This window comes from Trichosurus vulpecula, chromosome 2 (assembly GCF_011100635.1).
Source record: "Trichosurus vulpecula isolate mTriVul1 chromosome 2, mTriVul1.pri, whole genome shotgun sequence".
NCBI lineage: Eukaryota > Metazoa > Chordata > Mammalia > Diprotodontia > Phalangeridae > Trichosurus > Trichosurus vulpecula.
Window position 1 is genome coordinate 179027354 of NC_050574.1, and position 72089 is coordinate 179099442.

General features: G+C 38.6%; 1 protein-coding gene across 3 annotated transcripts; it reads right to left on the reverse strand.

Annotated features, from left to right (window-relative positions):
• Positions 1 to 11982: 11982 nt before the first annotated feature.
• GJA3 (gap junction protein alpha 3) lies at positions 11983 to 51536 on the reverse strand. 3 transcript variants are annotated; one of them, XM_036746043.1, is made up of 2 exons: positions 51312 to 51536; positions 11983 to 13738 (listed from the first exon to the last, which is right to left on the reverse strand). In XM_036746043.1, the coding sequence occupies exon 2, from the start codon at positions 13719 to 13721 to the stop codon at positions 12330 to 12332; it is 1392 nt and encodes a 463-aa protein (XP_036601938.1). In that variant the 5' UTR covers positions 13722 to 13738; positions 51312 to 51536; the 3' UTR covers positions 11983 to 12329. The 3 variants fall into 3 exon arrangements, with proteins under 3 accessions (XP_036601938.1, XP_036601937.1, XP_036601939.1); XM_036746042.1 differs by lacking the exon at positions 51312 to 51536 and adding an exon at positions 43624 to 43681; XM_036746044.1 differs by lacking the exon at positions 51312 to 51536 and adding an exon at positions 33861 to 34005.
• Positions 51537 to 72089: the final 20553 nt, after the last annotated feature.

The following is a 72089-nucleotide window of genomic DNA, read 5'->3' on the forward strand; positions in this document are numbered from 1 at the left end:
ATCATCTCACAATGTTGCCGTTACTGTGTACAATGTTCTCCTGGTTCTGCTCACTTCACTTTGCATCAGTTTGTGTAAGTCTTTCCAGGATTTTTTGAAATCATGCTACTGGAAAAAAATAGAAGAAAGATATCCCAACAGCACAGGGCATTCCTTTTTCCATCGGATAAGTTATAGATATTTTATATGAATATAATATTAAATATTTTTCGTTTAATTTCTTTTTCTGTCACAAGGGAAGATTCAGCCTAGATAAGCTATGTGACATAAAGACAACAGTGTATTTCCCTTATCAATCAACTAAAATAAGAAGGAAAAGCAGTATAGGTTACTGGATGGAGAGCCTGTCTATAAATCAGGGAGACATGAATTCAAGTCCTTCCTCTGATAAATATTAACTATGTGACCCCGGGCAAGTCACTTACCTCTTGGTGCCCTAGTCAAGTGTCTAAGACTAGCAGATCAGCATTAATAGATGTTTGCTTTATCATTGAAAACATAGGTCCAGACCAATAGATATAAGAACCTCCTCTTTCTAGCTGTGGGGGTTAATTCTAGGTGAGATTATCAAACCTAGAGTGACTAAAGGCACAGAGAAAGAAAGAGGAAGAAGAGCAAGTTGCTTTGGTTATGGTCCCTTCACCTCTGTGGTACTGTACAACCCCTCCCCTGTTCCCATTGCTCCATTTGTAATTCCACAGGTAATTATGACGTGAAAACTTCATGTGTTCATATCACCATATTTCTATATGTGAATGCATGAACAGACATGGTCATCATTACTTTCATGTGTCAAGGTTAGTTTATCAGTACCTTTTGTTAGGTCCAAGGGCAGCTAGATGGTGCAATGGATAGAGCATTGGGCTTGGAATCAGGAAGACTCATCTTCATGGGTTCAAATCTGACCTCAGACACTTACTAGCTGTGTGATCCTGGGCAAGTCACTTAACCCTGTTTGCCTCAGTTTCCTCAGCTGTAAAAGGAGCTGGAGAAGGAAATGGCAAACCAGTCCAGTATCTCTGCCAAGAAAACTGCCAGTGGGGTCACAAAAAGTCTTACACAACTGAAACAACCCAACAAAAACAACAACTTATCAGATTTTCTACTATCAAGGTGCAAAAAGTCCTTTTCATTTGGTATGATCAAATTCATCTGGTCCTTAAGCAACTAAATGGGCTTGTCTAGGATCCTGATCTTGCATTCTACTCCAAGGATCAAGACTAGTTCTACAAACAACACATGAACACACGAGACATAAAAATCAGTCTCATATAGTAAATAGCATCATAGAAGAGTTCCAGTGTAATAAGACACTAAGCACCCAGCTCATTGATGAATTATGTTTTTATCACTTTTGATGATATTTTAGATACTAAACGAGGAGACCTGCTTTAGCGAGATCAAATCTTGATTCATATAGCAGTGGCTATGCAGTAAGCTGTAGCCATGACAGTGAGAGGTAACAGCAACAATAAGACAAGTTTGGTTCATAGCAGGGCTTTGTGACTGGAATACAGTTGTTGTAGGTGTTTGTCTAAGCTCAGGGACTACCTGGGGCTGATGCAAAACAGTTCTGGGATTTTGCTGTGGCAGAGTCCATTTAAAGGGTAAGTGCAAAGGATTGTTACGTCAAGCTCAGGGTATAGCTTGCTTGCTGGACCTTACCTCTGGAAAACAGGTGTCTCTTAATAGTAAAATGGGAGGAGTAGTCTTGGAACGGGGACCCTGACACCTATTAGAATAAAACACCATCAAGGGCAGGGGTCTATTTGTGTTCCCAGTGCCTTGCATGTAGTAAGTTCTTGATAAATGCTTGTTGACTTGACTTTTCTCCTGGGGGAGAGCACAAGACTGGTGGTGGAGAGATGTTGAGAGGTAAGTGTTTAGTTCAGAGATTGCCATACCTAGAGACAAAAATTAGAGAAATAGATTCTAGGATTCAGGTACCTACAGCTTTGCCAAATGAATCCATTGGTTAGGATCTGACGTTTAATGAACATCTAGCCCAGCAGAGCTACCAGAGAGTGAGGATGAGATCTAGAAAGAAGTGGTCAGTTAGACCAAAGGGAAAAACTAAGGAGGAGGCCTAGTATCCTGTAAATATGTAAATATGCAAAGCAAGACTGATTAAAAAGACCATTATAAGTTTTGTGATTTCCACCCCACCCCTCCCTTTTTATCATTTTTATAATTGCTTCTCTCTGGCTTTCCTGAAGTTTCCTTCTTCCTTCCTTCCTTTCTTCTTTCCTTCCTTCCTTCCTTCCTTCCTTCCTTCCTTCCTTCCTTCCTTCCTTTTTTGTTTCAGATCTGTCATTTCCTTGGAATAGGAAACTCCCTCTCCTGATATGGTTGTGTGATCCTTCTGCAATTTGCTATATTAGGACATTTCACTGGGGTATTAAGAAATTAAGAGTTTGTCCAGGGTTACACAACCAGTATGTGGCAGAGGCAGGACTTGAACACAGGTTCCTGACGGAGGCTAGCTACTATTTACTATACCACGGTGTTTCTTTTCTCCTATTATACTAGCTGTCAAGCACCTAATAGTAAGATTCTATGCTGTTTTCAGGGAATAGGGGAAGGAAAAAGCTTGAGTTCTCTTTTGTAGGTCCAGTCAGATATTGGGTCACGTCATCTAGAGAGCAGAGGCTATTGCGGCTAGAAATCAGTGGGAGCTATTGACGAGCTGAACCTCTGATTCTCATTGTCTCCTTGTATTTCCGTGACATGGTTCCATTAATCATACTTTTTTCCCTCATGCATCCTCAATCTCTCCTTTCAACTCCTTTCCTTCATCTAAAAATATATATTCAGATTTTCCCTTAAACTTACCTCGCTCCCAACAAATCCATTTCTTTTGACTCTGCTGTACCTTCAAAATAGTGTTTAGTTCTCTTCTCCCTTTTTTAATTGAACTTTTAGAAAGAGTACACTTACCACCCCCACTTCCTTATTACCCATTTCCTACTCAACCTTTGCAGTCTTAATTTCTCCCCTGACTATGCTATTGAAGCAATCCTTTTTGAGCATACTAATAACCTCTTTATAGATAAATCCAATGGTTTTTTTTTATTGGAGCCCATTCTCCTTGACCCTTTCTGTGGCATTTGGTACTCTTGACCAGCCTCTCCTTCTTTAGGCCCTCTTATTTCTTGGTTCTTAAGACCCTGCCCTCTCATTAGTCTCTTTCTATCTAACTACTACTCTGTCTCCTCATCCTCCTTCCAGCCTTTAAACATGGATATCCCTCCAACATTCTGTTCTTGGTTCTCTTTTCCTCTCTATTTACACTCCCTTAGATATGGCATCCACTCTCATGTCTTCAGTTATCACCTCTTTGCAAATGACTCCTAAATCTTCATCTCTATCCAAACCTCACTCCAGAGTTCTAGTTTTCTTTTTCCAAATGCCTACTGACTATCCATCTCCATCTAAATATATCACCAGCACCTCAAATCTAACATGTCCAAATCTGAATTCCTCATCATGTCCCCTACAACTTGCCCCTCCTCCTTTTTCTGCTGATGGTACAACAATCTTCCTTGTCACCCAGGCATGTCATATTTGACTCTTCCTTATTTTGCACATTTCAGAGCCAATCAATTGCAAAGTCCTGTCAATTCTACCTTGGCAAAATCTCCTACAGTCATCCCTTCATTTTTATTTTCACTGAAAACATTCTTTGTCAATCTCAACTGATGACTTTAATGCCTTCTAACAGATCTCTGTGTTTCTAGTCTAACCCCTCTCCAATCATTCTTTATATCACTACATGGCACATCTTCCTATTGGTGTAGTGGGAAAAAAACAAAGGAATTGGAGTAAGCAAGGATCTGGGTTCAGATTTCTTGAGCAACACTTACTAGTTCTGTGTCTAATTCATTGTCTCTCAAAGTCTGTTTCCTCATTATAATAATGCTTATACTACTTCACAGGGTTGTGAGGATCAAATAGGTATAAATAAAATACTACAAAAGCCTTAAAGTGATAATTAAGGGTCAGTTAACATTGTTATTATTAACAGCACACCAATAAGAACACTCCTCTAAAAACCTTCAGTAGCTCTCTACTGCCTACAGAAAAGCTATTTTGTTCGGTGACTTATCTGAAATATACCATATCAAATATCAGTTGTACAAATACCTTAAAATACTTTTTCATCCATAATATTTATACTGGACTTGAAATGATGACAGTGCAAATAGTGCACATGGAGTTTTTATTATGACCAATGTCAGAAAAACCATTCACATGAGTATGTGAGCAATGGCTAAATGAAATCTGGGCAAATCATGCATCCAAGAGTGAGGTTTAAAGACATTTAATAAGTTGAATCTCCTTTGATTTACATTTTTGGTGTTTTCATGCAAAATATCAGTAAATAAACACTTGTCAAAAATTGATTCTGATAACACATGACTGGAGAGACCTCTGAGTCTGGTGAATGCCTGAAAGTAGTAAGGGATGCAAATGACTTAACTCTGGTCCACATCATTAGAGAAAGCCTAGATCCACTGACTTCAGTCTCACTGTTCCAGGTATGCAGTATGAAAATCTCAAGGGAAATTAGCCTTTTTTCTAAGAAATTAATATAGTATGTGACTATAAAGTAATGTGAGTATTTAAAACACAATAAATAGCTACAATAAATATACCAGAATTTATAGGGCCAAACTGAGTGCTGTTCTCTTCAAAGCAGTCCCCTTAGAACACCTATCTACTTAATTCAATGATGCTACTATTTCACAAAATGTTATTGGAGTTCCTTTTTTAGAATTTTCTTTCGAACCTGGGGCATTACCTTTTGAATGACTCAGGGGTCAAAGATAAACATTTGCTTTTTAAAGGGTGATCCTGAATTTTGAAAACAGCCAAAAGTTAGTAAAAGTCAGGTCTAGTGAAAAAGATCAAGCCGAGGTCTAAAAAGAGGTGTTATTATGAAGTGGCAGTCCTCAAAGTGTGGTTTTATACCACTATATTTTGGCCTCTTGGAGTCCCCAAAAGGGTCCCAAGGGACCTGTCAGGTTTTTCCCTTTTAGGGGCTCCAAGTGGTTAAAACTATTTTTATAATACTACTAAGACCTTATTTACCTATTAAAATACTCCTCACTTTTCCAATTGCTCATCTTTGAAAGGCTGGATTTTCTTCATATACTTGGACCAAAACAACATATTGCCAACAGATTAAAGTCAGAAGCAGATATGAGAATCCAGTTGTCTTCTACCAAGTCAGACATTAGAGAGATTTATAAAAATATATACTACTACTCTTCTCACAACTTTTTTGGTTTAGAAGTTATTTTTCAAAAAAATTTACTTACATTAATGCATAATGGGTTTATTATTGTTATTCTTAGATGAATTAATCAGTAATATTCCATTATATTTATATCACAACCAATTGATGGGCATCAACTTTGCTTCCAGTTCTTTGCTACCACAAAAAAGTACTGCTATAAATATTTTTGATGTCTATGTAGTCTCTCTTTTTGTCATTGGTTTCCTTGAGGTACATGCCAACCAATGGAGGTGGTTTTGTCCCTGCAACCATAGCATCTAGCACAGTGCCTAGCATATATTATGCATGCTATAAATGCTTATTAAGTTGAATTGATGTACTAAAATTGCAGATGGAGCCAAAGAAGATTGAGAAGATAGGTGAAATTTTGAGAAACCCATAGATTAAGAAGCAAAATGGTACCCTGGAGAGGACGCTAGCCTTAGATTTAAAGGTCTTGGGTTCAAATCTCACTTCTAATACATACTACCTGTGTAGCTTTGGACAACTTAATCTTTCCAGATTCTGGGCAATAATGTAAAATCAGAGGGAGGAGGGTAGACTAGATGGTCTTTGATGTTCTTCCCAGCTTTAGATCTTTATGAACTCTTTGGGCCCTCCCAATGTCCTCATCTGAAAAATGAGAGAGTTAAACCAGATGATCTTTCAGGTTCCTTCCAGCTCTAAATCCTATGATTATATTATATGGACAGAACCATTCTTCAAGGTCCAGTTCAAATTCCCTCTGCTGTATTAAGCTTTTAATCCCTAGGATAATTCTTCCCTCCTTTGAGCTCCTTTTTATCTGTGCTACTTATTGGATACTTATCATAGATGGCCTTGCAGATGTTAGTTAAAATCTCCCTTTCCGTAATGGAATTTCACAGACTGCTTCTGAAAATCACAAATGAGAAACTCTCCGACACTCATCACTCTCACTTGGGTCACTGCCTTAGTCCCTAATTTCCAGAGTCTATTTAATTGAGCGTTAGTGAAATCTCTCTTTTCCATTGGTCGGTGATGGGGTTCTACTTGGTGGGTGTCCATCACACATTCCATTCTGAGTGTGTGCTGAGTTCCCAGCAGAGGCAGTGGAATGGAATGTGAAGCCAACAGCACAGCTCGCCCTGAAACTCCACAAGTCATCTGGCCTCTGCCCATTTGTCTATTTTTGATCATTCTGTTCTCCTCTGCCTGGATGGACATATGCTCTCCCCAACCAGTTTCACTTTGACTCTTCCTTCAAGGCTCAACTCAAGTCCCACACCTTCTCTGTGAGGTTTTCTTGGGTCATCATTATTTTTCCTTCTTTGAATTTTTCTAGCACTTTTCAGCTGCATCATTAAGTTAATTTAATACTTATCATATAACATACTTCTTTCTCTTGTTAACTATCTTGCCATATGTATCCAATCCAATCCAATCCAATCAGCATTTATTCAATGCTTGCTATGTGCAAGAGAATGATGGAGTCAGGAAGACCTTGGTTCAAATTCTTCCATAGACACTTAATAGCAAGCTATGTGACACTGCGCAAGTCACAACCTGAATCTCAGTTTCTTCCTAAGTAGAAGGGGAATAATAATAGCACCTAAACTATACAGTTGTTGTGAAGATCAAATAAAATACTATAAATATTAAGCACTTTGCAAACATTAAAGAGCTATATAAATATTAGCTAATATTATTCCAAAGACAACAATTACGACAATGGCAACATCGACAATGATGAAATGACGACAAGGACAAACCAGTCCCCAACCCCAAGGATCTTCCATCCCACTGGAGGGATACAGATCTCTCTCCAACTAGATTGTCAGCTCCTTGAGGTAGCCTTGCACAGAACAGATACTAAATAAATGTATGTTAAGGCAGTCAGGCAACTTAGAGAACAGATTACTGGATTTGTAGTCAGAAAGATCTGAATTCAAATCCTGCTTCAGACACTAGCAGTGTGATCCTGGGCAAGTCACTTGACTTCCTAGGCTTCAATTTCCTCATCTGTAAAAGGGGAATAAAAATGGTGCTTACCTCATAGAGTTGTTGGTACGATCCAACAAGATAATATTTGTAAAGTGCTTTGTAAACATTAAAATGCTATATAAATGTGAGCTATTATTATTGAGAATAATTTTTTAACTCCAACCTCCTCTCAGGTCAGAGCCTAGATGCAAGACAGAATTTTCATCTTCCACCAACATACGCCAGCACACATACTACTTTTACAAAACAATCCATTTCTAAGTTGAGACTGCCTGCACTCTTAATGACTGTTTTGTCCTAGATTCCTACTGCAAGGAAAGGAAGGATTTATGTCTTTACTTAGGACGCTGAACATTATAATTTTAAAAGCTTGGACCCAGGGTTTCTCTTAGTGGAAACATATTAGATTAGTACCAAGTAACTATATAAAAACAGAGTGGCTTAAATTTAAAATCATATACAAATGAAAGGTAATACATTATTTGTGATCTTACTTATGGTCACCAACAAAACACCTTTTTGGGGACAGTCCAAACAACATAAAACTCACTTTTGCATGGTAACTGGGTTAGTTTTTTACTTTTTGATTATCTTTTTTTTTTTTTTAGGAAATTCAGGCTAGATGTCAGTCACATTTACGATGAAAACACAATCTAGAAGAGACAACATCATGGTACAAAAAGTTTATTTAGTAACAGTTTTGTAAACATTTGAGGTAAATGAACATTGACATCAACTGATTCCTACAGAATTGTATACATGAGGCAAGTCCTTCAAAGGCAGCCCTTTTAGCGATTTACTGCTTGTAAATCCCTCACTGCCCAGAAATCTCTTTGTCATGAGGATCAGTCATGTAGAAGACAAACATCCTTTGGGCCACAAGAAACCTCTGAGTAAGCCAGCACAACCTTTGTAGTGTGGGAGAGACTGTGTAATGAACAGAAATGCTTCTCCTGAGCTTTAAATAATTGTTTATACTTTGTAGTTACATCTTTTTTTCACTCATTTAGATCTTGAGAAAAAAAATCTGTATTGTGTTTTACAAAAATATTTTAGTGCAGTATTCTTCATGAGTATTGGCGGGGGGGGGCAGTTTGGGGAAGAATCTGTGAACTACACTATATGGTAACTGAGCTCTTACTAGACTTGACCCTACTACCACTCATATCCAAACAAATGCAAAAGAACGGAACAAAGGCAAATTTTGATCACTATATTTGGAGAATAGCTTAACATTTTCAAAGATAGGTTGCTTGGCTGCAAATTCGCCCCTGCACATGTCTTAAGCATGTGAAAAAATAACAAAAAGATAAAATTTATGTGAAATTAGCTTTCTTTAGATGGCACTCAGCATACTGGAAGACTTCCTATGTTAAGACGTTCCTTTCTGGGGCATAAATATCTTGTTGGAGTCCTTTAACATTTAGATAAACTAAAATAAGGGTCAGGTATCATGTAGTTCATCTTAATGTGCAATTAGAAAATTCAAAAAACGAATGCAAAAGTTGGAAAACTAAAGTTATAAATACAGCATGTTTCTCATGAAAAATCAGGGTGGGAAATGGGAAAAAGAAGAATATTTTCTATATTCAGTTGTGTTAAGGGATTTGTTAATTAATTTGAAAAATAGTTTTTTCAAATGGATTGTTGGAATTATTTAATTGGCTCTACTCTCAGGTTATGACACAACAAATTATGGGGAAACAGCATAATATCAGCACATTTAATAAGTGACAAATCAGTATTGATTCTCTGATTCTATGTCAAAAAAGTACTTTCCTTTTTCAACACTTTACATAATTTTCAGGATTCAATGCTATAAGAGTTCAAAAACTTATTTTAGCCATTAAGCATGGAAAAAATGATGAATTACACTTAAAAAGTTAAATAATACACAAATCCCAAAGGAACAAGAAAGAAGTGAATGTAAGATTTTGCAAGAAATCCTGCAAAATCAAAATGGAAAGAGAACTTTTGCATTTTGGATCTTTCAAAGGTTGAAAAACTCATATAGCCCTTAAGTAGTTTGCCAGTACAAATTACAGGAGTGGGTTTCTGATCCACTGAGAAAAGAGAATATAAATATTTCATACTTCTGATTAAAAGTACAAAGTACATTTGATAAATCATTTTTATAGTTTTTGGACAACTTTAGTGAAATGGGAAAAACCACACCCCAAATCTCCCAATTAAATAATAAATTGTATTGATAAATATCAGTACACTATTTAAATGAGTGTGAAAAATATAGGATGAAATGTGTCTTGTCCATAATGTGTAACTGTCTAATTTTTCATTGCACATTTTAATACTTAAAATAATTTATTAAAAGAGAGCAACCTTCCACACCACTCATCTACCCCCAGGGGGCAGAGAAGCCTGACCTTTTGGTTTCAAAAACACTAATACCTCAAACAGCAGTATAACTCAAGTAAGAAATGTCATTTTTCACTTTTAAAAAGAACTGTGACCAGTAAATTCACCTGTAAACTAACAAGTATCTCCTTCCACAGATGCTGTTCTACCTCACAAAATTTCATTACTTCTTGGTTCCTTAATTGTTTCTAATACTACTGAAGGAAGCAAATTTAATCCAATTTACATTTAAAACAGGTATTTCACACAAATCCCTTCAAACAAACTAAATCTCTGCCCATGTAATAGGGAGAAGAGGCTCAAGCTATTCTAAATGCAATTGTATCATAAAGGGATAACCATACACGTTATCCATTATGCATAAAGTTAAATTTTCAAAAATTTAAAAATTAAAACTATAATCAATCCTCCCCCTCCCTCAACTCAAAATCAAATGGTGGGAAACCAAGAAGTTTAAAATTTGTTAGAGGTGTGGTCACGGTAGAAGTTCCTGAGGCATGTGTTCAAACACAGCCTTGTGAGTTGTAGCTTTGATTTTGGCATACGGACTACAACCTTTTCTAAAATTAGATGCTTTTAAAATGGAGATGGTCCAAGGGCATACATCTACACTGAGAAGTTGGTCTCTTTTTCTAAGATTAGATGATCCATAATGGAATAAATCTTCTACTATCCTACTGGAACTCCCCATAAGACTGAGGGTACCATTTAAGTTAGGAGTGGGGAAAGGCCTTTTCAGTAGTTTACAAAGTCATAACTACTTTTGCTCATTATCAGATTTTAAAATATATTAGAAAGGTGCTTTGGGAAGCATGGCCTCAAATAAATCAAATCAATATAAGTTAATTTCCTGAATTTAAAAAGCAATGAATTCCATAAGCGGTCAGACAGACAATATAGTTAAGGCAGGGTATGTGGTGGTGATGATATGAAAGCTGAAAAAAAGTCAGTCCTAATCCATGGAAACTAGAAGTGGAAAATTTGATAGGATCAGGCCTAATGTCGTTACTTTTCATCAGTTAATTCATTGGCTCATAGAGGACTGTACCACTCTACAGCTTGAAAGTTTATTATACCAATGGCTTTGCTTAATTCATGAAAAAAACAATGAATTAAAAGTTATTTTTAGTAAAGAGTTATGTGGAATGAAAAATTGGGCCAATTTTCATCCACAAATAATATCCCGGTCAGTAGAGATTCCTTTGATGTATAAGAAAATAAAACTGTTATGTTTATACTTATACTCAAGTTAGGAAGTTGAATGTGTTGTATTTTTATTTTTACTTTAAGAAGCAATAAAAGCTAAGAATCTCATGGGTGTTTTGTTCTGTACTTTTAAAAATTGTAGGTCATTAATTCATCTGAACTAGTCTGGCGACTATGGTTAAGTTTCAATTTTCTATTCAAAATTTTTAACAAGTTCAAAAGTTTGAAATGCTTAACTGTTTTTTTTTCATCTTCCCTAATAACAGTCAGTAGACTGATGAAGTTGCAGACTTCCTTTAAAAAGAAAAGGCCAAATCTTTAACTACATGTAACAGGGCCAGTTTAATACTAGCTGGATTATCATAATTTCTAATACTACTAAGTTTCTTTTTTTTCAAAAAGATTGAAAGTTGAACAATTAATGTCACACTTGTCCTTTAAGATTCAAGTCTAAAATGGGTCATTGAAAAAGGGAAATTCTTGCATTCCAGCCACACTTTTACTTCAGTTTTCCCATTGTGTAAAAGCACCTGATCTGTAGCACACACCTGGAATTATGACTCTTACCCCTGGAGAATCAATATACTTTGCATTATATTATAACACAAGTTGTGAGAGTTTCCTGTGCCTCACTGTGCAGGTTCAGAAGTGCAAATGCCTCTGGTTGTTTCTAAAAAAACCAAAAAAAAAAAAGAAACCTATTTGTATGCCACTTAAATATTTTTTAGACCAGGTCAGATATAGTCACTCAAAAGCAAATGCACTCATAGGTTAAGAGCAAGGATGGAGTTGAATATGTCCACTGACTCACTACACTAACCAGAGAGTTTTTGTCCAGTTTAGGAATACATGGCCATTTGGGTGGGATCTCAGCTAGATGATAGTGTACTGGGTCTGGAGTCAGGAAGACCTGATTTCAAAAGTGATCTCAGACACTTCCTAGCTGTGTGACGCTGGGCAAGTCACTTAACCTGTTTGCCTCAAAGTTTCTTCAACTGTAAAATGAGGACAGTAGCACCTACCTCTCAGAGTTATTGTGAGGATCAAATGAGATAACATTTGCCCAACACTTAGCACAGTGGCTGGCACAGAGTAGGCACTATATAAATGCTTAGAAATAAGAGGGATCTGTAGGCAGTGCACAAAATAATTTGTAAATTCTGCTCAGGTTGCAAGGCCAGTGCCTGCTGGGATTGGACACCTTTGCGACTAACAATCAGATCTCATTTTGATTACTTTCATTCTATCAGAAAATGTTGCCTTTATGTCCACTACAACTCACAGTGTGTTAAGAACAGCAGGTATTAACATAAGGAAACCTAGTCTCCTCTTCTTGATCTTACTCCTCCTCCTCCTCATAGGACCTGTCTTTCTTCTGGTTCTTGCTGATTCAACTGTGTATTTTATTTTTTTAAAAAATTTTTTTTCTAGAAGAAAGGTTACTTTAAAACTCTCTTCAGAGATGAGTGTGGAGAGAGAGACTATGTTAGACGGCTAAGTCATCCGATCGGGCTCTCCCGCTGCTGGACTTACTAGCCTTGCTTAACCGTCTCGTATCAATGAGAAGCAGTGGGGGTGCATGCATCTCAACTGTGGTGGTACCTGGCTGTTTCTCCCCATCAGAGTTTACCTCTGATTTAGCAGCCCCCAAGCTGCTGTTACTCCCATTAATCAACAGCAGGGGCATTTTACTTCCTCCCCCACTGTCTGCTCGTTCTTGGAGCAGTTGCCGAACACTGCTTGGAGTGGTGGGAGTGCCAGGGGTGGTGTCGGGTGGGGATGACTTCTTTTCAAAAGTCTGTTGCTCTGCCTCCTGGTTGGCCCAGTTCTGCTCAGTCATTAAGATGTGGTGGTGGTTGCCACCGTAATACTTGGCCGGGGCTGCCTTTCTGTGCTCCTCGGGAAGGGTTACCATTCTGAATTCTGTGGGTTGTGGAGGAGCCCCAGGATAACCTGGAGTGGTTGCCTGTCCTAGGGAAGAGGCAGACTGAGTATAGTAAGGTGGGAATCCAACAGTAGGTGGGGCAGAATGGGAGGAAAGCAGAAGTGGGCCAATGCTGCTACATTTTGAGGGAAGAACTTTGGCTTCGGGAGAATCTGGGCTATAATGGTTGGTCATACCCTGTTTAAGCTTTTTCCAGCCCAGGTGATAGATTTCCAGCATGTTGAGCAAGAGAGACACACAAGCCACCACTAACATGAAAATAATGAATATGGTCTTTTCTGTGGGCCTGGAGATAAAGCAGTCCACAGTGTTGGGGCAGGGCCATCTGTCACAACGGTACAGTGGCTTCAACTCAAAACCATACAGGAAATACTGCCCCACAATGAAGCCCACTTCAAACAAAGTCTTGAAGATAATGTTAAAGACATAGGTGCGTAGTAGGGCACCAGCTATCCGGACTTTGCCTCGATCATCTCGTATTGGAGGCTTCTCTTTCTTTTCCATCCTGGTACCCTCCTTTCTGGTAAGGGGTTCTCTATGGTTGCTGGGACCACTGAGTTCCCCTACTCCCTGGTGGAGGTTGTCTTTCTTAAGCTGTTCTCCCTCTTTTTCCTTCTTTTTTTCCTCCATGCGTACGATGTGCAGCACATGGCCCAGATAAATGAGGGTGGGTGTAGAGACGAATATGATCTGCAAGACCCAGAAGCGAATATGAGAAATGGGAAAGGCCTTGTCATAGCAGACATTTTCACAACCTGGCTGTTGAGTGTTACATGTAAAGTCTGACTGTTCATCTCCCCAGACTTCTTCTGCAGCTGCACCCAGCACCAGGATTCTGAAGATGAACAGAACTGTCAGCCAAACTTTGCCAATTACGGTAGAGTGTTCTTGCGCGTTCTCTAATAGTCTCCCCAGAAAGCTCCAGTCACCCATTGCTTCAGATTCCTAACCTATAATGGGAACATCAACATTGTTGTTAATAAATAAATTCTCATTAAATGAATTATACATGTCGCATAGCAAAATACATATGTAAAGTACCTATTGAGTCACTGACTGGAACCACGGGTGAGGCTTCTGTGCGTTTTGTTTTAGAGATATGTGATTCCAAATTTCTAAACCCTGTACATTAAGTGCTATAGTAGCTTCTACATGACTGCACTCATTCATTGTCTTATACTACACTATGCAAGACTGAACTAAAAAAACAGATGTAAAGGTCAATGCAAACTTTAAAATTGTTATGTAAATGTAAGTTGCTACCACATGTAAAGAGATTCTAAGTTAAGTGAAAATGTTCCATGGGGGAAGTTACAGCATAGCTCATAGAATCTAAGTGCTGGAAAAGACACTGAACATGATATAGCACAATGGAATAGACATTTCTGTTCTATTATGGGCAGGGCTGGGCTTCATTTTTTGTTTTCAGACCCCCAGCACCTAGCACAGTGCTTAGTATATAGCAGAGGAGATGCTTAACAACTGCCTGATGAATTGAACTGATGCATAAAAAAAGGCCCAAGAGAACTGTGACCTAATTCAGCTCATGTGACTAATCCAGTCATCCTGACCTGGAGGTAAAACTCTTCTCTTTCACATTGCTTCCAGTTGTGTGAGAATATTTTAAATCATTTCTCACTTTTACCAGAACAAAAACCATCAGTTTCAGGTCCCCTGGTAAACCTGAAGACAATTTTGATTGCTTTTTTTTTTTTGGCAATCATAGTTGCATATTTTAATAAAATGAATGAGAAATATTTTAACACTTATTGGCTTAGCAATTTCTTACAATAAAAAGCACCTATTTCTTTCCCTTGGGGAGAAAAAAGCTGCTAAATTTCTAATTTTTTGCATTGATAACATTTTTAATACCCATTCAACTAAATAAAATTTATTAATCATCTAGTTTATGCAGGGCACAAAATTCCTCAAAAAACAAGCTCTGGTATTTTCTACCATATAAGAGAACTTTAAGTACAGTTTTAGCCACAGACAATTTCTGTCATTCAAGAAGGACCAACCTCGTTAGGTATGGAGATGTTCATTACTAGTTGGCCAGTGACATCTTCACAAAACAAAGAAAAATTTAAATTTAAATTAAATTTTAAATGATCCTCAGTCCTCTGTTGTACCTTCTGCTTTTGCGGTGACAATGTCAGACTATTGGGAAAATGGCAAAAAGTGTTAAGGAATGCTTGTTTATACACATAAATATATGTTATATATATATACATATATACATATATTTATATATATGCTTACATACATTCTGTATATATGTGTATATATATAAGTATGTGTATATATGTATACACACATACATACACTTGTTTATATATCCAAACCCTTATCAGAGGAATTTGATACAAAGATTTTTAATAGTAAATTACAAAGTATCTATCTGTTTATCTATCTATCCTTGTATATGCATACCCCAATAGATAAATATAGGATATGAACAAACAGTTCTCCAAAGGGGAATTGAAAACTGTTAACAACCACATCAAAGAATGCTCCAAATCACTAAAAACAAGGAAACTGCAAAACAAAACCCCGAGATTTTGCCTCACGCTTGCAAACTGGCAAAGATGCCAAAAGATGTGAATAGTCATTGTTGGAGAGAGGTTGTGGGAAGATAGGCACACTAATGCATTATTAATGGAGATGGGAATTGTATGGTCATTTTGGAAAGCAATTTGGAATCATGCAAATAATGGAAAAATGTCTATACTTTTTGACCCAGAGTTTCCACTACTAGGCATATACCTCAAGGAGGCCACTGAAGAGAAGAAAGTCTCCCTATACACCAAAATATTTATAGCAACACATTTTGTGAAGTAGAGAACTAGAAACAAAGTAGATGCCGATTGATTGAGTAGTGGCTAAACAAATCGTGTCACATGAATGTAATGAAATATTACTGGGCTGTAAGAAATGACGAATATGATGAATACAGAGAAGCATGCATAGATCCACATGAACTGATGTAGCATAAAGTAAGTAGAGCAATATATATATATACATGTATGTATATATACACACACATATACACAATAACTAAATGTAAAAGAAAAGAACTACACACACACACACACACACACACACAAATCAAAAGTGAATGCTACAAAATTATAAAGAACAAGTATGGCTGGCTAAAAGAATTGCCATTAGATTAGACTACTAGAGGATGCTCCCAGCCCACCACTTAGCAGAGGTAGGAGGTCCACAAGTGTTGCACATTGTACATATTTTTAGACTTTTTTGATACATTCATCAGTTATGTTGATTCTTTCCTCTTTTTAATTTTTTTTCACTTAAAAATACTTTTTGTTATATTGGGTAGCTCTCTGGAACGGGGTGGAGAGGAGGGATACTAGAGGAAATCATGGTGACATAAAAAAGCTTTAAAAATCAATAAAAAACTCATTTTAAAATAATAAGTGAAACCAGGAGACTAAAGGAAATGGAAAGATGTTTCTTAGATTCTCCTTGGAAAGTCAAAGAAAGATGGTTGGAAGAGTTGGTTTCATGATGCATCAAAAGACAACAACAACATGTTGTCATAGGATACTTTGCTAGCTTGCATTTTAATACTTAGGATGAGCTTAGGGATAGGGCCTGGGAGGCAGCGTTGTAAAATGAATAGAGTGCTTATCTAAAAACTCAGAAGACCTGGTTCATCTCTCACTTCAGACACATCCTGGCTGTGTGACCCTGGACAAGTCATTTAACCTCTCACTGCTCTAGGTAACTATCTCAAATTATATCATGTGGAGAAGGTGCCAACTTGCATTATTTTTAATACTATTTTATTCCCCCCCCATTACATGTTAAAATAATTTTTTTTAACATTTTAAAAAAAGTTCTGAGTTTCAAATTCTAACCCTCTCTCTCCCTTCCCTGAAACGGTAAGCAATCCAAAACAGTTTATACATGGTCAATTATGTAAAACATTTCCATATTAGTAATTTTGTACAAGAAGACTCAAATTTAAAAAAAAGAAAGAAAGTGAAAAATAGCATGCTTCAGTCTGTATAAAAACAGTACCAGTTCTTTCTCTGGAGGTGGTCAGCATGCTTCACCATGAGTCCTTTGGAATTGTCTTAGGTTGTATTGCTGAGAACAGCGAAGTCATTCACAGATGATCATTGTTACGATATTGTTATTACTGTCTACAACATTCTCCTGGTTCTGTTCACTTCACTTGGCATCAGTTCATGTAAGTCTTTCCAGGTTTTTCTGAAGTCATCCTGATGTGCATTGTTTTTTTTTTAAATTAATTAATGTTTAAGTTTTTTTAAACTTTTATAAGATTTTTGAGTTCAAAAATTTCCCCTTCTCCTCCACCTTCCTCAAGACAGCATGCAATTTGATATAGTCTATACATGTATGATCATATTTCCACATTAGTCACGTTGTGAAAGAAGAATCAAAACAAAAGAGAAAAACCACGAGAAAGAAAAAAACAAAAATAGTATGTTTCGATCTGTATTCTGACTCCATAGTTCTTTCTCTGGATATGGATAGCATTTTCCATCATGAGTCTAGAAAGTAACTCACAGGTCACCTAGATCAATCACCTCATTTTACACCTGAAGAAATTGAGGCCCAGGGAAGTTAAGTTACTTGCCTGAGGTAACACAGGTAATAAACATCAGAGGCCAGATATGAACTCAGGTCCCCTGACTCCAGAGCCAGTGTATTTAACCAATGAAGATGTCAAACTCAATTAGAAATAAGGGCCCCTAATTCATACATAATGATCCCTAAGGCTGCATGTTGACTTAGTTTTAAGATAAAATATTATCTGTGTTTTATCGTATATATTTTATTCAGTATTTCCCAATTACATTTTAATCTGGTTCAGGCAAGGCATTTCTACTATTAAGACTATATCATTACCATCACATAATTTACTAGGAGGTGTAGAGAATACACAATGATTCCTCTGTACTTGTTACTTATTGACTCTTTTAAAAAGCTTTTGATTTGGTAATAGCCAGAGCAAAATACTCCTTAAAAGTTCTCTACCAACAATTGGTCTCCCATGCATAAAATCCTGCAAGGATCTTGCCTGTGTAGATAGTTGCTGCACTAATAGAGATTGCAGACTCTCTTGGGTCAGTTTTTGGGGCAAAATCTGACAAAAATTACTGGGAAAACTAGAAAGCAGTTTGGCAGAAACTAGGCAGAGATCAACATCTCACATTGTATTCCAATTTGAAGTCAAAATGGGTACATTATTTAGATGCAAAGAGTGATATCATAAGTCAGTTAAGGGAGCATGGAAAATGTACCTCTCAAATCTATGCGTAAGGGAAGAATTTATGACCACACAAGAGACAGAAAGGATCACAGAAAGTGAAATGGATAATTTTGAATGCTGTTGTTATTTTTTGTCTTTCGTTCCTAAAAGGACTAATGACATCACGAAGGTGATGTCTTGACTTGCCCATGAATTGGATTTAAGTAAGGCAGAGCTGTGCAAAGTCGTTAACCTCACTTTCTCTTCCAGGGTTACCAGAGTCCGGTGGCAAGATAAAAGTCAAGACAACTGGTGATGGATAAGGATGCAGTGAGTGACCTTGACCTTTCTAAATTAGGGCCCTTTCCAGGTCTCAGTTTGTCTGAGGCAATGCCCATTCAACGACTAAGGACTAGGTAAGAACTGAGACAAAAGATGGCCTAGTTTGCCATCATAAAGGTATCAATCTATAAAGGGAAGACTCTCAGATTTTCTGACTAGAACAGAAAACAATTGCTATTTACACCCATTCTAGGCCATTAAAACCTAAACAATGAGCCGCTGAGGCTTGGGCTGGGGACTATTGCTGACCATTTAATAAAAGCCAGAGTGATTTACGTTTGAAGGCATAGTTTTCATTATGATGTACCCAACAAGGCATCATCTAACCTTTAAAGGTTTGAAATCTCCTAGTGGAAAAACCTACTACCCCAGGAGGCAGTTCATTCTACTTCAGCACATATTCAATTATTAGGAAAGTTTTCCCTAATGTCAAGCCTATACCTGCTTCTCTGTAACATATCTATTGTTCCTGGCTCTGCCCTATGGGGACAAACAGAAAAAGTCAAATTCCTCTTCCATATAAGATGTATTTATATATTTGAAGGCATGTCTTATGTTCTCCCTGACCCCCGCCCCAAGCCAGGTCTTCTCTTCTCTAGGTGAAACACTCCCAGTTTCTTTAATTGATTCTCATTTGGCATAAGCTTGAGGACCATCACCATCCTGGATGCTCTCTTCCGAATGTTCTTCAATTTATCAATTTCTTTCCTCAAATTTGATGCTCAGAACTGAACACATTACTCCAGATATGATCTAATCAATATAGAATACAGTAGGACTATAAGATTCGTAGTTCTTGAAACACAGGGGTGGAGCCAAGATGGTGGCTGGAAAGCAGGGACTAGTGTGAGCTCCCTGCTGAGTCCCTCCAAAAACCTATAAAAAATGACTCTGAACCAATTCTGGAACTGCAGAACCCACAAAACAGCAGAGGGAAGCAGGGCTCCAGCCCAAGACAGCCTGGATGGTCTCTGGGGGAGGTCTACCACACATGGAGCTGGAAGCAGAGCGGAGCAGAGCCCAGCATGAGCGGTGCAGGCCAACCAGACCAGGAGCCGTGCGGAGTGTGCCCTAGCACCCTGAATCAGTGAGCTGCATCAGTTACCAGACTTCTCAACCCACAAACACCAAAGACAACAGAGAAGGTTAGTGGGAAAAGCTGTGGGAGTGGAAGGAGTTCCTGGTTCGGCCACCGCCCCCGGGGCAGCGGAGGTGGGGCAGCTACAGCTGCAGTTGCTTCCGGCCCCAGGCCCACCTGGTGGGAGGAATTAAGTGGCCAATCAGAGCAGGAGTGCACAGCCTGCTGAAGATCTAAGTCCAGTCCGGGTTGGGGGTTCTTGGGGAAGGAGGAATGCTGGTGTGACAGAGCTGGCGCATCCCCCCAGGTGTGGAACATAGTTCTCTAAACTCTACAAGTAGTCATACCCCACTGAAAAACTCAAGGGTCAAGTTAGTTGGCTGGGAATATGGCCAGGCAGCAAAAATGCACCCAGATTCAGTCTCAGGCTTTGGATTCTTTCTTTGGTGACAAAGAAGACCAAAACATACAGACAGAAGAAGTTAACAAAGTCAAAGAGCCTACAACAAAGGCCTCCAAGAAAAACATGAACTGGTCCCAGGCCATGGAAGAGCTCAAAAAGGATTTGGGAAAGTAATTTAGAGAAGTAGAGGAAAAATTGGGAAGAGAAATGAGAAGCATGCGAGAAAACCATGAAAAACAAGTCAATGACTTGCTAAAGGAGACCCAAAAAAATACTGAAAAATATACTGAAGAAAACAACACCTTAACAAATAGACTACCTCAAATGGCAAAAGAGCTCCAAAAAGCCAATGAGGAGAAGAATGCCTTGAAAGGCAGAATTAGCCAAATGGAAAAGGAGGTCCAAAAGACCACTGAAGAAAATACTACCTTAAAAGTTAGATTGGAGCAAGTGGAAGCTAGTGAATTTATGAGAAATCAAGATATTATAAAACAGAACCAAAGGAATGAAAAAATGGAAGACAATGTGAAATATCTCCTTGGAAAAACCACTGACCTGGAGAATAGATCCAGGAGAGATAATTTAAAAATTATTGGACTACCTGAAAGCCATGATCAAAAAAAGAGCCTAGATATCATCTTTCAAGAAATTACCAAGGAGAACTGCCCTGATATTCTAGAGCCAGAGGGCAAAATAGAAATTGAAAGAATCCATTGATCGCCCCCTCAAATAGATCCCAAAAAGAAATCTCCTAGGAATATTGTCGCCAAATTCCAGAGCTCCCAGATCAAGGAGAAAATACTGCAAGCAGCCAGAAATAAACAATTTGAGTATTGTGGAAACATAATTAGAATAACTCATGATCTGGCAGCTTCTACATTAAGAGATCAAAGGGCTTGGAATATGATATTCCAGAGGTCAATGGAGCTAGGATTAAAACCAAGAATCACCTACCCAGCAAAACTGAGTATCATGCTCCAAGGCAAAATATGGATTTTCAATAAAATAGAGGACTTTCAAGCTTTCTCAATGAAAAGACCAGAGCTGAATACAAAATTTGACTTTCAAACACAAGAATCAAGAGAAGCATGAAAAGGTAGTCAAGAAAAAGAACAAGAAAAAGAAATTGCAAGGGACTTACTAAAGTTGAACTGTTTTGTTTACATTCCTACATGGAAAGATGACGTGTATGATTCATAAGACCTCAGTATTAGGGTAGCTGAAGGGAATATGCATATATATATATGTTTATGTATATATAAATATATATAAGTGAATGTGTATGTATGTACATACGTATGTGTGTGTATATATATATATATAGGGACAGAGAGAGAGAGAGCGGGCACAGGGTAAGCTGAAGATGAGGGGAAGATATCTAAAAGAAATAAAATCAAATTAAGGGACGAGAGAGGAATATATTGAGAGAGGGAGATAGGGAGAGATAGAATGGGGTGGATTATCTCGCATAAAAGTGACAAGAGGAAGCAGTTCTGTGGGAGGAGGGGATAAGGCAGGTGAGGGGGGAATGAGTGAATCTTGCTCTCATCAGATTTGGCCTGAGGAGGGATTACCATACATACTCAATTGAGTATCTTACCCCACAGGAAAGAAGAGGGAAGAAGATATAAAAAAGGGGGGGGATGATGGAGGGGAGGGCAGATGGGGGTGGAGGTAATCAAAAACAAACACTTTCAAAAGGGGACAGGGTCAAGGGAGAAAATTCAATAAAGGGGGATGGGTTGGGAAGGAGGAAAATATAGTTAGTCTTTCACAACATGAGTACTGTGGAAGGGTTATACATAATGATACACATGTGGCCTATGTTGAATTGCTTAACTTCTTAGGGAGGGTGGGTGGGAAGGGAAGAGGGGAGAGAATTTGGAACTCAAAGTTTTAAAAACAGATGTTCAAAAACAACAACAAAAAAGGTTTTTGCATGCAACTAGAAAATAAGATACACAGGCAATGGGGTGTAGAAATTTATCTTGCCCTACAAGAAACGAAGGGAAAAAGGGGATGGGAGGGGAGTGGGGTGACAGAAGGGAAGGCTGACGGGAACAGGGTAACCAGAATATACGCCATCTTGGAGTGGGGGGAGGGTAGAAATGGGGAGAAAATTTGTAATTCAAACTCTTGTGAAAATCAATGCTGAAAACTAAATATATTAAATAAATAAATTTAAAAAAAGATTCGTAGTTCTTGACAGTATACATTCACTGAATCTTAAGCTTGCATTAGGTCACTGCCAAATAATCCTCTTGATTCATACTGAGCTAACAGTTCATTAAAATTCTATGATGTTTTTAGATGAACTCTTATCCAGCCCTGCCTTATGCTTGTTAATTTGACTTTTCTGAACCCATTGTAAGACTTTAAGTTTATTCCTATTACATTTCATCATATTAGATTTAGTCCAGCATTCTAGTCCAGTGAATTCTTGTTGGATCCTGTCAATTAATGACAGCTATCCTCTCTGCAAATATGATGAGCATGCCATCATTTACACTGCTTCTCCTACACAATTCTGCATTAGTAAAGTTTCAGTTTAGTCACCCTCGTGATGTACCTTCTCAATGTCCTTTGAGTAACCTGCAAATTACATTCTTCAGAGACTGTGATATTTCATGACACAGTCACATAGTTTTATAGGAAGAATGTTGTTAAAAAGATGGACTTCCATTTCAGGAAAATTTTGGGATACTGGGAACACTGCAAAAATTGGCAATGCAGCCTATCACCTCCTATTCAATTCTAGATTTAGTTCACTGTCCTTTGATGATGTCTGTTCAAGATATATGTACTAATGGAGCAACTCTATAACTGTATATATCATAGTTTGCATGACAGATATCCTTTCTCCTTTTAGTTTTCCCATGTGGGTGGTTAGGTTGAACTCTTTTGAGTGGCTCTTATTTAGGACACTCTGCAATATTACAAGGCTTGATGCAATTATGAACAATATCATCTACAAACAGGAACTCCTGACCTCATGACATATAGGGAATCTCTCCTCCATTTGGGTTATATACCAGACATCCTCTATGATAGAGGCAAACACCTTGAGTGAATTTTCTTCTTTCTCTTTTACACTTTATTGTATTAATAACCAGAAGGTCAAACAAAATTCTCTCTGTTGTTATATACCTGTTGTTTCAAAAGTCCACTAAGCTATTAAAGTTAGAAATTACACTTAAGAGTTTTGGGTCACTCTGTATATTTCAATGAATCTGATATGATTTTGAAAAAGGCATGGCCAACCCCTTGTTGGAGGACAGCCTTCAAAGTAGAATTTTGTTCTATCAAAGAACAAACTTTTTTTAATCAACAAAAACTTGTGTACTTTTTAGTCAATTTTTTGACTATAAAGAAATGCTCTTTAGTAGAATATCTTTGTGAAAGGCTGCTCATTTCCATATCATATCTTCACTATGAATGGCCTTGATGCAGATACTGATTATTCTCATAAACATTTTGTAGAAATGGGAAAATAAGTATAAGGATGGGTAGTTATTGACATTTTCTTGGTTACTTTCTTCCCTTCTCCCCTCTAAACTTTTGGTATCTTTCTCTCTTTCAGGTATCTTAAGGAGTAATTCCTCAAAGTCTTCAACATGGTATCACCTCCAACACAGATCTTTTGTATTCTTGGTCTAATCCAGTTGCTCTTTCCATCTTTTCTTCCCATATTTTCTTTAGTCATTTCTAATTCTAACATGGTAATCTAGAACTGTGATGTTAGAGTTATGCATGGTGGCTCTACTATCATTGATGAATAAAACAGTTTGCTATAAAAATCTTTACAGATCTTTTCTATTTTTCATCTTTTTTTGTTCTCCTTACAGTTTCCTCCTTAAATGTTCTTGATATGATCTACTTTAGATCTCTAAAAATTTTGTAAATTTGATTTTCCCTCTGCTTCTCATTGTTTTATGAGGTGATATTCTTTATAATCTTCCGAAATCCTTTTCTGTAAGATTTTACAAATGAATTTATATTTTAAACTGGTGTTTGTCTTGGCTATCAGTACCTCTACTTGGCAAGCAGGTAAAGTGTTTTCTGGCTAAGATGATTTCTACACTTTTGAGGTCTCATTGTGATTAGTAATCTGCATGGGTTAAACTTTCTTAAGAAATGGTGACAGTCAATGTCTATGTCTGTTCTTTTATCAAAGAGCTTAGTTAAATGGGTCAATATATTTTGGTATTTTTATTCTTTAATTCATCATTAATTTTAATATTTGTTCTAAAAAGCTGGTGATAAGTACACAAAGATTCAGAAATGACTCCCACATTGGCAATAGTTCCTGTCTGTTAAAATATATTCAATTTCATTTTTGTGATGTTATTTGGTATTTGCTATATCCAGTAGCTTCTGATTTACTTCTTGAAGGAAGTATTCATGATTGTATGAAGCTTCAGAGTGGTCTACAAGCCTTGGACCTCCCTCTCTCCCTCTCTCTCTCTCTCTTTTTCTCTCCTCCTGAATCATGATTTCCAACATAAATTTTGCTGTGTTCTCCACACTTATCTTTGCAATGAAATCACCACTTATTAAAGGGTGTGCTCATTTACTTTGGAGTATCTTAAAGTTTTTTGTAGAACTTCCCTGCAACAGATGTTGACACATAAGCTGCAAAGCTGCAAGTATCCTGCTGATTTTTTTTTGGCAAAAGTTTTATTATGAGTACTGCAACATGAAATGAATAAATAGTCCATCATTTGATATTTCTTCTTGCCTTTTCATGCACAATAATTTCTGTTCATTTATTTTGCCTGTCCAAAGAGAACCTACGAACCTCCTTTCTACATAGCTGCAACTTTTTTTTTTGTAATTTCGTTTGGTATATACAGAAATTGTCAAGATTAGTATGATTTAGTTCCTGTAGTATATGTCCAATCACTAGTCACTGGATATATGTCCAATCACTAGTCACTGGATAAGGCTCTCTCATATCTAAAATATTATAAACTAAATTTAATAATTACAGCTTAAAAACTATGTAATTTTTAGCACCCTTTACTCCACTTTCCAGCACTCTAGTTCTTTGTCAAAGCAAAAGCGGTTAGTCAAGAATGACTTGTATTGATGGACCCACCCTGTCCCACTGTGATCACCACCTTTTCTCAATGTGCACTAACCATCATTTTAATAAAATATTGTAGCATTTCACCAAGATTTGAAATAATTTTCACTGACCTATGGTTTACACACCCTACTCTCTTCCCTTTTTTTGAAAGTTGAGACAAATATGCTCTTCTCAAATCCTGCGGCACCACTTCCACTCTACAGGATCTTTCAGAGATCTCTGACAGTGGCTCAACATTCAACCTTTACTTTTTTAGTACATTGGGATGGTTAGTCTGAGTCTCATGACTTAGTTTCATCAAGGACAGCAAGATATTCTCTCGTTATCTCCCTTATCTGGAGTTATAATTTCGTGTTATGCATTTTTTATCAGTTCTATTCAGTTTCAAAAATCATTCCTCTTGGCAAAGAAAAGAGAGCATAGTAAGGGATGAGCATCTTCACCTTCTTTACATTAGCCATTATCAGTAACTGTTCAGTCCATTGCACATGGCAGTCCTTTATCCTTTTTGGTCATCTTCTTTCACCTGATATTGTTAACAAATGAATTTGTTGTTGTTGTTGTTAGCGTTCATTGCCAGCTCAAATGGAACAGGGACTCTTTATTGACTCTAAGCCTCCTTATATGCTCCTATTTATGGATAATATTGGGACACCTGCATCAAGTCCTGGAAAACTGTAGAGCCCTCTAAAGGAGATCGACAAAAACTCATAAGAATTCTGCCTAACAATCCACAAAGGAAAAACTAAGTGGATGAATAATGCATATTGTCCAGACTATGATATTCATTGGAACTGTCAGACTATGGAGCTGGTCCAACAGCTATCTTGGACAGACACTTAACATGGACAATGAGTTGATTCCACAATTAGATAGAAGGAAGAAAGTATTATTGACTACATAAAAGAAATTGTACAACGTTTTAAATTACAGTTTCTCCCTGAAACAAAATATTTCAAGCCTCTTCAAGGTTCTGCTCTGCCTACTCTCTCAGCTAAAAACTGTCTCATATTAAGAGAGAGAGAGAGAAAGAAGGGGTGGGGGGAGGGGGGAGACAGAGAGAGAGAGAGAGAGACAGAGAGAGACAGAGACAGAGACAGAGAGATAGATAGAGAGAGACTTTATACCAAGAGCTCCTTCTTTTCCCTTTCTCCTCATCTTATGTTCCTCTGACATCATCTCCCATTATCTCCTCTATTAACTCCTCCTTCATTACAGCCAGTTAGGAAACGGTCCTTCTTGTCTAGGACAAACTCCCTATATCCATACTTGATCCCATCTCCTCCAGTCTTATCTAATAGACTTCCATCTTTCCTTCCCCCACCTTCTTTTCCCCCTAAACTGCATCAACCATGCTCTTTTAATCTTAAATCTTTCCTTATCTACTGGCTCCTTCCCTGCAACATACAGCCATGTCTTTGAGGATATCTTTCATATTCTCAAAAAACCCTTATTTGATCCTATCATTTCTGCTACTTATAATTCTATACTTATTCTTCCTTTCTCTGCTAAACTCCTTGAAAAAGTCATCTATGCTCAATGCCTTTCCTTCCTCTCTTCTCACTCTTTTAAACCCATTATAATCTGATTTCTGATCTCATCATTCAACTGAAACTGCCCTTTCCAAAATTACCAATGATCTCTTAATTGTCAAATCTGATGACCTTTTTCTCAGTTCTCTTCCTTCTTTTTATCTTTGTCAAAATTTGTTATTGTTGATCAATTTCCCCTAATGGATATTCTCTATCCCTATGGTTTTTGTGACATTGCTTTCCCCCTGTGTCTGAATGCTCTTTCTCTGTTTCCTTTGTTGAATCTTTATCCTTGTCATGCCTCCTAAAGTTGTGTTTGTCAAGGCTCTATCGTGGGCTCCTTTCTCTTTTTTCTCTCTACTACCTTCTCCACTGGTGATCTCATCCACTCCCATGGACTGACTTAGCTCTATGAGAGTGACTCCCACATCTACATATCCATTCCTAGTCTCTCTTCTGAGTTCTTATCCCATATTTCCAACTGCCTATTATACTTTTCAAACTGGATTATTATAAAGGTATATCAAACTCAACATGTTCCAAACGGAATCCATTATCTCTCCCCATCGACTCACCCTTCCTTCTTCCAAATTTCCCTATCACTGTTGAGGATACCATTGTCTTCTCAGTCTTCTAGGTTTGTAACCTCAGCATTCTCCTTGACTTTTCATGCTCATTCACTCCACATATCCAGTCAGTTGCTAAATCTTGCCATATATATTTGTTCATATAGCCATTACCCTAGTTCAAGCCTTCATCACCTTTTGTCAGGATTATTACAATCACCTTCTAATTATTCTTCCTAATTCAAATCTGTCCTTACCTCTAGTCCATCCTCCACATAGCTGGCTAAATAATTTTCTTAATGTGCAGGTTTACCCATGTCACTTCTTTATTTAATTAAACTCCAGTGGCTCTCTATTATCTCTAAAATCAAATAGAACATCCTTTCTTTGGCATTTAAAACTCTTTGTAATCTGGCCCCTTCCTATCCTTCCAGTCTTTTTATACTTTTGTTGTTGTTCAGTAGTTTCAATCATGCCTGACTCTTTGTGACCCTATTTGGGGTTTTCTTGTAAAGATACCATAATGGTTTATCATTTTCTTCTCTAGCTCATTTTACAGATGAGGAAACTGAGGCAAACAGGGTTAAATGATTTGCCCAGGGTCTCACAGCCAGTAAGTGTCTGAAGCCAGATTTGAACTCAGGCCCTCCAGACTCCAGGACTGGCACTCTATCCACTGTGCCACTTAGCTGCCCCTTTTACGCTTTACTCCACTCCATTTATTCTACTGTGACACTGACCTACGTGCTGTTCCTCACACACAACACTTCATCTTCCTGTTCTGTGCTTTATACTTGCTGTCCTCTATGCCTAGAATGCTCTTCCTCCTCACCTCTGCCTCTTGACATCCCTGTTTTCTTTTAAGACTCAGCTCAAATGCTACTTTCTGCAGGAAGCCTTCCAGGTCCCCCACCATTTCAGCCTTTCCCTCTAAGGTTACCTTCCATCTCCTCTGTATGTATGCTGTATGTACCTACTTATTTACATATTACCTCCCCGGTGGGCATTTGATCTACTTGAGAGCATGGGCTGTTTTTCTCTATCTTTGCATCGTTAGCACTCAGCACAGGGCCTAGGATATTAATAAATGCTTGTTGATTGATTCATTTCACATTTCATTCAGAGTAAGAGTATAAATCATATAAATCTTGAAAGAATTAAAATTTCAGGTTGTCCAAAGAGCAATGGGGTGATGCATGATGGATGGATTTTACAGCATATTACCAAAGACGAACTGCATGCAAGATGTATAATTAAAGATAAAATCAATGACATGTAAGATGAGAAAAGGTCAAAGACTATTTATGTTGTAAGAGTGAGGACAACAGGCGGACAGCCCACATACTGCCCTGGTACATGTTAAGAGACCTAGAAAAGGTCCCCCTCTCCTAAGTTATGAAGAGACTCCAAATGGAGAAATTTTATGGAGGAAATAGTCTTAGTCCTCAGGGTCAGCTGTATAGGCATTAATAATTTCAAAGTTTCTCCAGAATGAATACACAAAGACTAAATATGGTTAGTGATCTAATGAGATAACATTTATAAAGCACTTAGCACAGGGCCTAACATAGAATAGGATATTGATAAATGCTTATTTCTTTCTCCACTTCCCTAGTGGGATACATTTATTATAAGGATGCACAGGATAATTCAGGTATTCATTAAATCCCTCAGAAATGCTGGAAGAGGCCCAGGTCATCTGTCTTTTAACAGTCACTCATGAGTTTGGCTTCCTACCCTCATATCCTCAGGGGGCATATAGGGCATTGAAGGGCCAGGACGAAGAGAAAATCACTAGGACATAGCTCTTGCACTCTGAATGACCCATACTTCTTTGGTGCTGAGGGATTTAATACTCTCTGGGAGGCCTGGATGGAAAAATACCAGCAGTGTCCTCGTGACCTGACAAGGGTTTATCTTATTGCCTGGGGTAGCATCGTGTAAGGCTGGGAGAAACTCAAGACACAAAATTTTATCCATGAAAGCTGTGGTAGTATGAAGAAATAAATGGTTCATACCTGCCACACTGGTGTTTATGTACTAACTGTTGTTCTCCATAGTCATGAACAACAGTCACAAAGGATGAAAAAGTGGTGTGGATTTTAATTTAGACCACTAACTGTAGCAAGAATCCACTGATTCGTTGAAGTGTGTGTAAGGTGCTTAAGTTAGCTCGCTGGGGATTCAAAGCCAAAAAAAGTCCTTGTCCTCAAGGAGTTTACATTCTATTCTACTGAGGGGATATAGCAAGTGTACTAATAAGTAAATACAAGGATTTGGGGAAGGAGAGGACTCTAACCAATAAGTGAGGATGAAGGGAGATCAGAAAAGGCTTCATGGAGGAGGTGGCACCTGAGCTGAGCTTGGACGGAGGATGAGGATTCTGAGAAGCAAAGGTGAGGATGGAGAACATGGGGAAAGACTAAATGAACATGGGGAAGTGGGAGATAGAACATTAAATTCAGTAGTCCATCTTAAGTGGAAGTTAGAACTACTATGGAGAGGAATGTCAAACTAGGATAGAAATGTAGGTTGAAGTCAGATTGAAGAGGGACTTAAATGCCAGGATAAGGATACTTAGGATAAAATAGAGATCCACTGGAGATTTTTGAGAATGAAATCAACTTGGTCAAATCTGTACTTTACAAAGATTGCATTGACTTCTAGATGAAGGATGGGGTTGAAGAAGATGGGGTTGGAGTCGTGGATTGAGGACGAGCTGGCAAATAAGTTACTTTCATCTGACACTTTTTTCAAACCTAGTATTAGCAAACCAAAATGGAAAGAATATTTGCCAAAGCAACTGCTCTCAAATGCTTAAAAAATTCTATCCAGAATCCTTCTTGATCAACCACTATATAACCTGTCAAATGCATTCTCTCTAAAATGAAATGAATTTTTTAGATTGTTACATACCACAACATATAGAAGAGAAGTCCAGAGATAATGGGACAAAATACCATAATGTATTTGTCAAGAAGAGGCATCATGGCATAATAGATGAAGATCTGACCTTGGAGCCTCTGGTACATACTGACTGTGTGACCCTCTCAATGCTTTAGCAAAGAAAACTCTCACTTGTGGAGAAGGTGCCAACAGACATTTGAAGGAGTTTCCTCATCCTAAGGTTCCATATATCAATGAAATTACAGTCTAGTCCATGTCCCAATCTGTATCCCAGTCCCAAACTTACAGAAATACTTGACCAGTATATAAGAAGCTACTAAGAGAATATGGCTGCCTTGAGAAAATCATTAAGATGAGATAATGGTACACCTTGGTTGGTCTCACTTGATGGGCTACTGTATGACCTACTCTTTATCACTAATGGAAAGGATGAGTATCACAGAATAGGTTCAGTCTTATTCAACCTACCTTGCACAGCCATGTTTGAAAATGTAGCATGGGATTATCAGAAAATGCTTCCATTCTGTGTCAAACTCTTCCAAATCAATAGGCTAGGATTATTTTATAAAGCCTTTGCAAATACTGCTCCATCAAAACCTCCCATGGCAATAATCCCAGGGCATTAAGTCAAGGAAATACAGAAACAGGGGCAGCTGAGTGGTACAGTGGATAGAGCACTGGTCTTTGAGTCAAGAGGAACTGAGTTCAAATCTAGCCTTAGACACTTACTAACTGTGCGACTCTGGGCAAGTCACTTAACTCTGACTGCCTCAAAAAAAAAAAAAAAAGAAAATACAGAAACAATTCTGGACTTTGCTTTGCAGGGGAAGAATACTAGTATACCCTGAGATTTCTCAGGCCATGTGTCAAACTATACCTGCACAACCACACACCTTGCCAATGACAAGTGGTGATTCTAATTTGAAATCTGTCAATTTTTCTACATCAAGGAAGAATTTTTTGAAGAAGGAATAAATTTAATAAAAAATGTGAGACTATTCTTTGGGAAGGCAGCAAAAAGTATGGAACTAACAAAGAATCAAAATTTAGACTAAAATTAAGATATGTAAAGGGGTACTGTTATCTATATTCCTGTTGTTTTTGTTTGTTATTCAGTCATTTCAGTCTTGTCTGACTCTTCATGACTCCATTTGGGGTTTTCTTGGCAAAGGACTGGGGAGGTTTGCCATTGCCTTCTCTATCTTATTTTACAGATGAGGAAACTGAAGCAAACAGGGTTAAGTGACTTGCCCAAGGTCAAACTTCTAGTGAGTGCCTGAAGCCAGACTTGAACTCAAGAAGATGAGTCTTCTTGACTCCAGGCGTGGCACTCCGTCCACTGTACCACCCAGCTGCCCAATTAGTTAAAAATCTGGCATAAAATAATCACTAAGGATACTTAGGGTAAAACAGGTAACCACTGGAGATTTTTGAGAATGGAATTGACTTGGTCAAATCTGTACCTTACAAAGATTGTACTGACTTCTAGATGAAGGATGGGGTTGAAGAAGCAAGAGATTATAGCCAGAATGGAACTCAGAGGCTACTGAGGGCAATCAGTAGAGTGGATAGAGTGCTGGACCTGGACTCGGGAAGATATCTAAGTTCATATCCAGACTCAAACACCAGCTGTGTGACCCTGGGCAAGTCACTTAACCTCTGTCTCAGTATCCACAACGGTAAAACAATAGCACCTATCTCACGGGGATTTTTGTGAATATCAAATGCAGTAATATTTGTAAAAAAAAGTATTTAGCACACTGCCTGGCACCTATAGACACTATATGAACTTCTTTTCTCACTGAGTCCAACCCTTTCATTTTATAGCTGAGGACACCGAAGCACACAGAGCTTAGATAACTTTGCCAGGGTCACACAGTTAGTGTCTAAGGCGAAAATTGAACTCTGGTCTCCCTGACTCCAAGTCCAGTGCCCTATTGTCTAAATACTTACTGACTTGTTGACTGTCCTTGGAACGAAGGATGCAAAAATAAAATCACAGTTTTTGCCTGTGACCTATTTATAATTCACTGGAAAGGACATGATGTAAAGAAAAATAAAAATGATATAAAGTATAGATCAAGAAAAAAATGGTGTAGAAAAATTTGAAGAGAGATGATTTTCTACTGAGGAGAGGAGAGAAGAATTGATGTGGTAAAACCTAAATGGGGAAACCTGCAGCACTTTAACTAGCAGTCTTGGCCATGGTACAAGCAGCACAAATTGGCCCTTCAAATCTGCTTTGTAATTCACGATATGTAAAGAGAATCAGAATAAAATTAAGACAAATTCAGAGGAAGTTACTAAAGAGTCTCACAGATCAGCATGATTAATAGTACTCCATTAGTGTCCAATTTTAATAAATTATTCTAATTGTGGTACATTCTTTGGGCCTCTAAATTTCAGCGCCCTGGGGAAAAGCTTAAGTTGTCTTGCCCTGGTTGTAGCTTCAACAGTGTATACAACTACACAAAGGTAGAAGAGAATTCAGGACAAAATCAGAGAAATTTTTAGTATGGAAGTAATATCAACTCCACGAACATGTACTAAGTGCCTACTATTAAATATCAGGAGCTAAGGATACAAAGATGCACATGGATCTGTTTCTACAGCTCTTCTTATAGACTTTGTGGGGGAGGGACGGCAGTTCTCTCTAAAAAAGTCCATTTTCCTAATTTTTCTTCACAAAACATCTTTGATGCATCCCCTCAGTTACCGGAGACCAATCAGTGGTTGCTATGTTATCCCAGCAAGGAACATTCCCCTCAACACAGAATCAGAATGCATTTCTGTCTCCATAGGAGGTGCTCCATTCTGTCAAATCAGGAGTTCCCCTGATCTCCTGCACTATCCTAGTCAAATATTTGCTGTCCCAGCAAATCCAAGTGGAGTGCTATTGGCACGTTTGCCCATATCCCCAATTCTGGACAGTTCTCTCAAGGCCTGGGGAGGAGACTCAAACATTCCTTTCGAGTACTTCCCCTAGTGCCTTTCATTTAAAAAGAAAATGTCCACACAGCATAGTTCTTAATGGCCTCCTGAGTGCCATACAAAGGGTCACAACAAAATCCATTCAGTATAGTTCTCATATTCTTACTCCCCAGATTAACAGGCTTTTTTTGTGAGAACTCATATTTACCATAGCTAGAACTTACCCAAATACAAAATAATAAAGATTCAAACCAAGTTCTCATAGGTTACCACCATTTGCCTTAAAGTTTATGAGGGCTTCTCCTAATCCAAAATAATTAGGAAAGAGTAAAATGAAAATAACACAAAGAATTAACAATAGCAAAAGGAAATTAAGAATAGTTTTCTGCCCCAACCCCCAGCCAAATTTTCATACTTGGGGAAAAAGTCTCAATCCAGATAAGCTCCCAAAGCATGTGGGGTAACCTAGGTTTGACTGGAAAGAAACCTTTTGCCCTCAGGTGTAAACCAATCTGTCCTGCATGAAGATTTTTATTATGGGTCCTTTCAGCATACAAGGGAATGTATTTTCCCAGTGGATCTCTGTCAATACATAGCACAATCCAAATGGAGGTCCAGATGAAAACTTTTTCAGTGGATCCTTGAAAATGCATAGGGACCCCAAATGTCCGGTAGATCAATGTAAGACATTGGGCATTAAAATGGAGGTAAAGATCACTCCACATTAGGACAAATTTGCTAGCTCAAAAAGAATTAACCTAACTTGAGAGTCCCCAGGATGTGTGAAGCTCCCTAAAAAGAATCTAAATTCTCTGGGTCAACTAAAAATCAACTCAACATTCTGGCAGAGTCCCCATGATATGTACTGTGACCCAGGGGGCAGGAAAGAATTCCACAATTCTTATTGACTATTTAAAGGGTGAGGTTCATTCACAAAGTCCACCCTCCCTGATTCTGAGTCTTTCTAATTATCAATTACCTTTAAAGGAAGTCCTCAGTCACAGGGGATCAATCAGGAGTTACTTCATCTCAGTAAAGCACATGTCCCTCAGTAAGAAGCAAGAGTGCCTCTGATCATCTTTTCTACAGCAAAAATGAGCCAGTCCTTGTCTTTGAGCAGCTTGAATTCTATTTAAACAACATGTATAAATACAAGAAAATACAAAATGTATGCGAAGTATACACAACGTAATTTTTGTGGGGGAGGGGAGGAGAAAACAGCAGCTGGAAAGGAGATCCCTGTAAAAGGAACTACTTGTCTGGAACCTTGAAAGAAGCTAGGGATTTTAAGAAGTGGAGGTGAGAATTATAGGCACAAGGGATACTGTGCAAAGTCACAGAGATGGAATGTCTCCTATGAGGAACAGCAAGGAAGCCAGTTTGGTTGGATCAGAAAGTATGGAAAAGAGGGGCAAAGTGTAAGTCTGTTAGGTGTGACCTGGATGGGTCTATGATTTAAGAATATCAATTTGGCAACTCTGTAGAAGATGGATTAGAAAGAAAAAGTACTGAAGGCAATTAGGGAACTAACACTATAGTTCAGGAGGGAGGCTATGAGGGCCTGAATTAGGTTAGAAGGTGAGATAAAAAAAAAAAAAAGATCCTTAACCAGTCTGGAAGATCAGACTGAAGACCAGGAGACTTCATTTACAAGATAATAAAGAAGTGGATTATCAGGGAGGGGACATTTTGGGGAGTTGCAGTAAATTAGGGATGTGGTAAGAACAAAAAAAAAAGATTTCAAGATCCAAGTAAAGGATTTTGGATCTACGTTAGTGCCTTGCACATTGTAGGCATTCAATGAATAATTTTTATTTGACAAATAAAATTTTTGTTGATCAGTCATTTCAGTTGTCTGACTCTTCATGACTCCATTTGGGGTTTTCTTGGCAAAGACATTGAAGTGGTTTGCCATTTCCTTCTCCAGCTCATTTTATAGATGAGGAACTGAGGCAAACAAGGTTAAGTGACTTGCCCAGGGTCACACAGCTAGTAAGGGTCTGAGGCTGGATTTGAACTCAAGAAATGAGTCTTTCTGACTTCAGGCCTGTCCTTTTATCCACCACAATACCTAGTTGCCCTTGAAATAAGATTTAATGCTTCATAAATGTTTTTAAAATTAAATGACCAAATAGTTAGAAATTGAGTCCTTCACTGCTCTTTCCTTCTTTAAGGGTATGGGTTAGGGATGTGCTTGGGTACTTGAGAAACAGGGATGATTATGGCGCAAAAGAATGGAGAAAATAAGGAATCAAGATCAGGTATAATTTGTATTCAACCTACCCCCAGATATTATACCTGCATCTAATCAGGAATCCATTAAAAGCAAAATTATTTTTGAGCATATTCAAACAACATCCTGTCTCCTTGGCTAGATCATTTGAACCTCTGAAGGTCACGAGCCATAACCCTCAACACACCTGAATTTTTGGGAGGGCCCCTTATCTACCATATCTACCTTATCTACCTTATCTACTGGTTAGCCTATATTGTATTTAATTAAGCCATTACTGCCTCCAATTGGCTGGCTCCACATATGTCTTGTTCCCCCTTCTTCCTTTCTAGAAGAGCCTACTTCCAGTTCTATCTTGAGCTTTTTAAAAATTTTGAACTTAATCAGTTTTCTAATCATATTAGGTGCTGGGAGCTTTTTGTTTATGTGGTCTTCTTGAATCATATATTGGTCATTTTAGGGCTTTACCAAGGGTATACTGGAGCCAGCTCCTACCAGCTTGAAAGAGCCCAATGTTAAATTTTCAGTGTGAGCATTTACCCTCAGAAATCATCAAACTGATACAAGTCAAGGCTTGGTTTATTTTATGTTGATTATCTAGACTTAAGAAAGTGATGAAGAAAATATTAATAATGCAGATTATACTTAAAAGTATGTCTTGCATACATTTTTTGGGGGGGAGGCCAGACACTTGTTAAACATTTATTCACCAGCACAACACTGGCTTCAACACATCTTTCCCATTACCTAACACTCACTTACAGTGACTTGAATATATCTACAAATCCATGGAGAGATGCACAAATTACCTTGAGGTAAAAAGGCTAGGATCAGTCATGACTACAACATCCTTCTTTCCTTTGCTAAATTTTTTTCTTTGGTGTTTTTTTTTTTAACCATTTATTAGAAAACTCTTTGGTGGGGAACATGTCTTACCAGTGGAGTTGTATTCTTTTCCTCTTTCCTCTGTGCTCTTTGTTTTTTTTAAATTGTCATTTATTTATTTAATTTTTAATTTATGGAATAAGACAAATATTTCGATAACACAGCATAATGAAAAAGATGACCACACATGAAACTGCAAATCTAATATGTACAACTTGCTACTCCTTTTAAGTATATAATAAAGTTATCATGTAAATTTCTTTTTTTCCCTTCCCTCCTCCAGAGAGGGCTACCATTAGATACAAATATGTATATGTATGTATATATATATATATATATATATATATGTGTGTGTGTGTGCGTGTGTGTCTGTATTATGTACGTGCACATGTAAAATCATTCTATACATACTTCCATTTATCAGTTCATTCTCTCGATGCGGATAGCATCTTCCTTCATATGTCTTTTGTAATTAATTGGGGTATTTATAATAGTCAAAATGACTTATTTGCTCAAAGTCATTCTTAAAACAATATTGTTGTTACTGTATACAAATGTTCTCTTGGTTCTGCTCATTTCACTCTTCATTATTTCATGCAAGTCTATCCATGTTTTTCTAAGATCACCAAGCTTGCTCATTGTAAAAGAGATGTAGCCTAGCACTTGCTCTTCTAGTCTAGATTGTCTTTAATTTTTGCAGCTTTCTTCAAAATGGGGAAGAGCTCACATTTAATAATTTGTCAAAATGGAAGATTAAAATGGAAATTTCCCTATACTGCTATTTGCTTCTACTGGTCCTACTTCCCTATACTACTACCGCTTGTAAAAACAGTGGAATGCAAGTCTTTCTTAGACACATTTCAAGGGAATTTAGTAACTCAAGTACCAAAGAATCTTATTATAAAGCAACCCCAGGGAATGGACCTGAATTAGAGTTAGCATATATTGAACCTTATTGTTGACATACAAAAACTTCCAACATGAAAGGTGCCTTTCCCTGCTTGTTATACCACCTTCACAAATATTTAAATCAATTTTCCTTTTCTCCTTTCTGAATCAGATCCTATAGTGAAATATTTACTGAACCATGAAGCAAAAGTAGTTTGAGGTTAGTTTCTTATTCAGCCAAGACGTCTAGATTTTGGAGAATACAAATACTGCGTCTAACTAGTAAGCAAACATTTTCATGAAGCCAATGAAAAAAAAACCTTAAATACTCATTTATTTCTTTGAAGAAAACACAAAATTCAACAGAATGGAATAGTCTGAATCTTTCAGACATGCAAGAGATTAACTATGTTAAAATGTATTTTTCTACATACCACTCAAATACTAAAAATGAATTTAAGTAAAAATGGAATATAGTTGCTAAATGCTTATTTAAATAAATCCTACTGCAATTTCTTGTATTTTCTTGGTAATTTCCTTAGTTTTGTCATCTCTCAAATGAGGATGATAAACACTCTGGTGGCAAGGATTAAAATAAAAAAAAAAGAGTAGTTAGCAGGAACGGTATGTATAGTAAAACTGTCAATTAACCAAAATTTCAACTCACAAATGGCTGAATTTTTTGTTTTTGTTTTTCCAGTTTTCTACTTCTATGAAAAAGAGACCAATTGCAAAAAAAGCAAGCTGATAGCAAGTTCTGTTTTAATAAGATAATTTCTATGAAAACTAAACTGCATATTCAGTATAATCCAATGACATTTAAGTCTACATCCATAATACTGAAAATCGAAGTTGATTTTCTAAGTGATAACCCTGAGACCCAGAAAAATTCTGACTCATGGAAAAAGTGTGTGTGTGTGTGTGTGTGTGTGTGTGTGTGTGTAACTCAGGCAGGAAAATGTACCTATACATTCCAGGAATATTTCTAATACAAAAAGATTTTGTGTTTTGTAATATTTCTTTCTATGCATTAATGGATCTGTGTTCACATCAATATGGGTTAATTAACTAACTTTTAGCTAACACTTATACAGCTCTTGCTGTGTGCCTGGCACTGTGCTAAGAGCTGTACAATTGTTATTTCATTTGCTCCTCATAACAACTCTGGGATGAAGGTGCTATAATTAAACCTCATTTTTACAGATAAGGAAACTAAGGTTTAATTACTTGCCCGTGGTCATACAAGTAGTAAGTGTCCGAGGCCAGATTTGAAATCCAGACTTCCAGGTCTAGGTCCAGCACTCTAACCACTGTCCCAACAGTGCTTTCTCTTCCTGTGAGACCCTTGATTCATGTTCTCCCATCAGCCTTCCATAGGGGATGCACCCAACAATCCAGAGACCTTCCTCTAGATTTCTTCATATTCCACATTTGCCACAGGAGCACATGACTCTCCATCCCTCACTGTCTAGCCTTCTCTCTTCCTACAAGATTCCTTTCCCCTCTCTTTTTTCCTACTACACACCTCTCTGATGATATTCTTGGGAAAACCTCATCCCCCATTCCCTTTAATTAAAGTTTTAGCAAATGCTTTACAAATGCTAATATTCATAGCAAATTATTATATCCATAACTTTCCAGGATAAGTTCTCAAAGAAAAATGTTAACGAGAAACAAAACTCACTTATTGCTATGACATTATCACTTTTCTCAGGGTTCTAAAAAAGATTAAAATGCTTTCCACTCCAGTTTGTATAAGAAAAAAATCAACTTATCTATGAATCTCAGAAATATCCTAGGGAACATCATGTGGAAGTTAATAAGGAGATAATTAAGCAGCTAGGTGGCACAGTGGATAGAGTGCCAGGCTTGGCGTCAGGAAGACCCGAGTTCAAATCTAGCCTCAAACATTTACTAGTTGCATGACCCTGGGCAAGTCATTTAACCCTGTTTGCCTCAGTTTCCTCATCTGTAAAATGAGCTGGAGAAGGAAATGGCAAACCAGTCCAGTATCTCTGCCAAGAAAACCTCCACTGATGTCATGAAGAGTTGGACATGACTGAGGTGACTGAACATCAAGCTTATGCCATGCCTGGGTTTCATTTTCTGTAGTCCTCCCAGTAGGCATGTACACAATTGGACATCCTCTCTGAGAAAGAGCAGGTCCTAGGTTATTTGAAATGCTAGGCCCCATGGTGGAGTTCAAAGCAGTACTGGACATAGAAAAGCCCTACTTTAATGCCTGCAATGCAAGTGAGACTCAAAGAAAATATTTCAACTGTAATGAAAAGCAAACTAGTTGGCAGTTCTTCCCGGGAATAAAAGATCACAGAATCATTAATTTTAAAGCTATAAGGGACCTTAGCTGTCAACTAATCCAATCCTCTCATCTTACAGATAAGGAAATCAAGGTTTGGGGAAGTTAAGTGACTTGCCCAAGGTCATTCAGGTATTAAGTGAGAACAGGGATTCAAATTCAGGTCCACTGATTAGAGCTCCTGTGTTCTTTCCAATGTATTATACTATTTCCCACTGACAGACGGCAGTAGGTGTTAGAGACAGATGCTTCATCATCTCTTTTTATTCCTAAAATGGTCCTCATGCCCCGTTTGTTCCTTTCCTATTTCTTCTGGCTTTCATTCACTCCTTCCTGTCCCCTCAAGTCTCCATCCTAATTACCTTTTTTACATTCCCTTCTATTCCTATTACCTCCTCCTTCCTCTTCTGTGATTCATCCCTTTGCTTTTATAGCATGTGTTTTAATCCTTCCTTTCCTACTCACAGCAAACTTTTTGCAATGAACCCTCTCTTTTGCTTTCTGGAAAGCCTTTACCATCTTAGAGAGGAGTCAATCTTCCTCATGTAGGCTCCCAAACACTATAGGTCCTAGTTGGATGGTAGTTAAACCTTCCTGCCTCCACAAAAAGATGAAGAATAAATCCTTAGAATACTAGGTCATTAGATTTCACTTTCTGGGTCTAGGATGAAGAAAGACTCCTCCTTCCCTGGTCCTATCATTATTATGGTTTAGCATTCCCTGGCCTCCTGCTGGCCAATGAGGTAAGAATCTATGCAAACCACAGTGCTTTGTGCCTTATAAGATCAGAGCTGCTCTATTACCTTCAGGTCTGGCCAGCTTGTTCTAACTCTTATGTTTTATAGTCTCACAATGACTTAATTTGGAGCTTCAGGCAATGTTGAAAGAAAGCTGAGGAAGCAAGATAATTGCTATGTCACTGAGGTTAAATAATAAAAAGTAGGATGGTTATCAACAGGCCTAGTTTTTTTAGCCTTAAAGATGGTGGGTGAGCTTCTGGTCTGTCTGAAAAGAAATAGGTTGGCATTCTACTTGTGAGATAGATCAGCAGATTTACATCATTCTAAATTGGATGAGTCTTGCCTGCCCCAATACAAGCTTTAGTCTCACTGTGAATGTTAACCATAGGGAGCCAATTCTTTCTTCCACAGCTTACAAGAAGGAAAGAATAAATGATCTGTCCTAAAGGTACTCTGTGCTCTGGTTATACGAAGCAGAGGAAGGTCACCTTCTCTGATGTCATGTCACGTATGCAGAAGAGGAACTAGTGTAGAGACAGAGGTAGTTGGAAAGCCCACCTTCAGAAGGTTCACTCAGGTCCCTCAGTACAATTTTGGCCATGTACCTTCTTCTGGCCTTGCGCTCCTGGGGTTATGCAGAGGAACAGAAAAATGAGGAAGAATCTTATTCCATTTACTGGATACGCAAGAGGGAATCGGCTGGTTTTGTAGCATAACTTGGCTAACTACAGCTTCTTTTCTAAAATACTGTCATTAAAAATTAGTGCCTCCATGGATCACTGTTTTCTGGCCAGTAATAACTTTAACACAAGCTGGTTAATAGATACTTTCTTGTACTAATTAAAATGTTTGCAGGTAGGAGATCTTCCTATCATTATGGCACTATGGTTGAGAGTGGAGAAGGAGGGAGTGAACAAGCATTTATTAAGTACCTACTATGTGCCAGGCAGTGTGCTAAATACCTTACAAATATTATCTTATTTGATACAACCACTCCAGGAAGTGGCACTATTATTATCTCCATTTTTAGAGTTTCAGAAACTGAGGCAAAGATTAAGTGACTCATCCATGGTCACAAAATGATTAAGTGTCTGAGACCACATTGGAGAAAAAAATGTGTTTTGTATCATTCACTGGCTCTGCCTACTCAGGAGAAGAAGAAGATTTGGTAAATTCAAGTCTGGAGTAGGACTCAAAAATTTTAGTCCTTATTTGCTTTTATTTCCCTTATATGGAAATATCTTGGGAAGATCAGTTGCTTGTCTATTTCAGTTCTTCATATATAAACTGGAGAAGGTGTATCAAGAGGATTTCTAAATGGACACAAGTCTTACAGAACAATGAGGAGTGGACAGAGTATTGGACTTGGGCCTAGGTTCAGATCTTAACTCACACATTCACTAGTTGTGTGTTCTTGGGGAAGTCAATTAGCTTTTCTGGGACTCAGTTTCCTTATTTATAAAATGAGGTGATTGGACTAAATGACCTCTAAGGTCCCTTCCAAGCTCTAAATTTATGTTCCTATGTACTTGGAATAGGATATCAATGAAAAAAAAGCAATGCTGCATTCAAGTATCCTCAATATTAGGGTAAAGCAATATTCCTTTGCCCCCCCCCACCCTTTGTCTGCCTGCTCATAGTCACCACTTAAATATAAGGGGGACAGGTACCTATGGTGGTAGAAACGCTGGGCAGAGGTCAGTAGTGCCCTCCTTCCAGGTCTTTTTTGCTGGGAAACATGGTGGGAAATAAAAGGACAAAGAGAAAGGGATACAACTGTTTATTTCTAGCCTTAGAGAGAGACTCAGCTTTTTTTTTTTGAGGGGAGAGGCAGGGCAATTGGGGTTAAGTGACTTGCCCCAAAGTCATACAGCTAGTAAGTTTGTCAAGTGACTGAGGCTGGATTTGAACTCAGGTCTTCCTGACTCCAGGGTTGGTGCTCTACTCACTGCTCCACCTAGCTGCCCCTAGACTCAGCTTTTGATCATGTATATTTGGGGGGATAGGGAGCGAAGGGGAAGTTAATGCTGCCCACCCTGGAATCAGCCTCATAGACTGAAAAGTAAGATGAAAGACAGGCTTTAAATACTCGTCTAAGATCATTTATGAGTCAAGGTTATACAGTAGAAATGGAAAAAAACTTAAATCCCAAAGAACAACGTGGAAGTGAAAATGTGCCTTTGACCTTTGCGATGATTTAGTGTCTTCTACCACTTACTTTCTGTCCTTTGAGGATAGAATATATAATTTACTAGATGTTACCTACTTATCTGGCCATACTGACAAAGAGGACATATAACAATTCAATTTAATTCAATGAACATGTTAGGCATCCCAATTTCCAGGGAGAGAGAATTGATTTAAAGGATACTATACTAGGCACTGAGGGAGATATTCAGATATTAAATCCAACTTCTTTCACATTTGGAAATTAAATGCAGTCTAGATTAGGTAGCAAAACCATTACCTCACTCTTACAAGAGACTCAGGGGAAGGAGGAGAAGGAGAAGGAATACAGCTCCACTGGCAAAGTATGTTCCTCACCAGAGATTTGTCTCATAAATGGTAAAAATCCAAAATGTATGTGAAAAATATTCCACTAGGTACCAATGGATACACAAAGATACTAATATAGTCTAATAAGAGATATATGTCAAATCCACCTAAATACTATACAAAGTAGAATACGATTAAGTTAAATCTATTTATTAGGTGTCTGCTATATACAAGGTATTGTGTTAGATGCTAGAGATGCAAAGATAAAAATCCCTGACCAGGAAAGGATTTGCTTAGGAAATGGCACCTGAGTTGAGCCTTGACAGACAGCTTTCAGGAGTCTAAGAGGTGGGGGTGAAGGGAGAGTACATTCCAGTCATGGGGGCAGCCTATGCAAAAGTACAGTGATGGGAGATGAGCTGCCAAAATTACAAGCATATATACAGGCTGAGAGTTATGGCCTCCTGGGACTTGTTGAATCCAGGCTGGAGAAAACTCTCTGGAGGATAAGCATACTTAGACCAAGGTAACCTCTAACCAAGCTCCCCTCACATGAGATTTTTGGTGTTAAATTCTCATTTAAGTGACAACCCCTTGCCCCAAAAGGGATGGAGTTCTTTTTCTCTAATATCAGTTCAGACCTGTGTGGAGCAAACTCCTAGGCACTGGACTGGTAGATGCCCTGGAGCCAAGGGAACCATTCCAAGCAGCTGAAACAGCTTATGGCCATCTTGAGACAGCTCATCCCTCTCCATCCTCATATATCACGAGGCATACTCCTCTGGATGTCTTCCTTAAGCCCCAGAAAACTCTTTATCCTAGAAGATCACTCCAGCACCATCTCATCAGTACCCTCTGCCCCTGAGGTGGCCTCTCCCTCTAATTGGAGGAAGGAACTTCCCAGGCCAGCCATCTCTTCATTTCCCACTTAATTGCACTCCCATGGACTTCTCCATCATTCCTTTGCTCTATGTAACCCCTCTTTCAACTCCCCCTTCAACTTCCTCTATGGATTGTCTTCCCCACTAGAGTGTAAGTTCCTTGAGGGCAAAGACTTTCTTTTTTGCTTGTATTTATATTCCTAAGTGTCTGGCACAGACTTAAGTACTTAGTAAATGTTTGTTAACCGACTGACTTACTATTTCTGTGCATATTTTCATAAAGCCTATGCAAGCAAACCAACCTTGAGTATACTTCATTTGTCAGTCCTTGAGAATCTTGAAGCCAGCAGTTCCTATCAAAATGGCCAAGTTGAGTGTACAGCAATCAGAGTGGTTAAGCTGGAACAGAAAATGCAAGAAGGGGAAGAAATAAGTGTGGAAAATTAGGCTGGAACCAGACTCGGGGAGGCGGGGGGGTAAGGGGAGGTTTAAATGCTAAAATGAGGAATTTATACTTTATCCAAGAGGCAACAACAGAGAGCCACAGAAGATTTATGAATGGGGCAGTGTCATGGTCAGACCTGTGCCTTGGAAACATTATTTTGACAGTTGTGAGGAGGATGGGTCGGAAAGAAGAAAGGCAGAGGCAGGGAGATCAATTATAAGAGATTTCAATAGTCCAGCATAAGAGCTGATGAAGATGTGAATCAGGGTTGTAGACAGTGAATAGAGAGAAGAGGATGTAAATAAGAAGGATGTTGTAGAAGCAGAATCGTTGAGACTTTGCAACTGATTGGATAGGAGGGATAAGGGAAAAGAGAGCCATGTACCACTCTGAGGCTGCTAACCTAGGTCACTGAAAGTATAGTGGTGGCCTCATAAGAAATAGCGAGGTTTGGAGGAAGATAATCTTGGGGGAGGGTGTGCATGGAAAATGAGATCCATTTTTGACCTGTTGCATTTGAGATGGTAAAAGGGCAAGCATTTGGAAATATCCAGAAGTTGGCTGACGATGTGGGGCTGGAGTTCATTATAGAGATTAGAGAGGTAGGCTTAGGAGTCACTTACAAAGAAATGGTAGTTGAACACACGAGAGCAGATGAGATCACCAAGAGAGCAACTTTAGAGAGAGAGAAGATGCCTCTGGACAGTTTTAGGGACCGCCCATACTTAGAAGGCTGGAGATAGATGATAATCCAGTAAAGAAGACTGAGAAGGAGCAGTGAGACAGGTGGCTGGAACAGTGGGACACAGCAGTGTCACATACGCCAAGGGCAGAGAGAGTATCCAGAAGGAGAGGGTGGTTAACAGTGTCAAAAGTTGTCAAGAGGTCAAGGATGGTAAGAACTGACAAAATGCTACCGGATTTAGCAGTTAAGAGATGGCTTGTAACTTTGGACAAAGCAGTTCCATTTGAGCTGTGAAGTGGAAAGTCAAATTGCAAAGGCCATCAGGAAGGGCAAGTAAGTGGGAGGCACTGAATCTAGGTGACTTTTTTTAATGTGAAAAAGAGAAGTAATATAGGAAATACTATTAACTATTAATAAATACTGACATTTTAGGATAATAATGAAATCTATGTAGTGCTTTAAAAATTACAAAATGCTTTGTATACATTTTTATTTATGCCTCCCAACAATCCTCTAAGGTAGACAGTACAACTATTACCAACCCTGTTTCACAGACCAGTAAACTGAGACTTGGAGAATTTATGTAACTTTTTCATGGTCACAGAGCTACAAAGTGTCAGGGGTGGGGTTTGAATGTAGGTCTTCTTAACTTGTACCAGTCCCTTTCAGGATGATAGCTCAGGGGATGGTAGAATCAAGAGAAGAGAGTTTCCTTAAAGGATGGGGGTAGGCTTGTTTATAGACAGCACAGAGCAAGTAAGTAAGTAATGGAAAACTGAAGATGAAAGATAAAGGAGATTATTAGAGGCACAAAATAACAGAAAAGATGGCAAGGGATAAGATAAAGTAATGGGGCTGGTCTTGGCAGGGGAAGGACCACTTTGTTCTCAGAAACTGTAACAAGGAGAAGAGAACAGGGGATGATGTAGAAGGATTTTTGGCATGGAGGAAAAAGGGAAAAAAAGACAAAGAAAAAAAGACAAAAGTCGAGAATACTGTCAGCTGAAAGAGATTAGGGGAGGCTTCACGGAGGAGGTGGCAACTTACAACGGCTCTGGGAGGAAGGGTAGTAAGCAATGAAGCACAATCAGTTTTAGATATGCTTGGGAACCAAGTGGAACTTTATGATGAAGGTGTTTTCTCGTATCGTAGCCGTTTGTGCCTCATCCAATAATATTATGCTTAACTTCAATTATTATTGTGTTTTTAAAAAACTCCCTGGGATTGTTTAAAATAATGTAGGTTTTCTAACATACTACTACAACTATTTTAAGAAACAAACACAAACTGCGAAATAGGTTATCTTCTTGCCCAGTGCACAATTATCTCAAAAAGCATATTTTCAGTGCTTTCCTGATGCTCGTTTTAAATGACTAAAACTTCAGGTCTGTACCACTTCCTTTGGGAGATGATTCAGTAAGCTAATGTTGTAGCAAGGAGGCACAGCATACTTGCCTTATTTTCTCTCTCAGACCTCATACATTTAATAGAATTGTAAATGTATTTCTTTCTCTTTTTCACCCTTTAATTATCCTTTATTAATGGATGTCAAGATTTGCTAAGGTCTCTGCCAGGAAAAAAAAATCCTTGAAAAACTTTTCCTTTAGAAAAAATATATCCCATTGCTTCTATAACTTCTAGTTTACACCCTAAGTAATTCCTTTCCCACTTTGGCGATTTGACCTTTCAGATATTTATAGATGGTTAGCATATCCCCTATGTCTTCATTTGGCCAAGCTAAATATATTTAAGACTTTTTATCTTGTTAGTTAAAAAAATACTGATTCCTAGTATTCCAATTAGATGTAACCATCATTTTCACATTTTGTTGAAATTTGAATTCTTAATTACAGTAATTACATTTTGTCAAGCAAAATAAATCAATGTTATATTAGTTTATAAATAATAGCTTTTAAGAGTGGCACTTGAGGCTGTGACAAGAGAAGTAAGATGAAGAACCAAATCTGGTCAATGTGTTTCTAGGGATATTTTTCTTCAATGTCAGAACTTTGCACTACTCACATCACCCCTTAAAAGTGCTACTACAGATTATGAATTTCCCTCCAAAACTAGCATTAAATCATATCTATAATTTGAATATTAAAGTTAAATTAAAAAATTAATAGATGTTCTAATTTGCATTCAGTTGACAAGAAAGTAATCTTGATAGGAATTAGAAACATTGTTAGAGTCATAGATCTAGAAGTGGAAGATACCTCCACGTCCATCTTGCTCAGTTCCCCCATCTTACAAATGAGAAAACTGACCTCAAAGAACTAGCCTCAAATCACCCGTTTAGGTGAAATTTGAATCCACATCCACATCCTCTGATTCAAAAGCACAGGCTCCTTTCTCTGGCTTCACTGATTTAACCTTATTCCAAAAGTTCCCTCTACCAGGAACATAAAGTATTAACACCCTAATCAGTGAAATAATTCTTCCTAGCAGTTCAGCAAATTATTACCTAAAGGTAAAACTTTCTAGAGAACTATAGTTAGTGGGACTATATTAAAAGCTCTAAGTGGGTCGTTAGAAGTTTTGTTTATCTAAATACTTCCTTTTAGATATTAAAAAATATACTATATTCCCCTTGATTGGTTTCAAAACAAATGTTCAAATTTTTGATAACCAAACAGAAGATAGTTTTATTATTGACCTTAACTTAACATAGAGCCTGCTGTTGAGTTGTTTCAGTTGTGTCTGACTCTTTGTGACCCCATTTGGGGTTTTCTTGGCAGAGATACTGGAGTGGTTTGACATTTCCTTTTCTAGCTCATTTTATAGATGAGGAAATTGGGGCAAACAGGGTTAAGTGACTTGCCCAGGGTCACACAGCTAAGTAAGTATCCGAGGCTGAATTTGATCTCATGAAGATGAGTCTGATTCCAAGCCCAGTGCTCAATCCACTGCACCACCTAGCTGCCTCCAAAAATAGAGCCTAGCAGGGCTTTATTTTGTGAAGGGATGAAACAATGATGAATGAATTAGAGAACTATAAAAATGCCACCCAGCAGATAATAAACTAAGTAGACTTCCATAAAAGCTGAAGCAGAAATGAGATTTATTCCCTGAATAGACAGGGAGCAAATCATATGGTCTGAAAATGTGATTGAAACATCCTTCTTGTAAAATGTCCTGGCCAAATAAAAGGCACACTTGCCTTTTAATTCAGAAGCTACATTAAATGTTTTCAAGGAATTTCATTCAATGTACACTAGGGAAAAAAAAGATGTGATGTGGATTAGTGGGAAAGCTGCAGTTGAGGTACATTATTCAGGCTATGGCAATTTGAGAAAGTGAAGATTGTCGCCTTGTGTAGGAAATATTTTCAATGTTAGAAGAAACACAGAGGTTTATACTAACCTCTTTAGAGGCTTAGATACAGAATATTTTAGGTACAAATTTTGTTAATTGTTGCTTCAGATCAGTATGTGCCAAGAGAGAAAACATTAAGCTTCAGTAAATGGTCAGCACTGGTATGCCTGAGAAGAAAATTCTGATTTGTACATAATATAAATTATATACAAAGACTTCCTTTGGAAGATTCCTAGGTTCAGATTTTTGCTCTTTAGATCATGATAGCAATCTCTCTCTCTCTCTCTCTCTCTCTCTCTCTCTCTCTCTCACACACACACACACACACAAAATCTCTGAAACTTTTACAACCCAAATATTACCAAAAAAAGTGTCAACCAAAAAAATAATATTTCTCTCATAATAGCCCAAAACAGTGGTTCTTGACATGTGTGGGGGATGGAAGTGGGGTGATGGGCCCCTTTGGCAGTCTGATGATACCTATAGATCCTTTCTCAGAATAATATTTTTAAATGTATGAAATAGGTGCATAATGGAGACAGAAGACCTAAATTCAAATCTGGCTTCACTTTCTAGCTGGGTGACTCTAAGCAAGTCACTTAATAATCTCAGCCTTAGTTTCCTCATCTGATGGAGAGAATAATCTTACCTCACAGGGTTGTGAAGATCAAATGAGATATTTGTAAAGTGCTTTGTAAGCTTTAATGTGCAATGTAAATGTTAGCTATTATTATTAAAATACATAGGATTAAAAGGGAACCAATTATATTGAAATAAAGACATAGTATTTTTCTCTTCCAAGTTTAGAGACCTCCTGAAATCTACCCTCGATCTAAAATCTATGTAATCTTCCGCAGCATAAATAGAATGAAGCACTTTAGTTATTTGGAACTTCATAAACAGACAAAAAAGATGTAGGTAATCAGAATCAGGATGTTTAGCAACATTTGAAGTGTGGTGATTTTCTCCATTTCTTTGGATTATGATTAAGAAAATGGTAGGTGCAAAATTATAGAAATTGTTGCCATTTCCTCTCGTATGCTTTTGAAGATGCAGAAAAAGTGATATATACGTAGGTCCTCAACTAGGATGAATAAGGAATCTCCTGAAGTGGTTGCATGTATTCGAATTCACATTATTTGAAGTTATAATTATATAAAATATAATAACTGGCTCAAGCCCAATGGAAATAGGCAGTGTGAATTCAAATAATGCGACCATTTCAGAAGGATTCATCATCTACCCTAATGGGGACCTAACTGTAGTACTAGGTATTGAAGATTTTTTTTTTCACAACTTCAAGAATAAGTCCAAAACTTCATCTTCATAATGTGTCCTTTTCCCATCTAAACACACATAGAGTACTAAAGTGATAAAAAATGCCAAAATCATAAAACTACACACACTCTCTGTTTATTCTACTGATTTACATTCAGAAAAGATGGCAGTTTTAAAGCAAGCTGAATTCTGCTCCATGTCTTTAACATCCTGGGAGACATAGAAGTTTCCACAAAATTTTGTACCTCTGCTTTGTTTGAATCCATGAGCCCATTCTAGGAACTTTAGGAGATTGTGTAACAGGTAACTGGTTATGATGCTTATGCCTATTGGTGGAGGACACTATGAAAAACATTTACAGACAGTATTTAAGTATTATATTTGTCCTTTGAGTTCAAGCAATGGGCATATCTAAGAAATATAATATGGTTTAAATTTTCAACATGCACACAGCTATGAAGCTACATATGTGTGTATTATACATTCAATTTGATTCATTATTACAATTCAATTCAAACAAACCTTTATGGAACACCTGTTACAGGCAAGATGCTGTACAAACTGTTATAGGAATTAGTTATTTAAGAAAATGAACAGGTACTACTATTCAACATAAAATTAATTTCCCACAGTGATAAAATGGTTTTGTCAGTCACTCTACATTCCAAGATCATGTACCCTTCCTAGATACTTATCTCAATAAGAACCAAACTGCTGGACTGAGGAAAAAGTGACAAATTGGCTGATGTTTACTCAAAAGACACTGACAATACAACTAAATCTCCCTTTCTTTCTTTTATACTGTTCAGGAATCTATGTTTGTTTTGCAAATACCTTTCCTAGTATGACTGATATATTGCCACTATACTAAATCCATATGCTAGAAGGGAATTTCAATTCCAGCGTTAAAAGCTCATGTCAGCTGTTTTTGTATATATGTCAAAAAATCACAGACTGCCTACTTTGGCTATGAGTGATAAAGTCAAAACTTCACCTGTCTTTATAAAATCGTGCTCAAGAGCAAAAAAGTGGTGGAGTAGATAAGAGCATTGACCTGCAATTCAGGAAGACCTCAGTTCAAATAGGGCCTCGGACATTTTCTAGCCACGTGACCTCTGGAAAGTCACTTAACTTTTGTCTGCCTCAGTTTCTTCCTCTGTAAGATGGGGTTAATAATACCTCCCAGGATTGTTGTGAGGATGAAATAATATTTGTAAGGCACATTGCAAACCTTAAAGTTCTTTACAAATATTACCTATTACAAATGCTCACAAGCTTAGTCATGGCATTTGAGGGTTGTTAGGCCCACTAGAGTACAAAGGAATAGGAAAGCAAAACTGTATTTACAGCATTTTCATGCCCAAATGCTCTCTAAAATGAAAAAGATTTCTCTGGAATATTAATATATTAAAAGTACCGCTTTTTTTTGGATAAGCTACAGGCATCTAAACATCATAAAAACTAATAGCTCTTTAGCCATGCCATTTCTAACTAAAACTATAGCTTATGTTTTCCTTCCTTCCTTCCTTCCTTCCTTCCTTCCTTCCTTCCTTCCTTCCTTCCTTCCTTCCTTCCTTCCTTCCTTCCTTCCTTCCTTCCCTCTTTCACCCCCCACCCCCACCCCCTTACCCGGCATAATTTCTGAATAGCCCTAGTACAATCTGTCACTGAGCAATGCAAACCTAGCTACCTGCAGAGTTGAACTCTTATCACTTGTTGCTGGAAGAAAACTGCTTTTCATGAAAATATTTAAATAATCCTTGGGATCCTATTTAATTTCTGGTGCTCACTTAAAAAAAAAAAAACAACCCAACACCTTAAAGCATATCTTTCAGTCCAACTGTTCTGTAAAACAATTATTCAGTTGGGAAGAAAATTCTATGCTCAGGATTCCAAACCAGTCCCCAGAAAGTTCCTCAAGAACCCAAATCTTCCCAAAGATTTCTCCAAGGCAGTAGGAGGCCCAGGAACTAAACTGCAAACATCTTACGAGTCTCAGTTATCCCCAAGGGTCTTTATCCCAGCCAGCTGGAGCCTGTTTAGGTTGTGGAGCGGAAGCGCTTGGCATATCAAAGCGTACCTTTTGCCCGAGAGGCCCATAGCACTCTCCTCTAGATACAGTCGGCGAGCCAGACTTTCCCCCCATACAGTGGCCTCAGAGAGGGCCGAGGTCGGCCCTGCCCCTCCTGAGCTGCTCCCCCACCTCAAACCCCCAGTTCAACCCAGCCCAGCCCAGTCCGGCCCCCCTCCACTCTGCCTGCGCTTACCCAACAGCTCGGACCGCGGCAGGCCAACCTGAAGCACGCTGCCCCCTCTCCTCAGCCCAGGGGGGCTAAGGCCGCTCGGACAAGAAGCCAGGCTAAGGCGAGGCTGGAATGTTTGTTAGTTTTTTTCCTTTTAATATTTCTTTTTTTTTTCTTTAAGGAGTGTAATGCAAACTTAGCGTTCGAGCCTCAAGCCAGGAGAAGCTGGCTTCTCCTCCTCCTCGGCCATCTCTGCTATCCTAATGCGTGACCGGGCATGGCTGCCCCCACCAAGCGAGTAGCCCCGGCCGGCCAATGCCACGCCCCTGCCACTTCCAAAACTCATCACTTTGGTGGAGGCGGCCCGGGTGGGGGGAGGTCAGAGGGGCGCACGGCCTGTTTCGCTTCTTTGTGCGTTCTGCGCCTCAGCAGGGACACCTCTCTCCCTACCCTTTGGCCAATGGAGCTTTTTCTGGAAAAGCGGGGGGCTGTTCCCTACCCCCAGCCCAGGAACCGACCCCGCAGTGCCCACAGTTGGTGCGGGACCATGGGCAAACTTCTTTCTCGCAGCTCAGCTTCTCTAGAGTGTGTCCCACCAGGGGCAGAGGTGAGTGTGTGAGTGGAACACTAGCTATAGCCTCGTAATACACCCACACTTAGCCCCGGCTGGCGCCTGGCTTCCACCGTGCATTCTTGCCAGAGCCTCATCCCCCTGGCCGCCGCCCCCGCCCTAGCCCTCTCCATATCCATGTGTCCCCACATGTATTTATAACTGCACTCGGCGTCCATTTCCCTTGTGGGGTCTCTTTCGGCCCCTTTCACACGTGCGCACAGGGCTCGGTGCCCGGCTCAGCTGCCCTAGTGTGGCCGTTGGGCGCCGGGCGAGAACTCCGCATTATCCCTCCGTTTGCTTAATCTCCCTTTCTTTTTCTTCTATCTGGTCAGCACAAAACCAAGCTTCCTTGGTCACCTGTCCCGAGAACAGATCCCGGGGGCTGCTTGAGGGGGCAGAGCCCCTGCGCTCATAAGTAGCTCTCTTCAAACTTTTGGAGAGCGAGAGAAAGACATCCCCAGCGGGAAAAGCGCACGGGAACAGGGAGGAGGGGGTGGTCTGCCGCGAGGGCAGTAAAGTATCTGCCCCACCCTCATCAAGTAACCTAGGGACGCGCTCACATCCCCTGAAGGCCAAAGGTGTTGGTCCAGAAGATGTCGAAGTAGTCAGGTCCCCATTTAACCTCGCCAAACCAATCCATAAAAGCATAGTTGGCCACCGACTCTGGTTGAAGAGTTGCGCCACCCGGTGAATGCCAAGCGGAAACGCTCCCCTATAAGCCTGACCCTCGCTCGAGTTTGCTGTCCCAGGGGAAAGAGACTGTAAAGAAGCTATAAATAGCGACAGCCATGCCTGGTTCCCATCAAACACACTTAATTTAGCCGGATAGGCATATGAATTTTTTTAAACCTGTTTATTTGCATGCAAGATACATGAGAAAATGGAACACGGGGTTTGAGGTGATGTAAAATTTCTCACATGTAGATAACTAATTTCAGGTTGATCCAGGTTAGGGGAAAAAATCAGGATCAAATAAACATCAAGGGAAGTCTTGAAGGAAAAAAGAAACCTCAGAAAGCAACATGGATTTCATGTATTTGAAAGGGCAGGTGGCATTTGGGGAGGAGAGCAGTTCCAAGGTTTAATTTGGTGTGGGGGGCTAGTTAAGAGTATGAATCCAGTGGGGTTTCTCCCCTGTTTTTGTTTTTCTTTCTCCCAGCTACCCACTTTTTCTCTCCTGAAGGGAGGGAACATCCTAAAGGGTGCTCCGAACTATTTCAAAGTAGACTTTGATCACTCTTCAGGGCCAGGTTATTAAACATCCATTTCAGAATACACTTGGCATTCCCTTGTTTTTCACCGTCTCCTTTAACTAGACTTTATTCTTTTCTAATTCACCGGTATCCTGAACTCTGAAGAAGCCCCCAAAGGGTCTACTCTAAGCCCAGGCTGGTTCTTGTTCTCAGTGTTTCTTGTACACAGGTTGGTTTGAGACCTGCCTCCAGAGCTTGTAATTTTGTTTGATGATTTAATACCTACCTTTTCTTGAACAGGTCTGTCCTAGATCATAAAAATAACAATAACTGATGTGTTTATAAAATGCTTTAAGCTCTACAAAACTCTTCATATACATTATCTTGATCGATCACAATCTTTTTACAATCACAAGAAACTTTAAGAGATTATTTTACTTGTTCCAAACCACCCAACTAATTAGTGGCAGAGCTGTGATTAGAACCCAGGCCTCCTGACTCTCTGTGCTCCTGTCTACTCTCCTTCTCTCATACTATACTCTAACCTTTTCCCATGGTGTCTGGGCTGGGGTTATCAAGTGTCACCTGTCTTGCCTGAGATAATCCAGGTAAGGTTAATGTAATAGCACAGATGAGATTTGGATACTGGTCCAACTCCAAATCAATGTTCTTTCTAGTCCACCTACATCTTCAATAATACCTCAAAGAAACAATTTGGGTAAATAGTTTAAAATTAAAAAAAAATAAGTAAAAAAGAAAGATCATGTGGGCAAGAATTATTTTGTATTTTGGCATGATTGAAATACAGAAACTCTGTGATGATCCTGACAGTTCTGATGTATGAGACTTAGACAATGCAGCCAGAAGGTTCACTGCTCCCAACTGATTCTTCATATGGCTCGCCATTTTTGATAGTAATGATATTCAGAGTAGAAAGGGAAGCAGCCTGGTCAAAGGGAAAGAGTACTGAACCGTCATTAAGAAGAACTCTACTCTCTAGTCTTAACACTCCATTGACTAGCTGAATGACAAGCAGAATGAAAGCTCTTTGAGGTCATGGGCTGTAGAAAAAAATCCGAGAAAAATTTTCCATCTTGTCTTCCTTTTGGAACTTCTGCTCTTTGGGTTCTTTGCTGAAAGTTGGCCTTCTGGTGAGCAGAGCCATAATCAGGGTAGAGCAAGTGGACTTTGCCCCAGAGTAGGGACATTTAGTTTAACATATGGTCTTTTTAATTAAATATTTTATTAACACCCTTAAAAATTACAATCACTTCCCCAATAACTCCCACAGAACCTGCTCTTACAAAGTTTTTTTTAATCCCAATAAGTGATTAATAACTCTCAATGGAGAAGACAGTGTAACATAAGTACTCTTTCACTCTTTCAGCAGGTAGGAACAACCGAGACCATTACCTGATTACCAAGAATGATTAAACTAAGAAGCTACCAGATGGCTCATTGCTGACAAGGACCTTCTTGGCTAGTGACTAACTTCCCTTCCTACTTAACTTGTTTGTTTTTATCAAAAAAAACCCTCACAATTTATAAAAACAAAAAAGTGAATTTTGTGTTTTAAAGTAAATAATCTTTTGTGTTTTATGTGTGTGAGAGCTGTAGAAAAATTTTAGTTATGACATGACTGGAGAAGCCCAAAAGAAAGACATAGAATTGCTGAAGAAAAATGTCAAACCAGCACCAAAAATATGAACAGCTGGCTAATATTGAGCTGAAAATTTCACAACTGGATCATCTCAAAAGTTTTTCAACCATAGATGAAAACTTAGAACAATCTTTAGGTTTCAGCAAAACTGGTATTATGACTGAGATCAAATTATGAAATGTAAAATTCAGTACTACTCAACTCAAATTACAAAATCCTACCAGAAAGCAAGTAAAAGAAAAGGAAGTAAATCAAATTTTTAGATTATCAATATCAATCTGATATGTATCAATCACGGAAATAATTATCTTAAAATCAAAGATGACTAGGTAAGCACAAGTACGATTTCAATTTTTGTTAATTATAATAGTCCTCCCCCAAGGCCTAAAGTTGCAAACAAAGTAAGAATTTTATTGGTCACACAGGGACATGAATAAGGTAAAAATGCCAACTTCAGGGAATTCACAAAGCAAGTTGTCATACATTTTCTGCTTCTTTGTTTTTGAAAAAACTTTCTAACAATGAAATTGTTGATCATAATTGGTTCACCAACTAGATTACTGCTCTGTTTCTGTAGCATTCCCTCTGGGTGTACTTGAATCCTTAGGAAGTCTTTTCTCCCACAACTCAGGTTGAGTTGGGTCCTCATGGGTTGGCTACTCCTAGGTTTAAGGTATTCTGTGGATCTGTACTATAACTATAGGCAAGCCCCCACCTGTGTGCTTACCTTTAATAGTCAACCAGTAGACACAATTGAATAAAGCAAAGGTATTAAGATGACATTATAAGAAATGTAGTTTAAAAAATTTCCCCATAAACCTAGAGTACACTCTCCTACATTTATACAAAGAGTCCATGGGAAGAATAGACTTTAGAGTACATTAGTAGATAGAAAACTTAAGGAACCCATGTGGTCAAGGAGATACACTTCTGGCACTGCAGGGTCCTGATGTCCTTTGTAGTGTATTGTAGTGTCCTCATGCTACCTTTGAGTGTAACATCTCTGCTGGTCAGGACCCTTAGCTAAGGTTCTTCAACTCCTAATGACCAGAAAGAATTCTCTTTTCAACTCGTAGAGGCCACACTGCTGGGTAGAGCTTTTCACATCGATGGGGTATCTACATCCCTTAGTTGTGAATGTCTCTGCTTCATGATACCTGGCAAAAGGAGGTGAGGAAGAGGGCGGGAGAAAAGAGAAATCTCTTTCTTCTCCCAAAGGTATGAAGAATGATTCTTTCTTCAAGGCTGTATTCTTCTCTCATAGTCAGCTTTTTTCTTTGCTTTCAGAGGCCACATTTGTCGAAGCTGTCTTCTGTCTTGATGGAGTCCTTGGAGACTCACTTTTTGAAGGAACCCTGAGGTATGGTTGATCTTTGGTCAGCCAGTAGATAGCTAGCTGCTCTCTAATTACATGGTTTTTATTCATAGAACTTTACACCTTAAAAAGAGGCAACAAAGTAAAGAATAAAGTTATTTATATACTTCATTTAAGTCCCTCCTTTCTCTGTTCAATTGTGTCTGAGTTTGTGATCCCATTTGGGGTTTTCTTGGCAAAGATATTGAAGTGATTTGCTATTTTATACTCCAGCTCATTTTACAGATGAGGCAACTGAGGCAAACAGCATTAAGGAACTTGCCCAAGATTATACAGCTAGTAGGTGTCTGAGGCTGAATTTGAACTCAGGTCTTCGTGACTCCAGGCCCCAATCTATTCACTGTGCCATCGGTGCCTTTCTCTTTTACCCTGCCTTTTATTTTTGCTATAATTTCATTAATTGGGTTACAGAAAAATCAATTGATCAGGGATGTCATACTCAACTCTCTCCCTCTCACTTACATATTACTTTCAAAAAAAATGCTCTGGTATTATGTCCAACTCTGTGTAATAAAGAGTTTCATTAGTAACAATGAACCAACCAGTTGATCATGAAAATACAGCAGATCATTTGAGATAAATTTCTGACATGGAAAAAGTTTAGCAGATAAAATTTTAAAAAGGACATTAATGAATGATTATGCTATATTGAACATGCATTTCTGACTGAGAAATGGAAATAGTGACTTATTTGAAAGTTAATTTAGATGGACCAAAGAAACCACTGATATTCCTAGAGCTGGAAGTTTTCTAAATTTGCTTGAATAAAAAGCCATGAATAGGCATGTGAAAAATCAAAAAACAAATCCAACATTCATGTGCTGAACCATGAAAATGGAACTCTAAAATTCTTGTCACCCAAAATAAAAAGTGAATTTTTCCATTTATTGGGGAATAATGTTTGCAGTAAGATTATTTGTAAAATTAAGAATGCCAAGAATTTTTTTCTTTTTGCTTGATTTTACTTCAGATATTTTATGCTATGAGTAAATAAGTCAAATTAGGAGATACATCCATATTGATATTGCAGACATTTCAATTGATGACAATTGTATTGACTTCAGTGAAACAAATCAGAAAATGGGCACAGATATAGAAAATGAAATAATGTGATTAAACTAAATCCCCCGTAGTATTGGTATTTTGAAAAAGTGTCTCAAGTCAGGGCTATGAATTCAACAACTATTTGGCATTTGTGGTGGTGTTCTGGAAGTTACACTGAAAGAAAATAAATGAGCCAAATTTGTCCACTGTTCCATACACAATATGAACTTAGTGTATATTCATTTTAGTTTCTCTGAAAAAAAAGCTAACATTTATTTAGTGCTTTAAGGTTTGCAAAGGGCTTTACAAATGGTATATCATTTTAACGTCACAACTACCCTGGCAAGTAGGTGCTATTATCATCCCAATTTTATAGATAAGAAACTGAGGCAGATGGGTTAAGTGATTTGCTTCAAGTCACACAGCTAGTGTCTGAACATGGATTTGAACTCAGGTCTTTCTGGCTCCAGGATAAGGACTCTATATTTTGTCACCTAGCTGCCTCTGTTCAGAACATCCACAATTTTTAAAAAAAATCTTTTTTTTTTCCTGCCCTGACTAGTAAGTGGATTGTATTGTCTTAAAAACAATCTTGAAAGGGTGTAATGGTTCAGATTGGTCTCATTGGTTTCCAAAGTGGGCCATACTGCACTGGGGGGCACTGGAATGAGGGCAGTAGTAGCCTTCGGTGCAATTGGGGGGTATTGAATAAAAATAAGGGGGCGGTTGAAGCATAAGGAAAGAAGAGAAGATAAGAAAATTTTGAAAAAGCGTTTGTACATGTTTCATCTGTTGTGTAACAGATAAAAGTTATAGTGATTGCATTATTTTCCAAATAAACACACAAAATGCAAGTTATAACCAATCCATGGTCAAGCCTGCCAACAGGTCTTAATAAGCAAATGTTGGCCGGCCATCCTATTGGGCACTGTCAAGAAGTCCAGCATGCATTGGCAGGAATATGTGTGTATAATGACCTTTTTTACAATATGATACTATATGATTATATGATATAATATTGCATCATCAATAAATTATCAAATTATATAAAAATTTTAAATTATCATATCATATATCGTATATTATATTAATATTTAAATTATTAAATTTTATAAATTATTAAGATGCATCATTAAAAATGTTATATATTTTTGAAATGATACAAATTTTTAAAAATGTTAAAGAAAGTAGATTTCCAGGGGGGTGCTTAGTAATTTTTTTTTTGAAAAGGGAGTGATAGGCCAAATAAGTTTGGGAACCTCTGGTCTAAATTAATTTAATGGCTTACAAGATAAATTAAGAAAGTCTATGGAATCATAAATAATATAGCATCAAATGCCTCAATATAGAACCCAGAAACCATAGCTACTGTTACATGTTATTACATAAATTAACCATACTTTTAATGTATATTTTATATAAATTGAATGGCTTTCTTAGTCATGTTGAAAAAAAAAAAGACCGAAACTTTGTTAAGATAAAAACTTTTATGTGTTCAAGGTAATAGAAAAATGTTGTTGTTGTTGTGTCATTTGAAGTTTTCTTGGCAAAGATACTGGAGTGCTTTGCCATTTCTTTCTCTAGCCCATTGTATAGGGTTAAGTGACTTGTCCAGGGTCACACAGTTAGTAAATGTTTGAGGACAGATTTGAACTCATGAAGTTGAGTCTCCCTGACTCCAGGACCAGTACTCTATCCACTTTGTTTACTAGCTGCCCTAATAGAAAAATACATGGACTAAAAATGCTTCACAAACTATATGAGAAAATGTTAGAATTGTATGTAAAAAAAATGCTAAGGTAATTCCTGGAAGTATGAAGTTGGAGTTAGGGCTCCTTAAAAATTGTAAACAGAAAGTCAAGTGACTACAGTTCTTTGAGTCCTAAGATAAAAAATGTATCCTTTCTGTTTAACAGTAGGTGTTCATTGACTTTTATTTGATTGTTTATTAAGCACACAGCAGGTGCTTAATGAAGGCTTGTTGATTTGAGTGAAATCATCTCAATTTTGTGATTTTTTTTCTGCCATCTCTACTCAGCAGCTTGAGAAGAGCAGAGAAATGATATGGTTAAGATTACCAAGTGATGAGGAATTATTTGCAAGTCAGGAACATCAAAGATGGGGGCTGGGAGGATGGGAAGACAGTAGGAAGCAAAACATTAAATTAGTACTAATTTATATGCTCAAAGCTCCATGAGAAGTCAAGTGACACTAGAGTAGGGTCCATGGATTAGGAGGACAAACAACTTTTCCCAAAAATTTAACATTGAAAAATAGGGAATTGTAGATAGACTATAAAGGAAAATGGAAGCCCTTTTATAGTAGTGGGCAGGCCAGAGCATGTTTGCAGGTAAATGGGGTTGAGAAGGGGAGATTGAAGATAAGTGGGAGAGAGGGCTAGAGCTGAGCCCTAGAGGAAGTGAAAGCAAATAGAATTATGGGGGCAGTTAGATTAATTAACTTTAAGAGAAAGTAGGAATGTTTCATCTTTTGTGATAGAAAGGCAGAAGGAGAGTTTGTGGGGAATGAAAAGAGGCTGAGGAAGTTCCCATCTTTGCGCCTGACACCTGTGGTCAGGCAACATCACACTGTCCCCCATGGACAGAATGTACTCCTTCCAGACCTGTGCCTTATTCCTGACCTATGCCTTATACTGTCCCAACTTTCCTTCAAAGTATAGCTCTAATGTCCCCTCCTACAGGATACTTTTCCTGATCTTAGTTATTAGTGCTCCCTTCTTCTTATAATTACTTTGGATTATTGTATATGTTTGTGTTGATCTGCGAATCTAACTGTATCCTTATAATACGAGGTAAGCTCCTTGAGGGCAAGCCTTTATTCCTGAGTATGTAGCCAGGTGCTTACATGTCATAATCACTCCTCTCTACCACTTATATGTTATTTTCAAAAAATGATCTGGTATCATGTCCAAACCCATGTAATAGATAAAAGAGGTTTGGTTAGAAACATCTGTGCCAACCAGTTGACCATGAAATACAGCAGAGCATAGAGGTAAATTTCTGAGATGGAAAAGTTTAGTGAGCTAAATGTTCGTTGAATTTGATTGAATTGAGATTGCTTCTTAACAGCACCAGAATAGTTACTGAGCCCCAAGAAATTGACTCAACACTGACAGGACCAGAGAAAGATGTGGGAGTATGGTGGAGGTCAAGGGTTAGATTAGGGAGTAGAAGCAATTATACCACGGATGTTTTGGGGAAGGGGGTGGGCATAGTTCAGGACTGGTGGAAGTCTGAGAAGCACATGAGGAGTACAGGCAGGGAGAAGTCTGTCCCCCATCGATGTCACGCATCCTTGGTTAAAGCCTTAGTGACCCTGCTTTAGGGTGTATGAGGGGTTCAGGGGGGACTAACACCTCTGGTGTGAGAACTTGCCAAGTTCTTTCCAGGGCTGCTCATTCGTCTTTGGTGTTTACCTTTGCATCCAACTCTCACCTGTGGCTCCAAGAAGCAGCAGCCACACTCCAGTAAAAACAGGCGGGCTAAGCCAGGACAAGGGTAAGCGACAGGCCTCAAACCTGTAGGTGAATTAGGGGGTTGTCTACTCCAAGCATGCAAAGACTTCCCCTGGCATAACGGGCAGATGAGAACAAGTTGCTCCAGCCACCACTTTTGTCTTGCCATTGGATTTCGATGACTTTGGAAGAGATAGTGAGAATGATGACTTTGTGCAACTCTGCCTCACTTAAATCTGATTCACATGAAAGTCCAAAACACCATCTGTGATGTCATAGGTCCTTTTTAAAGGCCTGCTGGTTACCCTCCACCTGGTTTAGCCTGTTTGCCAAGGTAGTTTTACTGGAGTGTGGCTGCTTTGAATGCTGTGCTTTTTGGAGCCACAGGTGAGAGAGCTGGGTGAAAAGGTGGACACCAAAAGTGATTTTAGTGGTAACAAAGAACTGGAAACAAAGCAAATGGCTATCGATTATGGAGTGACTAAATACATTGTAGTGCATGAACGTGTAATAGGGGTTGGGTTCACGTGCACACCCCATCAACTTGCTAATAGATGCTAGGGAGCCACTTTTGGTAGAATTGTGATAACTGGGGCATGTATAGAAATTCTGTAACTGGTTCTGGTCAGCCTGGGGCCTGTTGCTGGGAAGAGCTGTTTTCCATTCGATGTGTATCAGAACTATCAGAGTCTTCTAAAAGGACCTAAGTCAGCTCTCACCAGCTCTTTGCTGAATTGACTGCTGGGGAGAACAAGGTAACTCCTTAACTCACAGCATTCAGTGAAGGCCTTTCACCCTGAAGCCACAATCTTGCCCCAACCCCCATTCGTCCCCCCACCCCCACTTCTTCTGCATAGGGGTCTTTCTACTTGTCCTTTTCCTTTCTAGGAGCTGGGGGATGAATTTCTGGACCTTGGACTTCAAGAACCTGGAGAATCTTGGAGTCTCCAGAATCTGGGAGTTAAAATTTAGGTTGGGTTTGTAGTCAGGGCAGCAGTGATATCCTGAGGAGCCAGGAAAAAGAAACAAGACATCACATCTTTTCATTGTATTGATCGGTTTTACCGATTTTTTTTTCTCTTCCTCTTTTTTCTTTCTTTTTAAAATTCAAATTTGTTATTATAAAAGATGACCCTTTGGAGAGTAGAAGGGGAGACCTACAGTAGGAGGAAATGTAGGCAATGTTAAAAACAAAAGATATCAATGATCTTTTTTTTTAAGTAGCAGACCGAGGGTCAAGGTTGATAACAGAAGCAAACAAAGCTAGATTACAGGAAGTGGATGGGGTCACAAATCCGATAAAATAAAAAGAGCAAAGAATAGGTTTAATGTAAATTAAAAAGTAGGAGTATCGAAGGATAGGTTGTTGGAGGGGTAATACAGATAGTTAGATAATTGGCATGATTTTTGAGGTATCCAAGGATGATAGAAAGGGATGGATGTCAAGAATAGAAAGAATTCTCAGTAACTAAGTTGGGAGAGTGATCTGTAGTCGGTATTTGACAATGATAGGGTCTGGAAGTAAGGATCAAGCACCAGCGCTCTGTTAGGTCAGGCTTAATTTTGGGATGAAATTACATTCTTTAAGTCACTGAACAGTTAACAAAAGGACATTTACTCTGCCCTAACACAGAAAGGATATGCAACAAGGATGTGGTAGTACTTAATTTCTATAGGTGGAACTCCCCCATCATCTCTATCTAGAAATAAGTGTGGTCAGCAGAACAGGGCATTATGACTTGTGTCACCTTTAGGCCCCTACCAAGTCAGAGGGGTCCCAACACTATGTGAGTGGGTGGGACTTTTTATGACCTTTAGCATCCATGAAACTTTTTTTTAAGGGAGGTAGAGGCCAATCAAGGTCCAAGGGACAGTGTTGTTACCTTTTACAGAAAATTAATCCCTATTTCAGGGAAAGGGGGTAGGGAGATGTAGGAGGGCAGGAACTTTGGTTCTTCCACAAAGGAGTATGCCTGCCCCAATTCCTGACTCTGAATTTGGGGGATTGGGAAGGGAATGGCCTGCAATGAAGAGATTTGCAAAAGGTATGATGATGAAAACCAGATCAACGAGTCAACTAGAATTTATGAAGGCCCTATGTGCCAGACACTGTGTTAAGCAATGGGGACAAAAAAGGGGGAAAACCCAAAACAAAACAGCCCCTGCTCTTAAGGAATTCGCAGTTTAACATAGGAGACAACATGAGGAGGCAGAAGAAATGCTAGTTCAAAAGTTCAATGATAGGAGAGTGTGTTAACTATAGAATGGGAGTTCCAAAGGGCTATCTTTCCCTCCTTATTTTCCTCAAGGCCTTTTTCCTAGTTTCTTCTTTGCTTCTTCATCTTCTTGCTCAGTTGTTTCAGTCATGTCCAGTTTTTTGTGACCCCATTTGGAGGTTTCTTGGAAAAGATATTGGACTAGTTTACCATTTCCTTCTCCAGCCTATTTGGCAGATGAGGAAACTAGGCAGACAGGGTTAAGTGACTTGCTCAAGGTCACACAACTTGTCAGTGTTTGATGCTGAATTTGAACTCAGATCTTCCTGATTCCAGGCCCAGTAATCTATCCACTGTACCATCTAGCTACCCTTTCTTTGTTTCAGTAACACTTTATTTTGTTCTATACTTGTCAGTGTACATGTTTAGAATGGATGCTTCTTGAGGGCAGGAACTGGGTGCCATTCTAAATGAGAATGAAAATGGCATTAAGGTCAGCTACTGCACTAACATTAAACTATTTAACTTGAAAAGGCTACACTCCCAGGACTAAAGGAGAATCAGTGCATGACTTTTTGTTCACAATTGACTGTGCACTCAACACAGCTTCTGAGGCTGAGATGAAACAAAATATGGATCAATTCTTTGCCTCTTGTGCTAATATTGGCCTGACAATTAACATTGTGAAAACAGAGATTCTCTACCAGCCAGCACCACATCATCCATATGTGGAACTATTGGTTCCACAATGAGAAAATGTTGGAGAAAGTTTTGAATGGAGAAATTTTGAATACTCTGGATAAGTTCAGTTACCTTGACAGTATACTTTCCAGGGATGTACACATAGATGATGAGATTGACACATGCATTGCCAGAGCTACCTCAGTGTTTGGGAGACTCCAAAGGAAAATGTGGGAGAGAAGAGATATTAGGCTACCTACCAGACAGTAAGTCTACACAGATGTACTGACCTCGTTGTTGTATGCCTGTGAATCCTGGACAGACTACCAGTGCCATGCCAGGAAATGGAATTGTTTCCATTTGAATTGTCTTAGGAAGATTTTAAAGATCACCTGTCAAGATAAGGTACTGGACGCTGAGGTCCTTTCTTGAGCTGAACTGCCAAGCATTCAAATTCCACTGCAGAGAGTGCAACTCTGATGTGCTGGCTACGTTGGTCAAATGACAAACACACATGTGCCTAAAAGACTATTTTACAGAGGCAAGCACTCACATGGAAGGCAGAAGAAGTGATACAAGGACACTCTCCAGGTGTCTCTGAACTTTGGAATTGATTGTGGGATGTGGGAGACACTGGCACAAGACTGCTCATGGGGTGCCCACATCAAAGATGGTGCTGTGCTGCATGAGCAAAGCAGAATTGCAGTAGCTCAAAAGAAACATGAGGTGTACACATCTAGAGACATCTCCATCCCAAATGTTCAAAACTGTGGCAGAGCATTCTGAGCTTGTATTGTTCTGATCAGCCACGTTGAACACATTGTACCTTGACTCCAACATTGAGATGTCATTTAGTTCCTTTCAAGTGCAAAGAAGGAACAACCACATACCATCTCAGTATTTATACCTTTGGGAAAAATTACTTCTAAACTATAAGCAGGAGTGGTTGCTTTCCCGTAAGGTTATCTTCACTTCTCCTGCTTCTCCTGTATCTTTATTTCTCCTTTTTGGTCAGAATCAGGACCAGAATACCAGTAACCCTTGTTGCTTCCTCTGTTTCCCAAAAAATAAAATTATCATTAAGGCAAGCTTAAGTGAAGTGACTTACCTAATATCTGCTTCTAGATGAGAGAAGGTAGGGTGAGGGGAGAGAACAAGTTCTTGAAGATGTTCAGTTAATTAAAGTCCCCTATCACTGCTATGTATTGCCTCCATGTTAGGGTTTTGATCTTTCCCACCAGCCCTTCATCTAGTTCCTGCTATTCAGGTGTTCCATAGTTTACTCCTATTCTAAATTGACTCCATTTTTTCCTCTTTTGACCTTACACGAATGTTCTCCATTTTAGTTCCTTGATTTCCTCACATAAATATATCTTCTTACTATCCAGTGCTATTCCACCTGTCATGTATTCTGTTTCTTTGGAATAAGGCGAATCCTTCCACAGATGTATTCCAATCATGAATTGCTTTCTGTTAAGTCTTAATTATATCTAAGAGGGATAAATTCGTTTCTTTGAGTTACCATCTTTCCAGGGAAAAAACCTTCCCCCTCCCATTTCTCTCTGAACTCTCTATATTTAGGTTGGCAATACCCCTGCCTAATCTTTATCTTACTTTGTCCTCCCCTTTACAAAGTTTTCTACAACCACTGGCTTTTCTGTTGTTACCATACTCTTTGACTTTGTAGTTGACCAGTTCAGCTTTATGGTTCTCTACCTTGAAGCTTGCCCCATTCACACCCCGCTGATTATCAGCCCTAGACTATCCCACCATCTGTTTTCTCTACTTCTACTACCATGTATTGAATACTACTTGAGCAAGTTATACAATCCTACAAACAACTTCACTCTCATTGCAGCAGGGACTTCATCTTTTTCAAAATGTTATAAAATACTTTTATGTAATTATAATAAAGTTCCATCACAAATATAATCAATCACACAGCAGGAGGTACCTTCAGATGTCATCTGATCCATTCTTCTGTAGGCAGGGTTATAAATATTCCATATTGTGTTCTATCCTTTTCAGTAAAATCACCAAACTTGGTTACTAGTATGGACATAAAATCCTTTCTGATCACATATAAAACAAAGGTCTCGTCTCTTCCACTTGGAAATATTCCAATGACTGAGTCATCTCAGTATATTAAATTCAATTACTGTTAATTGAGAAAGCCAACTTAGTGTACAACTTGCTTTACTGGACAGAATTAGTTGGTCATGAAGACGCCTTGTTCTTGGATGCCACAGGAAATGGTCAGCGGTCAATGGTCAATTCCTATACTTCAGCTAGACAAGCAATTTTCTGTGTTCTAACCTGCACACCTCTAACCCTAATTCTGAGCTCTTTCATATTCCTTGAATGCTCTCTTTCCCTCTCTTTATTTTTTGGGCTCCTACTTATCTAATACTTAAAGCCCAACTCAAATATGAACTTGTCCATTCTGTAACCACTCTGTCAGCAACAGTCTTTCTCCCAAGTCACATAATAGTTTCCAATCCCTTTATTCCTCCCTAATTGACTTCTTATTATGTTCCCTGTAGCAGCTGTTCCAAATGTTTCTTAAGCCCATATATAAAACAGAGAGAGAGAGAGAGAGAGAGAGAGAGAGAGAGAGAGAGAGAGATGGAGAGGGAGGAGGGAGAAGAGAGAAGAGACAGAGAGAGAGAGAGAGAGAGAGAGAGAGAGAGAGAGATGGGGCTCTAGAGCCTCTCTAGAGGATTTGCCCTTGACTTTGATGAGAAAACTGAGGCCGTCTGTTGTGACTTCTACTACACACCTCAAAATCCCTCTACATCTTCAGTCAATCAGCAAGCATTTGCTAATTGCTTACTCTGTGCTAGAAACTGTGCTAAGTTTTTGAAATACAAAAACAAAAATGAAACCAATCCCCGGTATCTCTGTTTGCTTAACCCCTGTCATCACAGGGAGAGATCTCCACGATGTTTTAAGTTGTTACATGGTATCAACCTAAATCTGGCACAAACTGGTAGTGTTGTTTGGAGCAAAGCCTTGAATCAAAACCCTTTTCCCCTTTTTGTCTGGGAGCCAAAGGGCACCAAATTTTTGGGCTTTTGCGCTTGTTGTCAACTGAAGGCTAGAAGCAGACCTAGAAGCATCATGATCTGGGAAAATGCATTCTGGACATATCACTATTAATTGGCTTTATTTTATTTTGATCATTCTAATCAAAACCTTTATACAATATGTCCAATAAGTAATTTTAAATGAAATTAAAAAAGGGATGGGAATCTGAATGAGTGTGTGGATAAATCAGCTGTGAGATTTGTTTGGAAGATGTAGACAAGCCTCCTAAACTGATTCTGGAATCCAACCCCCATCCCCCACTCCCACAGAAGGAGTAGAGCCACAGAGCAATGGAACAACAGCCAGTTCTGGGAGTCAGAGGAAAGCTCAGGGAACTTTGTGCATACCCCAGAGCACCCTCTGGTGTTGAATCTTGCATGAAACATGTATAATGCTTTTGTCCTTTCCAAGATTCTCTCCCTAAAACAAAAGCTCATTTTTTTAACATCAACATTCTTCTAATGATGATATATGGTTGGTAGTCATGGAACTTCACAGTCTCTGAAGAATGAAAGTTGTGGATCATCTAAAAGGCAATAGAGAGGTGTGTGTGTAACATATAAATAATTGGATGGGAGAAGTGGTATAAAGGATTTATCAAAGAGATGTATAGCTTGAAAAAGTGGATTGGTCATGTAATGAGGATGAGAAATAATGGATAGACAGCCCATATTTAATTGGGCTGTATTTGTAGCTCCACTGACAGTGCTGTTTTCCTCCAATATTTGCCATTTTTCTTTATTGCCAACTTTGCCTGTCTGATGAGTGTGAACTGGAGCCTTGGAGTTGTTTTACTATGCTTTTCTCCAATTATTACTGATTGAAGCATTTTTTCCTATGGCTATTAATGGTGTGGATTTTTGTCAGAAAATTTCCTGTTAATATCCTTTATTTATCAGTTGGGGAATAGGTCTTATTTTTATAAATTTGAACCAGTTATTTATGTATCTTTGAAATTAATTCCTGTCACAGAAACTTGCTACAAGTATTTTCTGAGTTACCTATTTCCCTTCTGATTTTAGGTCCATTGGTTTTATTTGTACAAAACCTTTTTGATTTTGTGTGATCAAAGTTGTCCATTTTACCTTCTGTAATCCTCTCTATTCCTTGTTTGGAACTCATGAACTCTTCTGCTGTCTATAGATCTGAAAGGTTAACTTCTTCCTTGTTACTCTAATTCATTTATGATGATGTCACCCTTAATGTGTAAGTCATGTATCCATTTAGAGCTTATCTTGGCTTTCAGTGTGAGACATTGTTCTATACTTTTCTGCCAGACTGCTTTCAATTTTTTCCAGCAGTTTTTGTTGACTTGTGAGTTCTTACCCTAGTGCTTTCATGTGTTTTGAGAGAAGGGAAAAAGTCTGAGGTCAGAGTTTAGAAAGAAAAGGTAGTGGCAACTGGAGACCAGAAGAGGTGGATTATTAACCAAGTCTGGGAGCTTCATAGTTAAAGAAAAGGGAGGGGTGAGTACTGATTTTGGCAAGTTAAGAAAGCCTGTGATGCCTTAAAAGGTCTAGCTGGAAATGCCTTTTAATGCAGTTCTTTTAGTAATTTAGTAACCAAACCTCCTCAGTTCAATGTCTAAAATTAACCAACCTTATTTTGAATTCTACTTTATCATGAGTACTATCATAGCAAGTTTCCAGGGTAATTCCTAATATTTTTAGAGTATATGTGATTTCACCGACTCTTTCCATCAATGCAGATTGTAATCTATATTCACATTTTAAGACAATCTTTGTGAAGTTTTGTGGCCCAAAACTTCATTATTGGCTTGTTGATCTTCAGGTGAACTGTTTCTTGGATTTCCTTAGGCTGATCCTTGAATGACAGATATACATACATACAGTCCATTACTGGGCTCAAAGCCTTTCATTTTTGGTAGGATCTGGCAGAGCCTGATGGAAACTTCAAGATCCCAAGACTATCTCCACCTTATGAGTCATGAAGAATCATTATTGCAGGACTTGTGGGGAGGGGTAGTTATATATATTATGATAACACTATTTTAACTCTAATTCATAAGACAAAAATGTTTATGCATTTAACTTCATTAAAGTAATTGTTGGTATGTTTCAGTTGGAATTCAGAAAAATATTGCATTCTAGAAATATTTCATCTCCAGAACTTTTATTAGATGAAACAATTCCATTTTAAAAAATGCATATTATTTTGAAGATTCCCCAAGGATAGAACAATATATTTTTACAACTTCTGACTCTGACATCACCTCTGTACTACTACTCTCTTGTCTTTTATCCCTTATGACTCCTTAGGGAACCATTCTAACTCTACACTGTCATCTCTTGAGTCCCCAGCTGCCTCATCATATTGCCAATCTTACCCTGCCAAGATTCAGACTTGGATCATTCCCACCATATGCTGCCTTCACTCATGATGCTGAATGAAGGTGGAGAAAAATCAGAAAACATTGTCGAGTGAGTTCACTACAAATTGCTTAACCTCACTGCTGCCAGGCAGTTTTTTCACCTCCCAAATTAATTCACTGTTCTACTCACTATAGCAGCTCTTTCAAACCTTTTCATCCCTCTATAGACCTCTCATGGCTTCTGCTCCCTCTACCCTCTCAGCTGAGAACCTGGACTCAATTTTTTCTGAAAACTTGAAGCCACTTGCTGAGAGCTTCCTATTCTTTCCCCCTCATCTTACGTCACTCACATGCTTTCTGCCACTATCTCTTCCTTCACTCCTGTCTCACATGATGAAGAGTCCCTTCTTACAAAGGGAAACTACTCTACCTACACAAGCAATCTCCTTCCATCCCCTCTTCTCTAGCAGATCATCCCCTCTATCATCACTTATCTTCAATCTCTCCCTGTCTATTGTCTGCTTTGCTACGGATTACAAATGTGTCCATGTCTTCCCCATACTCAATAACTCTTCACTTGATTCATCCATTCCTGCTATTATCCCATATTTCTCTTGCCTTTTTGGATAAATTCCTTGAGAAGATCATCTATGATAGATGCTTCCACTTCCACTTCTCTCACTCTCTTCTTAACTCTCTACAGTCTGGCTTCTGACCTCATCATTTAACTGAAATTACTCTCTCCAGTGATCTCTTCGTTCCCAAATCCAATGCCCTTTTCTTAGTTCTCATCTTTCTTGACTTCTCAGCAGCCTTTGACATCGCCAGTCATCTTCTTCTCTTTCATATTCTCTCATCCTAGGTTTTTGGGATATTGATCCCTCCTGGATCTCTTCGTATCTATCTGACTTCTCCTTCTCAATCTCCTTTGCTGAATCATTCTTCTTATCCACTGTAATACCTAGTTTCCACTATGGAAATCATGGAGGGACCATGAGAGGGCAGACACATTAATACATTGTTAGTGGAGCTATGAATTGGGCCAACCAGTCTGGGAAGAAATTTGGAACCATACTGACTGTACCCGTTGACCCCGTGATACCTGATACCACTACGAGTCATGTTATCCAAAGAGATCAAAGAGAGAGAAAGGATCCATATGTACAAAAATAAGTCTAACAGCACTTTTTGTTGTAGCAAAAAATTAGAAACAAAGTATTTGGCCATTGATTGGAGAATGGCTGAACAAATTATGATACATGAATATAATGGAATATTATTTCACCATAAGAAATTAAAAAAGGGACAGACTGAAAGAAACCTGAGAAAATTGTATGAGCTGATAAAAACGAAGTGAATAGAACTAGGAGAACAGTAGATACAATGGTTACAATACTGTAAAGGAAAACAGTTTGAAAGATTTGAGAATTGATCAATAACCAGTTATAACTCCAGGAGACTAATGGTGGGGCAGCATTGAGAGGTGCTAGCCATAGAATGAAACATTAATTTTCAGATAAGGCCAATGCATGGATTTGCTTTGCTTGACTGTACCTATTTGTTACAGAGGAGGGCTTTAATTGAAGAGAATGAAGTAAAGGGGACTGGGTAGTTACTGATGGTGATATTAAAAAAAAAAAGAGAGAAGCCAAGGACTTCAATGAAATATTTTTAAAGGTACACAAAACATCACAGAACAAAATTCATAAGGGGCCATGGACAAACAGGCAGTTATATTAAATATAACATATGCTTGAAAAACTATGTATTAGAAGTTTTTCATTTTCATATACAATTTTCTTTTACTGTTCTTTGTGTAGTAAAATATTCGTGTTTGTAGATGTTTGTTAAATTCACAATTTTAAAACAGGAAAATAAAACCTTCAGTGCTTCCCTACTTTATCCCTATCAATTTCTACGTTTGGTTTTTAAAGCCCTTTATGGATGATTCAGCGTACCTTGCTAGGCTTTTCCATTGTTTTTGTTGTTGTTGTTGTTCAGCTCTTTGTCATGACCTCATGGATGTGGGTTGTCTTGGCAAAGATACTAGAGTGGTTTGCCATTTCCTTCTCTGGTGTGTCCCCATTTTTACAGGTGAGGTATTGAAGCAAATTGGTGTTAATTGACTTGCCCAGGATTATGCAGCTAGTACTGTCAGAGTCTGGGTTTGAACTCAGAACTTCCCAATTCTTATCCGCTGTGCCACCTAGCTGTCAATCACCACCACCACCACCACTACCACCACCACCACCACCAGTATACCTTGACAAGCTTTCCCAGCACATGATAAGTGCTTGTTCTATTCTGTGAGCATCTTGAGAACAGGAACTGTCATTTCCCTTTATGTGTATCCCTATTTCTTAGCACAGTGCCTGGCACATAGTAAGTACATAAAAACTGCTTGTTGACTTGCTAATTGATTGATTTCTTTGGCACATTATTCTCACATGTTCTGCATTACAGTTTAACTGGTCTACTTGCCTTTTAATGCCCTACACAATCCTGGCTCCTGTTTGACTACACATTCATTGTTGTTCAGTCGTGTCTGGTTCCTCATGACCCCATTTGGGGTTTTCTTGGCAAAGATACTGGAATGATTTGCCATTTCCTTTTTCAGCTCATTGTACAGATGGGAAACTGAGGCAAACAGGCTTAAGTGACTTGCCCAGGGTCACACAGCTAGTAAGTGTCTGAGGCCAGATTTGAACTCTGGGAGATGTATCTTCCTGACCTCAGGCCTGACACTCTATCCATTGAGCCACCTAGCTGCCCCAAAGCGCACTCATTACTCCTCATCACTTCACACTCCTGCCCAACTAGCCCGTTTGATGCTCCTCATACAAGACAGTCCATCTCTTGTCTCCATCCATGCTTTTCCACAGGCTGCCTACCCTCCCCCCTGTCTGGAATGCATCCCTTCCTTACCTCTGCCTCATAGAATCCCAAGGATCAACTCAAATGCTACACAAGTCTAGCCTGATATACCCCAGGGGATCTCGGTTACTAGTGTCTTCTATGCTCTGCTCCCCTTTCCCCTTTATTTTGTTATTTTCTCCTGTTGTTTTCCCCCCAAAGGAAGCAAGCTTCTCAAAGTCAGTGACTAATTCCTTTTTATCTCCCAAGAAC

Bases quoted from the DNA above. Each gene is read 5' to 3' on its own strand.
- GJA3 (XM_036746043.1), bottom strand. From the start codon at position 13,721: ATGGGTGACTGGAGCTTTCTGGGGAGACTATTAGAGAACGCGCAAGAA.